The sequence below is a fragment of the Mobula birostris genome, chromosome 12 (assembly GCF_030028105.1).
Source record: "Mobula birostris isolate sMobBir1 chromosome 12, sMobBir1.hap1, whole genome shotgun sequence".
Taxonomy (NCBI): Eukaryota; Metazoa; Chordata; class Chondrichthyes; order Myliobatiformes; family Myliobatidae; genus Mobula; species Mobula birostris.
Window position 1 is genome coordinate 98,338 of NC_092381.1, and position 72,089 is coordinate 170,426.

The window sequence follows — 72,089 nt, forward strand, 5'->3', positions numbered from 1 at the left end:
CCTGATGGCATGAACATTGACTTCTCTAACTTCCGCTAATGCCCCACCTCCCCCTCGTACCCCATCTGTTACTTATTTTTATACACACATAGAAAGAATTTCTCTCACTCTCCTTTTTCTCCCTCTGTCCCTCTGAATATACCCCTTGCCCATCCTCTGGGTCCCCCCCGCACCCTTGTCTTTCTTCCCAGACCTCCTGTCCCATGATCCTCTCGTATCCCTTTTGCCAATCACCTGTCCAGCTCTTGGCTCCATCCCTCCCCCTCCTGTCTTCTCCTATCATTTTGGATCTCCCCCTCCCCCTCCAACTTTCAAATCTCTTACTCACTCTTCCTTCAGTTAGTCCTGACGAAGAGTCTCGGCCTGAAACGTCAACTGTACCTCTTCCTAGAGATGCTGCCTAGCCTGCTGCGTTCACCAGCAACTTTTATGTGTGTTGCTGATCCCCTACTGGGTTTAACTGTGAGCTGCTCTAAAAAGCCATCTCGTAGGCACTCTAGAAATTCACCCTCCTGTAATTCAGCACCAGCCTAATGTTCCCAATCTACCTGCATATTGAAGTCCCCCATGACTATTGCAACATTGCCCTTTTGGCACGTCTATCTCCCATTGTAATTTGTAGACCACATCTATACTACTGTTTGAGGAGTCTATATATAACTTCCATCAGGGTCTTTTTTGTCTTGCATTTCCTTAGCTCTACCCACAATGATGTAATGCCTTCTGATCCCATGTCACCTCTTTCTAATGATTTGATTTCAAATTTTACCAGCAGAGCCACACCAACCCCTCTACTTTTTGATACAATGTGCATCCTGAGATGTTAAACTCACCAGTTATAATCTTCTTTCAGCCATGATTCAGTGCTGCCCACAGCATCATAACCAATCTATGTACAAGTTCATCTACCTTATCCTGTTTACTGTGCGTATTCAAATGTAACACCTTCAGTCCTGCATTCACCCTTTTCAATTTTGTCTGCCTTTTACATTGCAACTCATACTTTTGACTACAATTTTATCTTACCATCAACCTCTCTTTGTTAGCAGTCTCACACACTATTCTCAACACTATCACTCTTGTTCCCAATCCTCTGCCAAATTAGTGTAGTTTAAACCCTCCCAAACAACTGCAGCAAATCTGACCACAAGGATATTGAGTCAGGTTCAGGTGTAACCCGTCCTTTTTGTACATATCATACCTACCTCAGAAGAGATCCCAATGATCCATAAATCTGAACCCCTGCTCCCTACACCAGTTCCTCAGCCACACATTCATCTGCCATATCATCCTCTTCTTCCTCTCGTTGGCGTGTAGCACAGGCAGCAATCCAGAGATTACTACCCGGGAGGTCCTGTTTTTCAGCTTTCTAGCTAGCTCCCTAAATTCTCTCTTCGGGACCTCATCATCTTTATACCCCTCTCAAGCTCATTATCCTGGCAGAATTATTGTGGAATATGATTGTTCCATGAGCTAGCATTCTCTTGATAGGCTAAATGGTCTGTTTTTTAAGGGGTGAGGATATACGGTAAATTCTCAACTCTCCCTGAACATTCTCCACCGTCCTTTCCAATGTGGAAAATTCACACTGCGAATGAAAAATAGTTAACAGAAACATTTTAATGCTTGGAGTGGTGCAGTGGAGAGAAACACTGTCCCTGCATTAGTGTTCTGGTTCAATCCTGATCTCCAGTGCTGTCTGTGTGGAGTTTGCACGTTTTCCCTGTGATCGCGTGGGCTTCCCCTGGATGCTATAGTTCCCTCCCACATCCCAAAGACGTGCGGGTGGGCAGGTTAATTGTACACGGTAAATTGTGAGGGGTGCAATCTGGGGGGAACTGATGGGAATGTGGGAAGAATAAAATGGGATCGGTGTAGGATTGGTATCAATAGGTGACTGAGGGTCAGCACGGACTCAATTGGCTGAAAAGCTGAGGAACTATGAGTCTATGAGTCTCAGTTTAACTTAAAGAAAGTCTGCTTTTGATCTCTTGATTTTTGTTTAGTTCATATTGCAACCAGGATAGGAGCAGGAGGTCACAACAGGAGAGAGAAATTTGCGGTGGAAAATGCATAGATTGCTGAAAGTGGCAGGAGGAATGTCAAGAAAGAGAGCAGGATGAGAGAGAGCGAGAGAAACACACACAGAAAAGGAGAGGAAAGAGGGGCCGAGACACCAGTAAAGAGGAAAACAGTATCACATGGGTAGAGAAGCAGCATTCAGTAAACATGAACAGACAGCCACAGAGAACAGATACAGATGGTTGATGAGGTGATAATATGACAAATGTGAGGGGTTAAACAGGGAACAGTTACTGCACTGTGCTGCCAGTTATTGGCCAACCAGCTGATGCCCCCACTGTTCGACCTTGCCTCCACAGTCTGTCAGGCTGAGGGAAGGCTGGCAGGTCTACAGCTCGGCCCAGGACCCTGATGGAAGATGCATCTGCACAGTGGTGGCTCCGGAGCAGAATCTGTGCTCCAGGGATGCACGCAGCAAGCAACTGCAACGGCTCCTCGAAAAGGTATGCTTCCGCTCAGAGTGATCTTGTGTGGCAGATGGAGATTTTCATAACGGTGCTCATTGCAGTATTGATATGTTTCCAAATTCCTAAAGTCAGACAGCTCAGAACCAGGCCCTTCGGCCTAACCAAGCATCTATGCTGACCAAGTTACCTACCTGAGCCTGTCCCATCTAAATGCATTTGCCCATTCCCCTTACCTTTCCAATCCAGGTACCTGCCAAAGTGTCTTTTATTATTGAAGTAGAATTGTTATTGCACCTACCTCTAGCAGCTCATTCCACATATCCATCACCCTCTTGGAGCAAAATCTGGCCCTTGGCTCCCCTTTAAACTATTCCCCTCTCACCTTATACCCATTGTCCCTAGTTTTAAACTTCCCTAGCCTGGGAAAAGACTGCGATTTTCTGCCATGTCTATGCACCTGTCAATAAAACATGTGAGCAGTTTGTCAATAAAACATGCAAAAGTCATTTTATGTTCTTAACAAAAGCTGCAGCCCTTTACAAACAGACCAAAAGCCATCACCTTACACTGCTGTTGTTATGTCAGACACCATCTCTATAAAAAAACACAATTCTGACGGTGTGGGCGAATTATGTAGAACACTTTCTATTTTGAACAATTTGTGTCATCTGTCACCCATTGCATACTGTATATAGCTCATAACTTTATAAACCTCTATAAGTTCACTCCTCAGCCTCCTATGTCTCAGGGAAAACGTCCCTTCCTGTGCCGTCTATCATCTATCAGAAAAACAACAAGGCTTATTGAGAAAGTAAGGAGGCATGGGATCCAAGGGGATATTGCTTTGTGGATCCAGAACTAACTTGCCCACAGAAGGCAAAGAGTGGTTGTAGATGGAGCATATTCTGCATGGAGGTCGGTGACCAGTGGTGTGCCTCAGGGACCTGTTCTGGGACCCTTACTCTTCGTGATTTTTATAAATGACCTGGATGAGGAAGTGGAGGGATGGGTTAGTAAGTTTGCTGATGACACAAAGTTGGGGGTGTATTGGATAGTATGGAGGGCTGTCCGAGGTTACAGCGGAACATTCATAGGATGCAAAACTTGGGCTGAGAAGTGGCAGAAGGAGTTCAACGCAGATAAGTGTGAAGTGGTTCATTTTGGTAGGTCGAATATGATGGCAGAATATAGTATTAATGGCAAGACTCTTAGCAGTGTGGAGGATCAGAGGAATCTTGGGGTCCGAGTCCATAGGTCACTCAAAGCAGCTGTGCAGGTTGACTCTGTGGTTAAGAAGGCATACGGTGTATTGGCCTTTATTAATTGTGGAATTGAATTTAGGAGCCAAGAGGTAATGTTGCAACTATATCGTGTCTAACAAGCCTGATAGAGTTCTTTGAGGAGGTGACCAGGCATATAGATGAGGGTAGTGCGGTGGATGTGATCTATATGGATTTTAGTAAGGCATTTGACAAGGTTCCACATGGTAGGCTTATTCAGAAAGTTAGAAGGCATGGGATCCAGGGAAGTTTCGCCAGGTGGATTCAGAATTGGCTTGCCTGCAGAAGGCAGAGGGTGGTGGTGGAGGGAGTACATTCAGATTGGAGGATTGTGACTAGTGGTGTCCCACAACGATCTGTTCTGGGACCTCTACCTTTCGTGATTTTTATTAACAACCTGGATGTTGGGGTAGAAGGGTGGGTTGGCAAGTTTGCAGACGACACAAAGGTTGGTGGTGTTGTAGATGGTGTAGAGGATTGTCAAAGATTGCAGAGAGACATCGATAGGATGCAGAAGTGGGCTGAGAAGTGGCAGATGGAGTTCAACCCAGAGAAGTGTGAGGTGGTACACTTTGGAAGGACAAACTCCAAGGCAGAGTACAAAGTAAATGGCAGGATACTTGGTAGTGTGGAGGAGCAGAGGGATGTCGGGGTACATGTCCACAGATCCCTGAAAGTTGCCTCACAGGTGGATAGGTTAGTTAAGAAAGCTTATGGGGTGTTAGCTTTCATAAGTCGAGGGATAGAGTTTAAGAGTCGCGATGTAATGATGCAGCTCTATAAAACTCTGGTTAGGCCACACTTGGAATACTGTGTCCAGTTCTGGCCACCTCACTATAGGAAGGATGTGGAAGCATTGGAAAGGGTACAGAGGAGATTTACCAGGATGCTGCCTGGTTTAGAAAGTATGCATTATGATCAGAGATTAAGGGAGCTAGGGCTTTATTCTTTGGAGAGAAGGAGGATGAGAGGGGACATGATAGAGGTGTACAAGATAATAAGAGGAATAGATAGAGTGGATAGCCAACACCTCTTCCCCAGGGCACCACTGCTCAATACAAGAGGACATGGCTTTAAGGTAAGGGGTGGGAAGTTCAAGGGGGATATTAGAGGAAGGTTTTTTACTCAGCGAGTGGTTGGTGCGTGGAATACACTGCCTGAGTCAGTGGTGGAGGCAGATACACTAGTGAAGTTTAAGAGACTACTAGACAGGTATATGGAGGAATTTAAGGTGGGGGCTTATATGGGAGGCAGGGTTTGAGGTTCAGCACAACATTGTGGGCCGAAGGGCCTGTACTGTGCTGTACTGTTCTATAAAGGACCCTAGTCAGACCACACTTGGAGTACCGTGCTCAGTTCTGGTTGCCTCACTACAGGAAGGATGTGGAAACCATAGAAAGGGTGCAGAGGAGATTTACAAGGATGTTGCCTGGATTGGGGAGCATGCCTTATGAAAACAGGTTGAGTGAACTCAGCCTTTTCTCCTTGGAGCCATGGAGGATAAGAGGTGGCTTGGTAGAGGTGTATAAGATGATGAGAGGCATTGATCGTGTGGGTAGTCAGAGGCTTTTCCCCAGGGCTGAAGTGGTTGCCACAAGAGGACACAGGTTTAAGGTGCTGGGGAGTAGGTACAGAGGAGATGTTGGGGGTGAGTTTTTTTTTTTTTTTTTTTATAAAAACACTGAGAGTGGTGAGTGTGTGGAATGGGCTGCCGGCAACAGTGGTGGAGGCGGATACGATAGGGTCTTTTAAGAGACTTTTGGATAGGTACGTGGAGTTTAGAAAAATAGAGGGCTATGGGTAAGCCTAGTTAGTTCTAAGGTAGGGACATGTTCGGCACAACTTTGTGCTGGAGGTTTTCTATGTTTCTAAGTTTATTATCATTCAACCATACACATGTACAGTACACTACCAAACAAAACATTCTTCCAGACCAAGGTGCACAACACAGTACAGATAGCACACACAACACATAGAATAATATTACCACAAGTAAATCAACAAATAACAGGGTACATTTATGGCACAAGTTTAAAAGTAAAAAGTAGAACACAACTGTACTTCATACATGATGAGACCTGGATGTGACAGGGAGTTCATCCACACAGACTGTTGTCGCAGGAAAGCAGCATTCTTCGTCGGAGCCCCCACCACATCCACCATCCTGCCTATGCTCTCTTCTCACTGCTGCCATCAAGAAGAAGGTACAGGAGCATCAGGACTCACAGCACCAGGTTCAAGAACAGTTATTACCCTTCAACCATCAGACTCTTGAACCAGAGAGGATAACTTCGCTCAACACAGCTGAAGAGATAACGGATGCACTGGTCACGATCTTTCTAGAATCACTTGATTCTGGCATGGTCCCAGAGAACTGAAAGATTGCAAATGTCACTCCACTCTTTAAGAAGGGAGGAAGGCAAAAGAAAGGAAATTATAGGCCTTTTAGCCTAACCTCAGTGGTTGGGAAAGTGTTGGAGTCTATTATTAAGGATGAGATTTTAGGGTACTTGGAGACTAATGATAAAATAAATCAAAGTCAGAATGGTTTCTGTGAAGGGAAATCTTGCCTGGCAAATCTGTTAGAGTTCTTCAAGGAAGTAACAAGCAGGGTGGACAAAGGAGAGTCGGTGGATGTCGTTTATTTGGATTTTCAGAAGGCATTTGATAAGGTGCCACGCATGAGGCTGCTTAACAAGATAAAACCTTATGGCATCACAGGAAAAATACTGGCATGGATAGTGTAATAGCTGACAGAGTGGAGGCAGCGAGTGGGAATAAAAGGGGCCTTTTCCGGTTGGCTGCCAGTGACTAGCGGTGTTCTTCAGGGGTCAGTATTAGGACAACTGCTTTTCACATTATTTGTCAATGATTTGGATAATGGGATTGGGGATTGCTTTGTGGCAAAGTTTGTGGATGATATGAAGACAGATGGAGGGCTAGTTAGTGCTGAAGAAGCAATGTGATTGCAGTAGGACTTTGACAAAATGGCAAAAAAGTGGCAGATAGAAACATAGAAAATAGGTGCAGGAGTAGGCCATTTGGCCCTTCGAGCCTGCACCGCCATTTATTATGATCATGGCTGATCATCCAACTCAGAACCCCGCCCCAGCCTTCCCTCCATACCCCCTAACCCCCGTAGCCACAAGGGCCATATCTAACTCCCTCTTAAATATAGCCAATGAACTGGCCTCAACTGCTTCCTGTGGCAGAAAATTCCACAGATTCACCACTCTCTGTGTGAAGAAGTTTTTCCTAATCTCGGTCCTAAAAGGCTTCCCCTCTATCCTCAAACTGTGACCCCTCGTTCTGGACTTCCCCAACATCGGGAACAATCTTCCTGCATCTAGCCTGTCCAATCCCTTTAGGATCTTATACGTTTCAATCAGATCCCCCCTCAATCTTCTAAATTCCAACGAGTACAAGCCCAGTTCATCCAGTCTTTCTTCATATGAAAGTCCTGCCATCCCAGGAATCAATCTGGTGAACCTTCGCTGTACTCCCTCTATGGCAAGGATGTCTTTCCTCAGATTAGGGGACCAAAACTGCACACAATACTCCAGGTGTGGTCTCACCAAGGCCTTGTACAACTGCAGTAGTACCTCCCTGCTCCTGTACTCAAATCCTCTTGCTATAAATGCCCGCATACCATTCGCCTTTTTCACCGCCTGCTGTACCTGCATGCCCACTTTCAATGACTGGTGTATAATGACACCCAGGTCTCGTTGCACCTCCCCTTTTCCTAATCGGCCACCATTCAGATAATAATCTGTTTTCCTATTTTTGCCACCAATGTGGATAACTTCACATTTATCCACATTAAATTGCATCTGCCATGAATTTGCCCACTCACCCAACCTATCCAAGTCACCCTGCATCCTCTTAGCATCCTCCTCACAGCTAACACTGCCACCCAGCTTCGTGTCATCCGCAAACTTGGAATACAATGTTGGGAAATGTATAATAATGCATTTTAGTAAAAGGAACAACAGTGGGGACTATTATCTAAATGGGGAGAAGGTTCAAACATCAGAAGTTCAGAGGGACTTAGGAGTCCTCATGCAAGACTCCCAGAAGGTTAATTTACAAGTCGAGAGTGTGGTAAAGGCGGCAAATGAAATGTTGGCATTTATTTCAAGGGAAATAGAATATAAAAACAAGGAGATAATGCTGAGCCTTTATAAGACACAAGTCAGGCCACACTTGGAGTATTGTCAACAGTTTGGGGCCCCATATCTCAGAAGGAATGTGTTGTCATTGGAGAGAGTCCAGAGGAGGATCACAAGGATGATTCTGGGAATGACGGGGTTAACATATGAGGAACGTTTGGCAGCTTTAGGTCTGTACTCACTGGAATTTAGAAGAATGAGGGGGCATCTCATTGAGACCTACTGAATGTTGGAAGGACTAGACAGGGTATGTACAGAAGATTTTTCCTGTGGTAGGGCTATCCAGAACTAGAAGACACAACCTCAAAATTGAGGGGTGACCTTTTAGAACAGAGATAAGAAGGAAATTTTTTAGCCAGAGAGCTGTGAATCTGGAATGTTCTGCCACACACTTTGGAGGAGGCCAAGTCCTTGGATGTATGGGGTATGGGGTACAGTGGGATTCAGGATCAGCTATGATGGAATGGCAGAGCAAACTCGATGGGCTGAATGGCCCAAATTCGGTTCCTGTTTCTTACTGTGCTATGGTGTTAAGAGGTTTACCAGGATGTTGTCTGGATTAGAGAGCATGACCTATAAGAATAGTTTAGATATACATGGGTTGATTTTGCTGGGGTGGAAGTGGTAGAGGCAGAGAGAAAAGCCTGTAAGGAGTTCCCTAAAGGTTAACTTTCAGGTCGAGTTGCTGATAAGGAAGGCAAATACAATTTTAGCATTAATTTTGGGGTATTATGAGCAGTTTTGGGCCTCTTGTCTAAGGAATGATGGAGAGTGGATTGAAGGGTACCCAGAGGAGTTTCACAAGAAAAATTCCAGAAATGGAAGGGTTAAAGTATGAGGAGTGCTTGATGGCTCTGGAACAGTCCTGCCAAAGGGTTTCAGCCCAAAACGTTGACTTTTTTCCATAGATGCTACCTGGCCTACTGAGTTCCTCCAGCAGTTTGTGTGTATTGCTTGGATTTCCAATATCTACTGATCTTCTCTTGTCTGGGTCTGTACTCACTGGCATCTGACCGCAAGAACAGATAGTGGAAAAGCTGCAGAGAGAGATATTGCTGAGACCTCAAAGTCAGGAAGAAAAAAGTTAAGGATGGTGCAACTAATATTCTGAGCTGTGCGTATTTCAATGCCAGGAGTATTTGCGGGAAGGGGAGATGACATCAGGGCATGGATCAACACCTGAAATTGTAATAGTAAGACCATGAGACACAGGGGGCGAGTTCAGCCATTTGGCTCATCGAGTCTGCTCGCCATTCAATAATGGCTGAACCTCATTTCCCCTCCTCAGCCACACTCCCTGGTGTTCTCCCCATAACTTTTGATGCTGTGGCCAATCAAGACCCTATCAATCTCCTCCTGAAATGCAGTTGCTGTGGGAATAAATTCCACAATTTACCACCCTCTGGTTAACGAACTTTCACCACGTGTCTTAAATAGACACCCCTCCATCCTGAGGCTGTGCCCTCTTGTCCTAGTCTCCCCGTCACAGGAAATATCCTTTCCACATCTACTCTTCTCGGCCTTTCAACATTCAAAAGGTTTCATTGAAATCCCCCCTCATCCTTCTAAATTCCAATGAATACAGGCCCAGAGACATCAAATATTCCTCATATGTTACCCATTCATTCCCAGAATCATCCTTGAACCTCCTCTGAGGTTCTGACAGTACTCTAAGTGTGGTCTCACCAGAGATTTGTAGAGTTGCAACATGACTTCTCTACTCTTGAACTCAATCCCCCTATTAATGAAGCCTAGCATCCCATAGGCCTTCTTAACTATCCTAGCAACCTGTGCAGCAACCTTGAGGGATGTATGGATTTGAACCCCAAGGTCCCTCTGTTCATCTCACACCGACCATTAACCCTGTACTCAGCCTTCTGGTTTGTCCTTCCAAAATGCATCACCTCACACTTATCCCGATTGAACTCCATCTGCCACTTTTCTGCCCAATTCTGCATCCTGTCTATGTCCTCTTGTAACCTTCGACAACCTACAGCTCCATCCACAACTCCTCCAATCTTCATGTCATCTGCAAAATTACTCACCCATCCTTCCGCCTCTTCAAGCAACACACATAAAAGTTGCCGGTGAAAGCAGCAGGCCAGGCAGCATCTCTAGGAAGGGTCTCGGCCTGAAACGTCGACTGCACCTCTTCCTAGAGATGCTGCCTGGCATGCTGCGTTCACCAGCAACTTTTATGTGTGTTGCTTGAATTTCCAGCATCTGCAGAATTCCTGTTGCTTCCGCCTCTTCGTTCAGGTCATTTATAAAAATCACAAAGTGCAGGGATCCCAGGACAAATCCTTGCAGCACTCCACTAGTCACTGACCTCCAGGCAGAATACTTTCCTTCCACTACTACCCTCTGCTTTCTTCCTGTAAACCAATTTTTTATCCAAACAGCCAAGGTTCCACTGATCCTATGCCTCGTGACTTTCTGGATGAGTCTTTCGTGGGGGACCTTGTCAAATTCCTTGCTGAAATCCACATAGATCACATCTACTGCCCTACCCTCATCAATTTCTTTAGTTACCTCTTCAAAAAACTCAATTAGGCTCGTGAGGCACGACCTTCCCTTCACAAAGCCATGTTGACTATCTTTGAGTAGACTGTACTGCTCCAAGTGCTCGTAGATCCTATCATTAAGAATCCTTTCCAATAGTTTGCAGATCACCGATGTAAGACTCACCAGTCTATAGTTCCCAGGATTCTCCCTATTACCTTTTTTAAACAAGGGAACTACATTTGCCATTCTCCTGTCCTCCGGCACCTCCCCTGCAGCCAAAGAGGATACAAAGGTCATAGCTACTGCTCCAGCGATTTCTTCTCTCACTTCCCACAGCAACCTGGGGTATATCACGTCTGGCCCTGGGGACTTATCAATCTTGATGTTTTTAAAGAAGATCCAACACTACTTTTTCCTTAATCTCCACATTGTCCAGCACACAGGCCTGTTCTATTTCGACCTCACCCTGATCAAGGTCCTTTTCACTTGTGAATTCTGAAGCAAAGTATTCATTTAGGACCTCCCCAACCTCCTCCGCCTCCAGGCACATGTTGCCTTCTTTATCCTTTAGAGGCCCCACCTTCATTCTTGTCAACCTTCTGTTCTTCACATACCCATAGAACGCCTTAGGGTTCTCCTTAATCCTACATGCCAAGGCCTTCTCATGCCCCCTTCGAGCTCTCCTAAGTCCTTTCTTAAGCTCCTTCCTGGCTACCCTATATTTCTCATGAGCCCCTCCTGCTTCCTGCTTCTTAGATCTAACATATGCTTCCTTCTTCCTCTTGACGAGTTGTCTCACGTGTTTCGTCAGCCATGGTTCTCTTTTCCTACCATTTTTTCCTTGTCTCAGTGGGACAAACCTATCCCGAACCCAGCACGTGGTCCCTGAACTTTCTCCACATAACTTCTGTGCTTTCACCTTTGAACATCTGTTTCCAATTTACGCTTGCTAGTTCCTGCCCCATCCCTTCATAGTTAGCCCTTCCCCAGTTAAGCACTTTCCCATTTTGCCTGTTTTTATCCTTTTCCATAGCTATGCTGAAGCTAAGGGAGTTGTGGTCACTCTCACCATAATGCTCCCCCACCAAGAGGTCTGCCACCTGACCAGGTTCATTACCCAGAACTGGATCCAGTATGGCCTCTCCTCTCATCGGCCGGTCCAAGTACTGTGTCAGGAATCCTTCTTGAACACACCTGACAAATTCAGCCCCATCTATCCCCTTTGCAGTCAGGAGGTACCAGTCAATATGAGGGAAGTTGAAATCACCCAGAACTACAACCCTGTATTTCCTGCATCATTCTAAAATCTGCCTGCTTATCTGCTCCTCGGTGTCCCGAGGGCTATTTGGGGGCCTGTAGACTACTCCCAGCACAGTGATTGATCCCTTCCTATTTCTGACTTCCATCCACACCGACTCTCTCTGCAGTGTCCTCTCTTTCTATAGCCGTGATACTATCCCTGACCAGTAATGCTACTCCCCCACCTTTTCTACCTCCCATCCTATTCGTTTTAAAACACCTAAACCCGGTACCTGTATCAGGCAATCCTGCCCTTCTTCCAGCCAAGTTTCAGTAACGGCCACAACATTGTAGTTCCATGTACTGATCCATGCTCTAAGTTCATCCCCTTTATTCCTAATACTCCGAGCGTTGAAATAGACACATTTCAACCCCTCTAACTGGCTACATTTATGTTTTGTCCCCTGCCTGTTCTTCGTCACCAACTCAGAACACACAGCATCATGCCCTTGTCCTTCTACCCTCATCTCTGCACTCACATTCTGATTCCCACCCCACTGCCAAACTAGTTTAAACCCTCCCCAACAGCTCTAGCAAACCTGGTCCCTTTCCAGTTCAGGGGCAGCCCGTCCTTTTTGTACAGTTCACACCTTCCCCAGAAGAGATCCCAATGATCCAGAAATCTGAACCCCTGCCCCCTGCACCAACTCTTCAGCCACACATTCATCTGCCATAACTTCCTGTTCCTACCCTCTCTGTCTCGTGGCACAGGCAACAATCCCGAGATTACCACCCTTGAGGTCCTGCTTTTTAACTTCTTTCCTAACTCCCACTATTCCTTCTTCAGGACCTCATCCCTACTCCTATCTATGTCATTGGTCCCCATGTGGATCATGACATCTGGCTGCTCACCCTCTCTCCTGAGAATACCGAGAACTCGATCCGAGATATCGTGGACCCTGGCACTAGGGGGGCAACAGACCATCCAGGATTCGCGATCTCTCCCACAGAACCTCTTATCTGTCCCCCTAACTATCGAATCCCCTATCACTACTGCTCTCCTCTTTTCCCTCCTTCCCTTCTGAACTGAGGGTCCAGTCTCGGTGCCAGAGACATGACCACTACGACTTGTTCCTGGTAGGTTGTCCCCACCAACAGTATCCAAAACGGTATACTTATTGTTGATGGGAACAGCCAGAGGGGTGCTCTGCTCTTTCTGTCTATTCCCCTTCCCTCTTCTGGCAGTCACCCAATTACCTGTCCCCTGACGTTTAGGGGTGACTGTCTCCCTGAAACTCTGATCCATTACTGCCTCTGCCTCCCAAATGATCTGAAGTTCATCCAGCTCCAGTTCCCTAACTCGGTTTAACAGGAGCTACAGCTGAATGCACCTTGTGCAGGTGTAGTCATCAGAGACAATTGTGCTGTCCCTGACTTCCCACATCATACAATCGGAGAACTGGACTGTCCTATCTACTGCCTCCATTACCAACTCCTAAGATAATTAAATTAATTAAAGAAACTTACCGGGCCTTACCTCACTGGGAGCAAGCTCGCCAAAGCCTCAAAGCTCTACTCCTACACTGGCCTGCTCACTCACTGGCTGCTCTGCTTGAGCTACCCCTCTTTTTATTTGTTTGAGCTTTTCAACTTTGATTGCCCAATCAAACTGCTTGGTCACCTGACCTCGATTGCCCAATCAGCTGCTTTCTGCTGAGTCTGAGCTGTTCAGATCTTGATTGACTTGATTGCACAGTCCAGCTGCCAAAACCTCTCGAGGGTGGACAGAAGAGAAGCAGTGGATATCTTCCACTTGGATTTTCAGAAGGCACTTAATAAGATTCCACACTTGAGATTGATTTACAAGGTAAAATCCTGTGGTATTACAGGAAAGCTACTGGGATGGATAGAGGAATGGCTGACAGGCTGGATGTAATGAGTGGGAATAAAAGGGACCTTTTCTGGTTGGCTGCTGTTGACTAGTGGTGTTCCTCAGGGGTCAGTATTGGGACCACTACTTCTCACATTGTTTGTCAATGATTTGAATAATGGGATTGATGGCTTTGTGGCAAAGTTTGCGGATGATACAAAGATAGGGGGAGGGGTAGATAGTGCTGTGAAAGCAATGCGATTGCAACAGGAATTGGAGAAATTGCAGGAATGGGCAAAAAAATAGCAGATGGAATACAGTGCTGGGAAATGTATGATAATGCATTTTGGTAAAAGGAACAATAGTGTGAATTACTATCTAAGTGGGGAGAAGGTTCAAACAGCAGAGGTGCAGATTGACTTCGGAGTCCTCGTGCAAGACTCCCAGAAGATTAATTTACAGGTTGTCTGTGGTAAAGAAGGCAAATGCAAAATTGCCATTTATTTCAAGGGAAATAGAATGTAAAAACGAGGAGATAATTCTGAGCTTTTATAAGACACTAGTCAGGTTGCACTTGGAGTATTGTCAACAGTTTTGGGCCTCATATCTCAGAAAGGATGTGTTGTCATTGGAGAGTCCAGAGGAGGTTAATGAGGATAATTCTGGGAATGAAGGGGTTAACATATCAGGAGCATTTGGCAGCTTTAGGCCTGTACTCACTGGAATTTAGAAGAATGTAGAGGGATCTCATTGAAACCTACCGAATGTTGAATGGACTAGCTGGCACTGATTTGTGAAAGGCTGTTCCTAGGGTGGGGCTATCCAGAACCAGAGGGCACAGCCTCAAAATTGAGGGTCGTCCATTCAGAATAGAGGTAAGGAGGAATTATTTTAGCTAGAGAGTAGTGAATCTGTGGAATGCTCTGCCACAGAGTGCAGAGAATGTCACATCCAGGGGTATATTTAAGGTGGGAGTTGATCGTTCCCTGATCAACCAAGGCATCAAAGGTTATGGTGAGAAGGCAGATATATGGGGTTAAGTGGGCTCCGGGAGCAGCCATGATAGCATGACGGAGCAGACTTAATGGTCTGAATGGCCTAATTCTGCTCCTATATCTTATGGTCAAAGATACAGGCCCATTGAGTCTACTCCGCCATTTCATCATGGTTGATCCAAATTTCCTCTCAGCCCCAATCTCCTGCCTTCTCCCCGTATCCCGCCATCCCTGACCAATCAAGAATCTATCCACATCTGCCTTAAATATACATTAAAACTTGGCCTCCACAGCTGCCTGTGTCAAAGAATGCCACAGATTCACCACTCTCTAGCTAAGTAAATTCTCCCTAATCTTTTAGAACACGCCTCTATTCTAGGATTTAAAGACATTCAATCCTGAAATCATTTTTGAACCCTCTCCAGTTTCAGCACATACTTTCTAAGCTACAAGCCCCAAAACCTGTTCACAATACTTCAAGTGTGGCCTCACCAGTGCTTTTTAAAGTCTCAATGTTACATCTTTGCTTTTATATTTTAGTCTTCTTGAAATGAATGCTAACATTGCATTTGCCTTCCTCAGCACAGAGTCAACCTGCAAATTAACCTTGAAGCAATCTTGCACAGGGACTGCCAGTCTCTTTGCACCTCAGGTTTTTGTATTTTCTCTCTATTTAGAAAATAGTCAGCACTTTCATTTCATCTGCCAAAGCGCATGACCATACACTTCCCAACACTGTATTCCATTTATTATTTCTTTGCCCAGTCTCCTAATCTGAATCCTTCTGTAGCCTCTCTACTTACTCAAAACTACCTGTCCCTCCCCCTATAAGCATATCATTGCAAATTTTGCAATAAAGGAATCAATTTCATCTTCCAAATCATTGACATCTTATGTAAAAAGAATCAGTCCCAACACAGACCCCTGCAGAACACCGCTGGTCACCAGCAGCTAACCTGTAAAGGCTCCCTTTATTCCCACTCTTTGCCTCTTGCCAATCAGCCACTGCTTTATCCATGCCAGAATCTTTCCTGTAATGCCATGGGGTAGTAGCTCGTTAATCAGCCTAATGTGGTGCAGCTTGTCAAAGGCCTCCTGAAAATCCAAGTGCACATCACCCAATTCTTCTGACTTCATCAACTATGCTGACTACGGCCTAATTGCTCATAATTTCTGTCATTAACAATCCACTGAAGTGAGAGTCACCAGTCTAAAGTTGCTGAGATAATCCCTATAGACCTTTTTGAAAGATGGGACAACATTAGCTGCTCACCAGTCTTACAGGAAGGGACCAGCTCAGAAAGGCAACTTGGTTGGCAGAGATGAGTAAGTCCACGGAACCCATTTCTGTCTTCTGTAACTATGACTGAGCTGATATAAATACCAAGGTGTTATAAAATTTATTTTGATATATCAAGACTGAAACTGTTGGAAACACTTGATTTTCAGAAGGCCTTTGACAAGGTGCCACACATGAGGCTGCTCAGCAAGATAAGAGCCCATGGAATTACAGGGAAGTTACTAGCATGGGTGGAGCATTGACTGATCAGCAGAAAACAGAAAGTGGGAATAAAGGGATCCTATTCCAGCTGCCTGCCGGTTACCAGTGGAGTTCCACAGGAGTCAGTGTTGGGACCGCTGCTTTTTATGATGTATGTCAATGATTTGGACTATAGGTTTAGTGGATTTGTGGCTAAATTTGCTGATGATATAAAGGTAGGTGGAGGAGCGGGTAGTGTTGAGGAAACAGAGAGCTTGCAGAGACTTAGATAGTTTAGGGGAATGGGCAAAGAAGTGGCAAATGAAATACAACGTTGGACAGTGTATGGCCATGCACTTTGGTGGAAGAAATAAAGGGCAGACTATTATTTAGATGGGGAGAGAATTCAAAATGCAGAGATGCAAAGGGGACTTGGGAGTCCTTTTGCAGGGTACCCTAAAGGTTAGCCTCCAGGTTGAGTCAGTGGAGAAGAAGGCAAATGCAATGTTGGCAGTCATTTCTAGAGGTATAGAATATAAGAGCAGGGATGTGATGTTGAGGCTCTATAAGGCACACTTGGAGTATTCTGTGCAGTTTTGGGATCCTTATTTTAGAAAGGATATACTGACATTGGAGAGGGTTCAGAGAAGATTCACAAGAATGATTCCAGGAATGAAAGGGTTACTGTATGAGGAACATCTGGCAGCTCTTGGGCTGTATTCCCTGGAGTTCAGGAGAATGAGGGGGGATCTCATAGAAACATTCCGAATGTTAAAAGGCCTGAACAGATTAGATATGGCAAAGTTATTTCCCATGGTAGTGGAGTCTAGAACAAGAGGGCACGGCTCAGGATTGAAGGACGTCCATTTAGAACAGAGATGCGGAGAAATTACTTTAGTCTGAGGGTAGTAAGTCTGTGGAATTTGTTGCCATAAGCAGCTGTGGAGGCTAAATCATTGGGAGCATTGAACGCAGAGATAGAGAGGTTCTTGATCAGCCAAGGTATCAAAGGGTATGGGGAGAAGGCAGGGTAATGGGGATGACTGGAAGAATTGGATCAGCCCATGATTGAATGGCAGAGCAGTTCAATGGGCCAAATGGCCGCCTTCTGCTCCTATATCTTATGGTCAGACAGCTTCTGTGCAGAGGGAAACAGAATGAATACTTCACGTCTGAAACTCTTTGTCAAACTGGGAGTGAGATCGAACAAAGTTCCACTGAAGAGTCCTCAATCCACAAAGTTAAACTATTTCTCAGCCCTCAGATCCTGCCACTTAGTTGTTTCCAGCATTTTCCATGTAATGTCCTGGTTAAGATTTCCACTGCTGTGCTGTGAGACAGTTTATATTAGCAGTTTACTGTAAAAACAGTGTGCCACGCTGTAAAGGTGTGTTTTGGCTTCTGCTAAGATAAGGACCCATGTTGTCCAACTTAGGAATTTGTATCAGCCAATCAGGATTGTGGGCTGTGAGAGATGGTTCCAGAGAGCTGTGTCGAAGAGTTTTATGAGGGACAGTAGTCTGGTCTGGGGTCTTTTGGCATGAGCTACGGAGTGGGACAGAAGAAAAGATGCCACCAAATGCTGTGGGGAGAGAGTGCCCATAGCCGGAAATGCTCTGTGCAGATGAACATCTCCAAAGAGGAGGGCAGATACTCCTGAGAGAGAGCCAATTGGTTCGAGACGGCCAGCTGCTTCAAGAGGGCCTGTTCGTCCGAGATGGCCAGTTCGTTCGAAGGAAGTTCTGACTGTGGCAGGTGCTTTCACGCAGACCGTGGGCATGGCACTGTGAGTGACGGTTATATCCAGCTTTGAAAGAGACAAGCTCCATGGTCATGTGCACATTTAGACTGGTCTAACTGTAATTGTGTCTTTTATTTATTTTCTTCTTCATTTTCTTTCTTTTAATAACTGTTTGATAAAGCTGAAAATAGTAAATACAACTTCCTTTATAATTTTATGCTGTGTACGATCTGTTATTTCTTGCCAACGGATTATTGTTTATGGGCAGTAGTTCCACAGCATTCACTCAAATCAAGATTTCTTTAACTACAACATCACTACGTTCCTGTCTGGTTTAACCCCCAAATCATACCAACCCTAGCTATATATTGTTCATGAAAGGTGGCCTTCTCACTCCGAGTCACATGGCTGTTAGCGAAGTTAGCTAACGAGCCAAGTTTGTACGCGAGCCCGGTGAGCGGGTTACAGCAGAATTCCAGCACTTGCAGTCGTTTGATTTGCAGCTTATGTTTAGGTGCAGAACATGTCTCAGTCTATTGAAGTTCTGAATCTGAGGACTCAAAGAGATTTCCAGTACGTCTTGAAAATGGAGACTCAAGTGAAAGGAATGAAGGGGCAGTTCCAGCAAATTGAGGACAATCGGAAGAGTCTGTTGTCAAAACACTTCCAGGTACGACAGACAATTCACGCTGAAACAAAGAGGTGGTCAGTAGAAGACAGAGGGTGGCAGTCGAGGGGGTGTTATTCTGGCTGCAGGTCCATGACATGACCAGTGCTGTTCTATAGAGATCAGTCCTGGATTATCATATTTATAAATGAGCTGGCTATACTACAAGCTGGGGAGTAAGTGCAGATGGCACAATAATTGGAGTTGTGGATAGTGAAGAAGGTAGTCAAAGGATACAACGGGGCATTGATCAATTGGAAATATGGCAGATGGAGTTTAATTCAGGCAAGGGTGAGTCGTGCACTTTTGGAAGTCAAATGTAAGATTGATATACAGAGGGATCCTGGGAAGCAAGTCCCTCATTCCATGAATATGTAAATAAAAGAGGACAGGGCAGCAAAGAGCAACAGATGGCATTGTTGCTTTCATTGACTGGGGCATTAAGTATAAAAGTTGGGGGTTCATGTTGGTTGAGGCATTGAGTAAAAGAGTCAAGAAGTCATGTTGCACCTGTATAAAACTTAGGTTAGGCGACATTTGGAATACTGTGTGCAGTTCTGTTCACCCCATTACAGCAAGTATGTGGAAGGTTTGGAGAGGGTAGGAAGAGGTTTATCAGGATGCTGGCTGGATTAGAGGGTTTGAGCTATAATGAGAGGTTGGACAAACGGGTTGCTTTCTCTGGAGAATTGCAGGCTAAAGGTAAAGCTGATAGAAATACAGTATATTAAATTATGAGAGGCAGAGGGTAAGTAGTCATTCTCACAAATTCCAGAGGGCACAGGTTTAAAGGAGATTTCTGAGGACAGTTTTCCACACAGAATGGTGGGTGTTGGGAATACTCAGCCAGGGCAGCTGGTGGAAGCCGATACAATAAGAATGTAAGACAGAGGAGCAGAATTAGTCCATTCAGCCCAATGAGTCCTATCCTTACTACTATCCTTCTCAACCCCCTTCTAGAAACATAGAAAACCTACAGCACAATACAGGCCCTTCGGCCCACAAAGTTGTGCCAAATATGTCCCTACCTTAGAAATTACTAGGCTTATCCATAGCCCTCTATTTTTCTAAGCTGCTTGTACCTGTCCAAAAGTCTCTTAAAAGACCTTATCGTATCCGCCTCTACCACCGTTGTTGGCAGCCCATTCCACACACTCACCACTCTCTTCGTGAAAAACTTATCCCTGACATCTCCTCTGTACCTACTCCCCAGCACCTTAAACCTGTGTCCTCTTGTGGCAACCATTTCAGCCCTGGGAAAAAGCCTCTGACTATCCACACGATCAATGCCTCTCATCATCTTATACACCTCTATCAGGTCACCTCTCATCCTCCGTCGCTCCAAGGAGAAAAAGCCGAGCTTACTCAACCTGTCTTTATAAGGCATACTTGCCAATCCAGGCAACATCCTTGTAAATCTCCTCTGCACCCTTTCTATGGTTTCCACATCCTTCCTGTAGTGAGGCGACCAGAACTCTTGGCTTCCTCCCATAACTTTTGATGCTGACTAATCAAGGACCTACCAACCTCCACTTTAAATGCACTCAATGACTTGTCCTCCACAGCAATGAATTCCACAGATTCACCACCCTCTGGCTAAAGAAATTCCTCCTCAACTCTGATCTAAATGGACATCTGTCGATTCAAAGGCTGTGCCCTCTGGTCCTGGACTAAACCCCACTATAGGAAACATACTCTCCACATCCACTCTACCCAGACCTTTCAATACTCTATAGGTTTCAATAAGAGTCCCCCTCATTCTAAGCTCCAGCCAGTACTGACATAAAGGCTCAAATGTTCCTCTTATATTAACCCTTTCATTACTTTAATCATTCCCGTGAACCTCCTCTGGACACACTCCAATCCTCACTCAACTTTTCTTAGATAAGGGGCCCAAAACTGCTCATGATACTCCAAGTGTGATCTGACCAATCTCTTATGAAGCCTCAGCATTACGACCTTGCTTTTGTATTCCAGTCCTCCCAAACTAAATGCTAATAATGCATTTGTCTTCCTTACCACCAACTCAACCTGAAAATTATAAACATAAAATCATGATGCTCTCACCCGCACCTCCTCCATTTCCCGCACTTTGGCCCTCACCCCATCCTCCTGCCACTACAACAGGGACAGAGTTCCCCTTGTCCTCACCTACCACCCCACCAGCCTCCGGATCCAGCACATTATCCTCCACAACTTCCGCCACCTTCAACAGGACCCCACCACTAAGCACATCTTTCCCTCTCCACCCCTCTCTGCTTTCCACAGGGATTGGTCCCTCCGCGACTCCCTGGGGTCCACACGTCCCTCCCCACGGATCTCCCACCCGGCACTTATCCCCGTAAGCGCAAGTGCTACACCTGTCCCTACACCTCCTCTCTTGTCACCATTCAGGGCCCCAAACAGTCCTTCCAGGTGAGGCAACACTTCACTTGTGAGTCTGTTGGGGTCATCTATTGCATCCGGTGCTCCCGGTGCAGCCTCCTCTACATCAGTGAAACCCGACGCAGATTGGGGGACCGCTTCGTCAAGCACCTCCGCTCCGTCCGCCAAAGCAGACAGGATCTCCCAGTAGCCACCCATTTCAATTCTGCTTCCCATTCCCATTCGGATATGTCCATACATGGCCTCCTCTACTGCATGATGAGGCTAAACTCAGGTTGAAGGACCAACACCTCGTATACCGTCTAGGTAGTCTCCAGCCCCTTGGTATGAACATAGAATTCTCCAACTTCGGGTAATTCCCTCTCCCTTCCTTCCTCTATCCCTATGTCACTCTGCCCCCTCCCCCAGCTGCCTATCACCTCCCTCATGGTTCCGCCTCCTTCTACTACCCATTGTGTTTTCCCCTATTCCTTCTTCACCTTTCCTGCCTATCCCCTCCCTGCTTCCCCTCCCCCACCCCTTTATCTTTCCCCTTACTGGTTTTTCACCTGGAACCTACCAGCCTTCTCCTTCCCACCCCCCCCCACCTTCTTTATAGGGCCTCTGCCCCTTCCCCTTACAGTCCTGACAAAGGGTTCCGGCCCAAAACGTCGACCGATCTTTTCCACAGATGCTGCCCGACCTGCTGAGTTCCTCCAGCGTGTTGTGAGTGTTGCTTCAACCTGAAAATTAACCTATAGGGAATCCTGCACAAGGACTCCAATGTCCCTTTACATCCCTGATTTTTGAATTTTCTCTTCAATTAGAAAGTAGTCTATGCCTTTATTCCTTCAAAGAAAGTGTATGACCATACACTTCTGACCACGATATTCCATCTGCCACCTCTTTGCCCATTCTCCTAATCTTCCCAAGTCCTTCTGCAGCCTCCCTGCTTCCTCAACACTACTTGACCCTCCACCTTCATTTCATCCACAAACTTGGCTATAAAGCCATCAATTCCATCATCGAGATCATTGACAGATAATCTGTAAAGAAGTGGTCCCAACACCAAACCCTGTAGAACACCATAAGTTACCGATAGCCAATCAGAAAAGGCCTCCTTTATTCCCACTCTTTGTCTTCTGCCAATCAGCCACTGCTCTATCCATGCTAGCATCTTTCCTGTAATATCATGGGCTCTTATAGACTCCCACATTTTTCCAACCACTGAAGTCAGGCTAACTGGCCTATAATTTCCTTTCTTCTGCCTCCCTCCCTTCATGAAAGTGGGGTGGGTGACATTTACAATTACCAGTCCTCTGGAACCATGCCAGAATCTAGTGATTCTTGAAACATCATTACCAATGCCTCCACAATCTCTTCAGCTTCTTCTTTCAAAATCCTGATGTGCCATCCACTTGGTCCATCTGGCTTATCTACCTTCTGACCTTATAGCTTCCCAAGCACTTCTCCTTAGTAATAACAGCTATACTCACTTCTGCCTCTTTTTACTGTCATATTTCTAGCATACTGTTTGTGTCTTCCATAGTGGAGACTGACACAAAATACTTAATAAATTTCTCAGCCATTTCTGTCTCCCCCATTACTATCTCTCCAGCATGTTTTCCAGTGGTCCCATATCCACTCTCACCTCTCTTTTACATTTTATGTATTTGAAGAAACTTTTGGTATCCTCTTTGATATGATTGGCTACCTTCCCTTCCTATTTCATTTTTTCTCTCCTCATGGCTTTCACAGTTACCTTCTGTTGGTTTTTATAAAGCTTCTGACTCCTTTCACTTCCCACTAATTTTTTGCTATATTGTATGCCTTCTCCCTTGCTTTTATGCTGTCTTTGACTTTCCTTGTCAGCCACGGTAGCCCCACCCTCCCTTTAGAATATTACTTCTTCTTTGGGACGTACATATCCTGTGTCTTCCGAATTGGTCCCTGAAAATTCCAGCCATTGCTGATCTGCCATCATCCCTGAGATGGAGTTCCCTTCCAATCAGTCTTGACCTGCTCCTCTCTCATGCTTCTGTAGTTCTCTTAACTCCACTCTTTCAGGCCAAGACACCAACTGTACTTTTTTCCATAGATTCTGCCTGACCTGCTGAGTTCCTCCAGCATTTTGTGTGTGTTGCTCTAGCCTATCCCTCCAGTTCCTATCCCATCGCCAAATTGGTTTAAACCCTTCCCAACAACTCTAGTAAATCTGCCCGCAAAGATATTAGACCCCTCAGGTTCAGGTGTAACCCATCCCTTTTAGTACAGGTCATACCTTCCGTGGAAGAGATCCCAATGATCCAGAAATATGAACCCTGTCCCCTACACCAACTCTACAGCCATGCATTTATCTGCCAAATTATCCTATTCTTACTATCACTGGCGCATGGCACAGGCAACAATCTAGAGATTACTAGCCTGGAAGTTCTGCTTTTCAGCTTTCAACCGAACTCCCCATATTCTCTCTTCAGAACCACCTCTCTCTTCCTACCTATGTCGTTGCTGCTAATATGGACCATGACTTCTGGCTGTTCACTCTCCCTCTCTAGAATGCCGTGGACCCGATCTGAGTCATCCTTGACCCTGGCACCAGGGAGGCAACATACCACCCAGATGTTTTTATCACGTCCACAGATTTTCCAGGCTGCTGCCCGATTATTACTGCACTCCCCTTCTGTCCCCGTCCCTTCTGAGCCACAGGCCCGCCCGCTGCTGCTTCTCCCAGGTAGTTTGTTCCCCACAGCAGAATCCAAAGTGGTATACCTATCATAGAGGGAAATGGCTACAGGAGTACTCTGCCCTGGCTATCTGTTCATTCTTCTTCTCTTGACAGTCACCCACGAACCTGCCTCCTGCAATTTAGGCATGACTACCACCCTATAGCTCCTATCTATCACCTCCTAGTTCTTTCTTAAGGTCATCCAACTGCAGCTCCCAGTTCCTTAACATGTTCTCTGAGGAACTGCAGCTAGTGCACCTGGTACAGATGTGAATATCTGGGAGACCAGAGATCTCCCGAAGTCCCATGTCTCACACAAACAACATACCAGTACCGCTGGACACCAGATATATACTATCAGAAAAAAATAAACTCACTAGAAACCTTCTTAGAACCTTCACCTGTGCTTGCCCAAGCCTGTTCTCGCCCAGGTCTCTTGAGCCAAAGCAGGAACAGTTTAACACTGGCCCAATCACACAGTAACTGCTGCAACAATGTCCATTCCACTTACATGTCCTTTCTTTTTATTTGACTCAATAAAAAGCTCATTCCTGATGAGACAAGCAGATTTCAAAAGGCTCTCACCCTGTAAGATGTCTCTCTTACTCGCTAGTTCAAACAATGAATCACTCTCAACGAGACTTGCAGTTTTCAAAAGGCTCCCTGAGACAATATTGTTGTTTATGAGGGATTTAGACAAACACGTGGACAGGTGGGGAATACAGGGATATAGACCATGGGCAAGCAAATGGGATTAGCTTAAACTGGCAGCAAGCTAGGAGAAGGATCAGAATCAGAATTAAATTCAGTATCACTGACATCAGGCCAAAGGGCCTGTTGCTGATCAATGTTCCATGTTCTGTGTAAACCCAAGTGGCTGATTGTGACCTTTCTCAGGAGCTGAAGGAGAAGATGAAGGAGATGCTGCCGTTAATCCCTGTGCTGGAACAATACAAAACAGACAGCAAGCTCATCCTACAGTTCAAAGAGGAGGTGAAGAACCTGTCAGCAGTTTTGACAGGAATCCAGGAGGAAATCGGGGCTTACGACTATGAAGAACTTCAGCACAGGGTGTTGAACCTGGAGGCCAGACTCCAAGACTGTGTGAAGAAACTCTGTGAGTTCACCTTTCTCTGTTGAAACCTGTGCTCATTGGTGAGGGGACGTGGCCAAGTACCATCACAGTAAACTGAGAACTGCATAGTCACAGGATCATTGAGTGTCTCAGTAGAGACACAATCCCTTGTACACTGACTCTTTGTGATCCCATTTTGTTAAACCAGAAGGACGTAAGACCAAGGAGCAGAATTAGGCCATTTGGCCCATCACCTATCGAGTTTGCTCCACTATTCTGTCATGGCTAATTTATCAACCCACTCAACTCCATTCTCCTACCTTTTCCCCAGAACCTTTGAACTCCTGATTAATGAAGAACCTATCAATCTCCACTTTAAATATACCTAATGACTTGACCTGAACATCTGTCATTGGCAAAGAAATCCAGAGATTCACCATCCTAAGGCTGAAGAAATGTTTCCTCATCTCCGCTCTGAGGTTACGTCACTATCAGAAACGTCATTTCCACAATCACTCTATTTAGATCTTTCAATATCCAGTAGGTTTCAATGTGATCCCCCCTCAATCATCTAAACTCCAGTGAGTACACACCTAGAGCCATCTAATGCAACTCATATGTTAACCCTTGCATTCCCATAGTCATTCTCATGAACCTCCTCTGCAATCTCTCCAATGGGAACACATCCTTCCGTAGATAAGGGGCCCAAAACTGCTCACAATACTCCAAGTGTGGTCTGACCCATGCCTAATAAAACCTCAACATTACATCCTTGTTCTTATATTCAAATCCTTTTGAAATGGATGCTAACATTCAATTTGACCACAAGACCATAAGATATAGGAGCAGAATTAGATCATTTGGCCCATCAAGTCTGCTCCATAACTTCATCATGGCTACCTATCTCCCCTCTCAATCCTAATCTCCTGCCTTCTCCCTGTATCTTTCATGCCCTGATTAATCAAAAATATATCAACCTCTGCTTTAAATATACTCAATGACTTGGCCTCCAGAGCTGCCTGTGGCAATGAATTGCAGATTCACCACTCTCTGGCTAAAGCAATTCCTTCTCTTCTCCATTCTGAGAGGACACCCCTGTATTCTGAGGCTGTGTCCTCTGGTCTGAGACTCTTCCACCATAGGAAACATTGTCTCCACATCCACTCCATTGATGCTTTTCAACATTCGATAGGTTTCAATGAGGTCACCCCACATTCTTCTGAATTCCAGTGAATACAGGCCCAGAGCCATCAAAAGCTCATCATGTGACAAACCTTTCAATCCTGGAATCATTTTCATGAACTCCTGTGAACCATCTCCAATGTCAGCACATCCCTTCTCAGATAAGGGGCCCAAAACTGCTCTCAATACTCGAAGTGAGGCCTCCGCAGTGTTTTATAAATTCTTTGCTTTTATACTCTAGTTCTCTCAAAAAGAATGCTAACATCACATTTGCCTTCCTCACCACCTTTATGAAAATTCCCAAATCCCTTTGTACCTCAGATTTTTGAATTTTCTCTTTATTTAGAAAATAGTCTACATAGAAACATAGAACATAGAAAACCTACAGCACAATCCAGGCCCTTTGACCCACAACGCTGTGCTGAACATGTACTTACTTTAGTAATTACCTCAGGTTACCCATAGCCCTCTATTTTTCTAAGCTCCATGTACCCTTTTATCTTGCCTACCAAAGTGCATGACCATATACTTCCTGACACTATATTCTATTTGCCACTTCTTTGTCCATTCTCCTAATCTGTTGAAATCCTTTTGTAGTCTTCCACTTCCTCAAAACTACCTGCCATTTCACCTATCTTCATATCGTATACAAACTTGGCCACAAAGCCATTAATTCCGTCATCCAAGTCATTAACATACAATATAAAAAGAAGTGGCCCCAACACAGGCCCCTGTGGTAACCCACTAGTCACTGGCAGCCAACCAGAAAAGGCTCCCTTTATACCCACTCTTTGCCTCCTGCCAATTAGCAAAAGCTCTATCCATGCTAGTATCTATCCTGTAATCCCATGGGCTCTAAACTATTTAAGCAGCCTCGTGTGGCACCTTGTGAAAAGCCTTCTAAAAATCCAAGTATACAATATTCACTGATTCTCCTTTGTCTATCCTGCTTGTTATTTCTTCAAAAAAATTCCAACCCATTTGTCAGGCAAGGTTTTCCATTAAGGAAACCATGTTGACTACGGCCTTTTTAACATATGCCTCCAAGTACCCCAGAACCACATCCTTACAATAGACACAAAATATCTTCCCAGCCACTGAGGTCAGTCTAAATAGCATATAATTTATTTTCTTCTTCCTCTTTTCCTTCTTGAACAGGGCAGTAATATTTGCAATTTTCCATTCCTTCAGAACCATGCCAAAATCTAGTGGTTCTTGAAAAAATCATTACTAATGCCTCCACAATCTCTTCAGCCACCTCCTCCATAACCCAGTGGTATACACCATATGGTCCAGGTGACTTATCTACCTTCAGACCTTTCTGTTTCCAGAAAACATAGGAGCAGAATTAGGCCATTCAGCCCATCACACCTGCTCCACCATTCCATCATCGCTGATCCTGAATCCCACTCAATACACCTGCCTTCTCACCATATCCTTTGATGCCTTGACCAAGCAGGAAATAATCAACTTCTGCCTTAAATATACGCACAGGCTTGGACTCTATCACAGTCTGTGGCAGACCATTCCACAGATTTACTGCACTCTGGCTAAAAAAAATTCTTGTTACCTCTATTCCAAAAGGTTGCTCCTCAATTTTAAGGTGGTGCCCTCTAGTTCTGGATACCTCCACCACAGGAAACATCCTCTCCACATCCAACCTATCTAGTCCTTTCAACATTCGGTAGGCTTCAATGAGATATCTCCCACCCCCGCATTCTGCTAAATTCCATTGAGTACAGGCCGAAAGCTGCCAAGTGCTCATATGTTAACCCCTTCGTTTCCGAAATCCTGAAATCATCCTCATGAACCTCCTCTGGACTATCTCCAAAGAAGCACATCCTTTCTGAGACATGGAGCCCAAAACTGTCGACAATATTCCAAATGCAGCTAAATGAGTGTCTTATAAAGGCTCAGCATTATCTCCTTGCTTTTATATTCTATTCCCCTCGAAATAAATGCCAACATTGTATTTCTTCTTTACCTATGTCTTTTTTTTAACCACTTTCTTTTTCTATGTCTTCTTTACCACATACAATACCTATAAATTAAACTTCTGGGAGTCTTGCATGAGGACTCCTAAGTCACTTTGCAACTCTGATGTTTGAACCTTCTCCCCATTCAGATAATAGTCCATGCTATTGTTCCTTTTACCAAAATGCATTATCGTACATTTCCCAACACTGTATTCCATCTGCCACCTTTTTGCCCATTCTTCCAATTTGTCTAAGTCCTGCTGCAATCACATTGCTTCCTCAGCACTACCGACCCCTCCACCTATCTTCGTATCATCCGCAAACTTTGCCACAAAACCATCAATTCCATTATCCAAATCATTGACAAACAATGTGAAAGGCAGCAGTCCCAATACTGACCCCTGAGAGATACCACTACTCAATGGCAACCAACCAGATAAGGCCCCTTTTATTCCCTCTCACTGCCTCCTGCCTGTCAGCCATTCTGCTATCCATGCCAGTATCTTTCCTGTAATACCATAGGATTTTATTTTGTTAAGCAGCCTCATGTGTGGCACCTTATCAAATGCCTTCTGAAAATCCAAGTAAACAACATCCACTGTCTCTCCTTTGTCCACACTGCTTGTTAGTTCCTTGAAGAACTCTGACAGATTTGTCACAAGATTTTCCTTCACGGAAACCATGCTAACTTTGACTTACTTTATCATTAGTCTCCAAGTACCTCGAAACTTCATCTTAACAATAGACTCCTACACTTTCCCAACCACTGAGCTCAGTCTAACTGGCTTAAAATTTCCATTCTTTTGTCTTCCTCCCTTCTTAAAGAGTGGTGTGACACTTGCAATCTTCCAGTCCTCCAGGACCACGTTAGAATCAATTGATTCTTGAAAGACCACGACCAATGCATCCATTGTCACTTCAGCAACCTCTCTCAGCACTCTGGAATGTAGTTCTTCTGGTCCTTAAGACCTTTGAGTTTGCCTGGCATTTTTTTCTTTGTAAGAGCAATGGCACTCACTTCTGCTCCCTGACAGTCACGGACCTCTGGCACACTGCTAGTGTCTTCCACAGTGAAGAAAAATTCAAGGTTCTCATTAAGTTCATCTGATATTCCAGTGGTCGAATATCAACTCTCACCTTCTTTTTACTCTTGATATAACTGAAAAAACCTTTGGTATCCTACTTTATATCATTGGCTAGTCTGTCCTCATATTTCATCGTTTCCCTTCTTATAGCTTTTCTGTTGCCTTTTATTGGATTTTAAGAGCTTCCCAATCATCCAACTTCCCACTCACTTTTGCTACCTTATATGCCCTTTCCTTGGCTTTTATGCAGTCCTCAACTTCCTTTGTCGGTCACAGTTGCCTACCCCTGCCATTTGAGAACTACTTCCTCTGTGGGACATATCTTTCCTGCACCTTGTGAACTATTCCCAGAAACTTCAGCCATCTCTGCTCTGCCATCAACCCCACCAAAATCCTCCACCGATCAACCTACACAAGTTCATGCCTCTGTAATTTCCTTCATTCCATTGTAATGCTGATTTATGTGACTTATGTTTCTCCCTCTCAAACTGCAGTATGAATTCAATCATATTATGATCACTTCCTCCTAAGAGATCCTTTACGTTAAGCTCCCTAATACGATCTGGGTTATTACATGAGACTCAATCTCAAATAGCTTTTCCCCCAGGTAGGCTCAAGTACAAGCTGCTCTAAAAAGCCATCTTATAGGCATTCAACAAATTCCCTCCCTTGCGATCCAACAACAACCTAATGTTCCCAATCCCCTTGCATACTCAAGTTCCCCATTACAAGTGTGTCATTACCCTTATTATGTGCCCCTTCCAGCTCCCTTTACGATCTTAATCCCACATCTTGGCTACTATTTGGAAGCTTATATATGATTCCTATAACTTTTTTTTTACCCTTGCAATTCCTTAATTCCACTCACAAAGATTCAACATTCTCTGATCCTATGTCACCTCTTTCTAAAGACATAATTCCATTTCTTACCGACAGAGCCACACCACTGCCTGTCCTTTGGATACAAAGTATATCCTTTGATGTTAATTTCCCAACTATGGCCTTATTTCAGCCACAACTCAGTGATGTCCACAATGTCATACCGACCAATCTGTAATTACGCCACAAGTTCGTCCACCTTATTCTGAATGCTATCGCATTTAAATACAGCACCTTCAGCCCTGCATTCTTCGCACTTTTGAATTTTGCCTCTGCAGTACAATTTAACTCTTTGCTCTGTCTGCATTTGTACCCAATCATTGGCTTGTCCTTCCTTACATTTATATTACATATTACATCATCTGCTCAGCTCTATCATCCCGGTTCTCATCCCCCTGCCATATTAGTTTAAACCATTCCCAACAGTTCTAATAAACCTGCCTGAAAGAATATTGGTCACCCTTGGATCCAAGTCCAACCTGTCCCTTTTGTTCTGGTCCCACCTGCCCCAGAAAAGGTCTCACTTATCTGAATCCTTACCTCCTGCTCCAATCCTTCAGCCATGCATTTATTTCTCACTTTATTCTATTCCTATTCTCACAGTAGTGTAGCACAGCCAGCAATTTCGACATTACTACCCTTGAGGTCTTGCTTCTCAGCTTCCTTTCTAACCCTATATTCTTTCTTCAGGACCTCCTCCCTTTTTCTACCCATGTTGTTGGTACCAATGTGTACCATGACTTCTGGCTGCTCACCCTCTCACTTCAGGATATTGTGGACGTCTCCAGAAATATCTTGGACCCTGGCACCTGGGAGGCAAGCTACCATCTGTGTTTCCTTTTCATGTCCACAGAATCACTTATCTATCCCCCTGACTATAGAGTCCCCTATTACTGCTGCCATTTCTTCTTCAGTTACCTACCCTTCGAGCCACAGGGCCAGACTCAATGCCAGAGGCACGGCCACTGATGCATCCCACAGGTAGGCTGTCCCCCTCAACAATACTCAAAATGGAGTACTTATTGTTGAGGGGGACGGCACAGGGTGCTCCCCACATCTGATGTTTTCCCTTCCCTCTCCTGACACCCATTTATTGGTCTCGTGTTGCCTTGGGTGACTAACTCCCTGTAGCTCCTGTCTGTCACTGTTTCACTTTCCCTAACAAGCCGAACGTCATCGAGGGGCAGTTCTAGTTCCCTAACACGGTCTCTAAGGAGCTGTGTCTCGATGCACCTGGTGCAAATTGGCCATCGGAAAGGCTGGTAGTCTCCTGGACATCCCACACCTGACTCCCTGCACAGAACACTGGCTCTGTAGACATACTCCCTATTCTCTCAAGATTTAAATCAGAAATAAGGAATGAATTTTTCCTACTTACCTTGCCTCCGCCTGTTCTCCATGAATCCTTGCTGAGCAAAAGCCTTACTACTCTGCATCAGACTGCTCTGGCACCTCCTCCCTAGTAATGGCAACTTCGCTGACTTCCATGAGGATTTTGAACTTCCAGCATACAGCAGGTGTCTTCCACAATGAAGACCAATGCAAAGTACATTCAGTTGATCCACCATTTCCATTTCCACGAAGCATACCACATGTATCTGTATCACAATAGAATGAAGGGAATTACGGAGACATGGGAGAGGAACTTGCCCAGGTGGATTGGAGGAGGATACTGCTGGGGATGATGGCAGAGCAGAGATGACTGGTTTCTGGGAATAATTCACAAGGCGTAAGGTAGATATGTCCCACAGAGGAAGAAGTTCTCAAATGATAGATGTAGGCAACTGTGGCTGAAAAGAGAAGTTAAGGACTGCATAAAGGCCAAAGAAAGGGCATGAAAAGTAGCAAAAGTGAGTGGGAAGATGGATGATTGGGAAGCTTTTAAAATCCAACTAAAAAAACGACAAGAAAGGAAAAGATGAAATATGAGAGTAGGCTAGTCAATTATATGAAGCAGGATACCAAAAGTTTTTTTCAGTTGTATAAAACATAGAACATAGAATAGTACAGCACAGTACAGGCCCTTCAGCCCACAATGTTGTGCCCACCCTCAAACCCTGCCTCCCATATAACATCCCAATTTAAATTCCTCCATATACCTGTCTAGAAGTCTCTTAAATTTCACTAGTGTATCTGCCTCCACCACTGACTCAGGCAGTGCATTCCACACACCAACCACTCTCTGAGTAAAAAACCTTCCTCTAATATCCCCCTTGAACTTCCCACCCCTTACCTTAAAGCTATGTCCTTTTGTATTGAGTAGTGGTGCCCTGGGGAAGAGGCGCTGGCTGTCCACTCTATATATTCTTCTTAATATCTTGTACACCTCAATCATGTCTCTTGTCATCCTCCTTCTATCCAAAGAGTAAAGCCCTATCTCCCTTAATCTCTGACCATAATGCATGCTCTCTAAACCAGGCAGCATCCTGGTAAATCTCTTCTGTACCCTTTCCAATGCTTCCACATCCTTCCTATAGTGAGGTGACCAGAACTGGACACAGTATTCCAAGTATGGCCTAACCAGAGTTTTATACAGCTGCATCATTACCTCATGACTCTTAAACTCTATCCCTCGACTTATGAGAGCTAATACCCCATAAACTTTCTTAACTACCCTATCCACCTGTGAGGCAACTTTCAGGGATCTGTGGACAAGTACCCCAGATCCCGCTGCTCCTCCACACTACCAAGTAACTTACCATTTACTTTGTACTCTGCCTTGGAGTTCATCCTTCCAAAGTGTACCACCTCACACTTCTCCGGGTTGAACTCTATCTGCCACTTCTCAGCCCACTTCTGCATCCTATCAATGTCTCTCTTCAATCTTCAACAATCCTCTGCACTATCCACAACACCACCAACCTTTGTGTCATCTGCAAACTTGCCAACCCATCCTTCTACCCCCTACATCCAGGTCGTTAATAAAAATCACGAAAAGTAGAGGTTCCAGAACCGATCCTTGTGGAACACCACTAGTCACAACCCTCCAATCCTAATGTACTCCCTCCACCAGCTGTGGTGCATGGAGCAATGTGTGTGAATCTATTTGTACAGTCTCTTATGAATGGGTTGTTTGCACTCGCTGAAATTCATCATTCAGATGACTTTATTACATTTCTGTAGGCGAGCCAATTCTGAATCCACCTGGCCAAACTTCCCTGGATCCCATGCCTTCTGACTTTCTGAATAAGCCTACCGTGTGGAACCTTGTCAAATGCCTTACTAAGATCCATATATTCACATCCACTGCACTACCCTCATCTATATGCCTGGTCACCACGTCAAAGAACTCTATCAGGCTTGTTAGACACGATCTGCCCTTCACAAAGCTATGCTGACTGTCCCTGATCAGACCATGTTTCTCTAAATGCTCATAGATCCTATCTCTAAGAATCTTTTCCAACAGCTTTCCCACCACAGACGTAAGGCTCGCTGGTCTATAATTACCCAGACTATCCCTACTACCTTTTTTGAACAAGGGGACAACATTTGCCTCCCTCCAATCCTCTGGTACCATTTCTATGGACAACGAGGACATAAAGATCCTAGCCAGAGGCTCAGCAATCTCTTCACTCGCCTTGTGGAGCAGCCTGGGGAAAATTCCATCAGGCCCCGGGGTCTTATCCATCCTAATGTATTTTAACAACTCCAACACCTCCTCTCCCTTAATATCAACATGCTTCAGATCACCAACCTCACTCATATTGTCCTCACTGTCATCAAGTTCGCTCTCATTGGTGAATACCAAAGAGAAGTATTCATTGAGGACCTCGCTCACTTCCACAGCCTCCAGGCACATCTTCCCACCTTTATCTCTAATCGGTCCTACCCTCACTCCTGTCATCCTTTTGTTCTTCACATAATTGAAGAATGCCTTGGAATTTTCCTTTACCCTACTCACCAAGGCCTTCTCATGCCCCCTTCTTGCTCTCCTCAGCCCCTTCTTAAGCTCCCTTCTTGCTACCCTATATTCCTCAATAGACCCATCTGATCCTTGCTTCCTAAACCTCATGTATGCTGCCTTCTTCCACTTCCACCTGACTAGATTTTCCACCTCACTTGTCACCCATGGTTCCTTCACCCTACCATTCTTTATCTTCCTCACCGGGGCAAATTTATCCCTAACATCCTGCAAGAGATCCCTAAACATCGACCACACGTCCATAGTACATTTCCCTGCAAAAACATCATCCCAATTCACACCCGCAAATTCTAGCCTTATAGCCTCATAATTTGTCCTTCCCCAATTAAAAATCTTCCTGTCCTCTCTGATTCTATCCTTTTCCATGATAATGCTAAAGGCCAGGGAGTGGTGGTCACTGTCCCCCAGATGCTCACCCACTGAGAGATCTGTAACCTGACCCGGTTCATTACCTAATACTAGATCTAGTATGGCATTCCCCCAATTGGCCTGTCAACATACTGTGACAGGAATCCATCCTGGACACACTTAACAAACTCTGCCCCATCTAAACCCTTGGAACTAATCAGGTGTCAATCAATATTAGGGAAGTTAAAGTCACCCATGATAACAACCCTGTTATTTTTGCACCCTTCCAAAATCTGCCTCCCAATCTGCTCCTCTGTATCTCTGCTGCTACCAGGGGGCCTATAGAATACCCCCAGTAGAGTAACTGCTCCCTTCCTGTTCCTGACTTCTTCCCATACTGACTCAAAAGAGGATCCTGCTACATTACCCACCCTTTCTGTGGCTGTAATAATATTCCTGACCAGTAATACCACCCCTCCTCCCCTTCCCCCACCGCTCTATCCCTTTTAAAGTACTATTCCAGGAATATTGAGAATCCATTCCTGCCCTGGTGCCAGCCAAGTCACTGTATTGGCCACGACATCATAATTCCATGTATGTATCCAAGCTCTCAGTTCATCACCTTTGTTCCTGATGCTTCTTGCATTGAGGTACACACATTTCAGCCCTTCTACCTTACTACCTTTACACCGTTTATTCTGCTTCTCTTTCCTCAAAGCCTCTCTGTATGTTAGATCTGGCTTTACTCCATGCACTTCTTTCACTGCTCTATCGCTCCAAGTCCCATCCCCCTCGCAAATTAGTTTAAACACTCGCGAACCACGCTAGCAAACCTACCTGCAAGGATATTGTTCCCCCTCGAGTTCAGGTGCAACCCATCCAATCTGTACAGGTCCCACCTTCCCCAGAAGAGATCCCAATGATCCAAAAATCTAAAGCCCTGCCCCCTGCACCAACTCCTCAGCCACGCATTCAACTGCCATCTCCTCCAATTCTTACCATCTCTGTCACGTTGCACTGGCAGCAATCCTGAGAACGCCACCCTTGAGGTCCTGTTCTTCAGCCTTCTGCGCAGTTCCCAAAACTCACACTTCAGGACCTCATCCCTCTTCTTGCCTGTGTCATTGGTGCCAACATGTATCGTGACTTCTGGTTGCTTTCCCTCTCATACCAGGATGTCGTGCACCTGGTCAGTTTAAAGAGTAAGAGTTGATATCGGACCACTGGAAAATGATGATGAGGTAGTAGTGGGGGACAAAGAAATGCCAGATGAACTTAATAAGAATCTTGCATTTTTCTTCACTGTGGAAGACACTAGCTGTGTGCCAGAGGTTCGTGAGTGTCAGGAAGCAGGAGTGAGTGCCATTGCTATTACAAAGAAAAAGGTGCCAGGCAAACTGAAAGGTTTTAAGGTGGACAAGTCACCTGGACCAGATGGACAACATCCCAGAGTCCTGAGAGAGGTTGCTGAAGAGTTAACAGATGCATTGGTCACGATCTTTCAAGAATCTCTTCATTCTGGCATGGTCCCGGAGGACTGAAAAATTGCAAATGTCACTCCACTCTTTAAGAAGGCAGAAGGACAAAAGAAAGGAAATTATAGGCCAGTTAGCCTAACCTCAGTGGTTGGGAAAATGTTGGAGTCCATTATTAAGGATGGGGTTTCAAGGTACTTGGAGACTGATGATAAAATAAGTCAATTTCAGCATGGTTTCTTTAAAGGGAAATCTTTCTTGATGAATCTGTTAGAGTTCTTCAAGGAACTAACAAGCAGAGTTGAGAAAGGAGAGGCAGTGGATGTCATTAACTTGGACTTACAGAAGGCGTTTGATAAGGTGCCACACATGAGGCTGCTTAAAAAGATAAAATGCTGTGGCGTTACAGGAAAGACACTGGCATGGATAGAGGAATGGCTGACAGGCAGGAGGCAGCGAGTGGCAATAAAAGAGACCTCTTGTGCTTGACTACTGGTGACCAATGGTGTTCCTCAGGGATCAGTATTGGGACCACTGCTTTTCACATTGTTTGTCAATGATTTAGATAATGGAATTGATGGCTTTGTGGCAAAGTTTGCAGACGATACAAAGATAGGTGGAGGGGTAGGCAGTGCTGAGGAAGCAATGTGATTGCAGCAGGATTTAGACAAATTGGAAGTATGGGCAAAAAAGTGGCAGATGGAATGAACTGTTGGGAAATGTATGATAATGCATTTTGGTAAAAGGAACAATCGTGCGGACTATTATCTGAATGGGGAGAGGTTTCAAACATCAGAAGTGAAGAGGCTCATGCAAAGTCCTTGTGCAAGACTTCCAGAAGATTAATTTACAGGTTGTGTCTGCGGTAAAGAAGGCAAATCCAATTTTTCAAGGGGAATAGAATATAAAAGCAAGGAGATAATCCTGAGCCTTTATAAGACACTAGTCAGGCCGCACTGGGAATATTGTCAACCGTTCTGGGCCCCATATCTCAGAAAGGATGTGTTGTCATTGGAGAGAGTCCGGAGGAGGTACATGAGGATGATTCCGGGAATGAAAAGGTTATCATATGAAGAGCCTTTGGTAGTTTTGGGCTTGTACTCAATGGAATTTAGAATAATGTGCGGGGATGTCACTGAAACCTACTGAATGTTGAAAGGACTTGATAGGGTGGATGTGGAGATGATGTTTCCTATGATGGGGGTATCCAGAACTAGAGGGCACAGCCTCAAAATTGAGGGGCGACCCTTGAAAACAGAGGTAAGAAGGATTTTTTTTTTTAGCCAGAGAGTAGTAAATCTGTGGTATGCTCTGTCGCAGACAGCCGTGGAGGCTGTCTGTGCGTATATTTAAAGTAGAAATTGATCGTTTCCTGATCGGCAGGGCATCAAAGGATATGTTGAGAAGGCAGGTGTAAGGAGTTGAGTGGGATCCGATAGCAGCCATGATGGAATGGTGGAGCAAACTCGATGGGCCGAATGGTCTAATTATGCTCCTATTTCTCGTGGTCTTATAACCTTATAAACCTCTGTCAGATCTTTCAGCTTCTTTCACTCCAAAGAAAACAAACCAAGTTTGTCTGCCTTGTCAATATAGCACATGCCTCTAATCCAGGCAGCACTCTTCTGCACTCTCTCCAAGGCCACGACATCCTTCCTATAGTGGGGCATCCAGGATTGTATGCAGTAATCTAGATGCAGCCTAATGAGAATTGAATATAATTTCCTGTCTTTTGATCTCACTGCCTCAGTGAGTAATGGCAGGCATGCCACGCGCCTCGTAACAGCCCAGCCCTGTCAATGTGCACAGCCGCTTTTGGGAGCTGTGAACTCTGCACATCAACACGGGCTCCCTGATGATGGATGCACATGGAAAAATACAGTGAAATGTGTCACTTGGGTTAACAAAGGAGCCCTCAAGTGTCGCCACACATTTCCAGCACCAAGATCACATGCCAACAACATTGAGCAGAACACAAAGAACAACAACACAACAAAGCAAACAAGACAATAACAGCAAGACAGGTCACCTTTCCTTCCCTAACACCTGGCCATTCACTCTCTGACACACCGACTGACTGACCTCAAACATTTCTTTAGGCCTTCAAGTCGCCTTCCACCTCACTTTTCCTCCTTCTTCCTCCCTCACATACCGACGGGCCTCCAACATTTCAGCAGGGGAGATAGGGCCTGGCGCAGATCTGCAGTGGTTACATTGAGTGGTGGGACAGCACTGAGGGGCCAAGTAGCCTCTTCTGTGCCCATGATCTTATGTTCTTGAGAAACCCATGCGGCTGCAGGGAGAGAACCTACAGCTTGAGAAAGCAGTGGGTATCAAGAGAGGTCTGGGTGTGGAGAGAGAGAATGACGAAAGGCTTTGTCAATTACTCTTACAGCCTGTGGCAAGTTGATGAAAATTAGTCTGCCGATCACAGTGAAGACATCCGGAACCAGGTTTGGAGCATGGATGACTGACCCTCTAGCAGCACAGAGAGATGACAAGGTTAACGACGTAGGGGTAGTGTGGTGGGTGGAGGCAGGGGCGGGGGGAGGAGGCAGGGGGAGGGGGAGGTGGAGGGGAAGGGAGTTTGTGGGAAGGAGAGGAGGGGTGTTCCTCCCCAGTGCCTGTAGTTCTGACTGTACCGTTCCTCTCCCAGGTGCGATACATAGACGAGTGGGAGGGGGAGAGGAGGGGTGTTCCTCCCCAGTGCCTGTAATTTTGTTCCTCTTCCAGGTGTGGTACATGGACGAGTGGGAAGGGGAGAGGAGGGGTGTTCCTCCCCAGTGCCTGTAATTTTGTTCCTCTTCCAGGTGTGGTACATGGACGAGTGGGAAGGGGAGAGGAGGGGTGTTCCTCCCCAATGCCTGTAGTTCTGACTGTACCGTTCCTCTCCCAGGTGTGGTACATGGATGGATACACAAGCAGCAAGGTGGTGCTGGAATATCAGTCCATGGCGGGCTTTGTCAGTGGGGAGGATTACAGGCAGTACCACCTGCCCTACCCATGGGCTGGCACCAATCACCTGGTCTATAATGGCTCTCTTTACTATAACAAGTATCAAAGCAACACGCTGATCAGGTACAACTTCCGTACAAGTTCAGTAGGGGCGCAACGCAGCCTCGACTACGCTGGCTTCAATAACATATACCCCTACACCTGGGGCGGCTTCTCTGACATCGATCTCATGGCTGACGAGGGTGGGATCTGGGCTGTCTATGCAACCAACCAGAATGCAGGAAACATTGTCATCAGCCAGCTGGACACGCAGACGCTGCAGGTGCATCGGACCTGGAACACAGGTTACCCCAAGAGGAGTGCCGGAGAGACGTTCATGATCTGCGGAACTTTGTATGTCACCAACTCCCACCTGACGGGTGCTAAGGTCTACTACGCATACTCCACCAAGACATCCAGCTATGAGTACATTGACGTCCCCTTCCACAATCAGTACTCCCACATCTCTATGCTGGATTACAATGCCAGAGACCGCACGCTATACGCATGGAACAACGGCCATCAAGTGCTCTTCAATGTCACCTTGTTCCATGTTATTCAGACCCAGGGAGAAATGGAGACTCCTGGGGAGCAGTAACTGGTGAAAGCCTCCAAAAACAAAATAAGATTTTCAAACCTTCCTTTTCCTGTTGTGAGTCGTTAGTAAAATAATGCCAAGGCTTTTAACAAATCTGTATGTAAACAGTGTGACAGTTCCCATCTTAGAATGGCTGCTCTACTGGAGAAACATTCTGTCCCTTTACCGTAGACAAGGAAACTTCAGTAAAACCCACGATAATCCAGTATGTTTGGGACTTTGGTGAATGTGGTCTTGGCTGCTGAACCAAGTAATGCAACAACTTGCAGATATACACACTTTTAATTCACTTTTTCACAATTAAATAGTAGCATAATACATTTCCAAGACAACACAGTGAGGCTGGGAAATGGAATCCCAATGGTGTGCACAGGAAATCTAACCACGCGAAGAGACTGAGTGGGAGCTTGATGACTGTAAAGGGAGTGGAGCCATAGCAAGTTTAAAGACTCCGCGTGAAACAGCCCAGCTAAGGTTAAAACCATAGGAAATTGGGCTCTGTCGTGTGTAAAATGAGTGTGGGAAGTGGGGAACCAGTGTGTTTAAAGGGAGTGTGTAAACAGGAAGCCAGTGTGTTTAAAGGGAGTGTGGGAAACGGGGAGCCAGTGTATTTACAGGGAGTGTGGGGAAACAGGGAGCCAGTGTGTTTAAAGGGAGTGTGGGAAACAGGGAGCCAGTATATTTACAGGGAGTGTGGGAGACAGAGAGCCAGTGTGTTTAAAGGCAGTGTGCTTAACACAGAGCCAGTATGTTCAAAGGAGCTGTGCGAAATAGGGAGCCTGTGTGTTTAAAGGGGGTGTGGGAAACAAGGAGCCAGAGTGGTAAAAGGAGTGTGGAAAAGAAGGAATCAGTGTGATAACAGGAGTGTGTGGGGTTTAGGGAGTCATTGTGTTTAAAAGGAGTGTGGGAAAGAGGGATCTAATGTGTTTAAAGGGCGTGAGGGAAACAGAGAGTGAGTATGTTAAGGTGAGTGTGGGAAACGGTAGCAGTGTATTTCAAATGAATGTGGTGAACAGCGAGTCAATTTGTTTAAAGGGAGTGTCAGCAATGGTGGGGCTGTGTGTTTAAAGGGAGTGTAGGAAACAGGGAGTCAGTGTGTTTACAGGGAGTGTGGGGAACGGGGAGCCAGTGTGTTTAAAGGGAGTGTGGGAAACAGGGAGTCAGTGTTTAAAGGGAGTGTAGGAAACAGAGTCAGAGTGTTTAAAGAGAATGTGAGAAACAGAGCCAGTGTGTTTAAAGGGAGTGTGGGAAACAGCAGCCAGTGTGTTTAAAAGATGTGAGGGGAACAAGGATTCAGTGTGTTTAAAACTGCAAAATTGGGAGCCAGTGTGTTTAAAGGGAGTGTGGGGAACAGAGAGCTGCTGCATTTAAAATGAGTGTGGGAAACAGGGAGTCAGTCTATTTAGGGAATGCAGGAAACCAAGCCAGTGTATTTACAGAGAGTGTGGATAACAGAGACCCAGTGTGTTTAAAATGTGTGAGGGAAATAAGGAGCCAGTGTATTTAAAAATGTGGGAAACTGTGACCCAATGTGTTTAAAGGGATTGTGGGGAACATGGAGACAGTGTGATAAAGGGAGTGTGGAAACAGGGAGTCAGTGTGTTTAAAGGGGTGTGGGCAACCGGGAACCAGTGGAAGAAAGGGATTGTGGGAACCGGGAGCCAGTGTGTTGAAAAGGAGTGTAGGCAACAGGGAGTCACTGTGTTTAAAGGGCTTGTAGAAAACAGAGCCACTGTATGTTTAAAGTGAAAGGTGCAAACACAGATCAAGTGTGTTTAAACAAAGTGTGGGTAACTGGGAGCCAGAATGTTTAAAGGGGTTGTGGGTAACTGGGAGCCAGTGTGATAAAGGTGTTGTGGGTAACTGGGAGCCAGTGTGATAAAGGGATTGTGGGGAACCAGAAGCCAGTGTGTTTAAAGGGGTTATGGGGAACAGGGAGCCAGTGTGATAAAGGGAATGTGGGGATTGTGAAGCCAGTGTGTTGATGGTTGGTTGGTTGTTCGTCCATCGTTGATGTCGATGAGGACCTCATTATGATGGTGTCGAGACTAGCGCGTGATTTGGATTTAAGTGAGGGAGAGTTGTGCAGTGTCAGCCTCACTCTCTCTGCCCAATTCCCATCTGGATCCAGTGGCAAGACAGAGTCTAGATGGCTGGAGATGGGACTAGGAGCAGTGGATGACCAGGACGTCTTCTGTGTCTTGTCCTGCTCTACACGTTCCACGACACTTGCAGAGACAGCTTCCTTGACCGTTGGACCTTTCATTGGTCTCGTCCGCTCAATCCGCCGGAGTCTGCCTTCACATGCTGGGATAGACAACTCCCTATCTCACCGAGGGTTTGAGACCCGTCGGCTACCCTCACCTGGTTTAGCCGGCTTGTTGAAGCCGTTGCCTGGGGTGTGGCCGCTGTCGCATGCAAACAGCTACGGGGAGCCACAGGTGAGAGCTGAGTGCCAGTTGGGGACCAAAGGTGGACTAACCGCCCTGAAAAGGACGCGACATGTTGATAGTGTGTGAATAGGGAATGTTGGAAACAGCGAGTCTGTGTGTTTAAAGCGAGAGGTGCAAACATGCAGCCAGTGTGGGATCAGGGCATCATTGTGTTTAAAGAATGTCAGGGAAACAAGGATACAGCGTCTTTAAAACTGTGAGAAACAGGGAGCCAGTGTGTTTCAAGAAAGTGTCAGAAACAGGGTGTCAGTGTGTTAAAGGGAGTGTGGGAAACAGGGAGTCTGTGTGTTTGAAGGGATCAAATTGAAATGAATTGAATTCACTTGATTACTTATGTCCTTCATATATATGAATAAAAATTTTTACGTTATGTCTCTGTCTAAATGTGCAATGGATAGTAATTTGTAAAAAATAATATATAAAACAGGGCAGTCAATATAACATAGAAATACAATTGTATCAGCATGAGTTAATCAGTCTGATGCCCTGGTGGGAGAAGCTGTCCCAGAGCCTGTTAGTCCTGGCTTTAATGCTGCGCTGCTGTTTCCTGGATGGTAGCAGCTGGAACAGTTTGTGGTTGGGATGACTCAGGTCCCCAATGATCCTTTGGGCCATTTTTACGCATCTGTCGCTGTAAATGTCCTGAATAGTGGGAAGTTCACATCTACAGATGCGCTGGGCTGTCTGCACCACTCTCTGCAGATTGAGGGAAATACAGTTCCCAGACCAGGCCGTGATGCAGCCAGTCAGGATGCTCTCAGTTGTGCCCCTGTAGAAAGTTATTAGAATTTAGGGATTCATGCCAAACTTCTTCAACCATCTGTGGTGAAAGAGACGCTGTTGTGCTTTTTCACCACACAGCCGGTATGTACAGACTATGTGAGATATTTGGTGATGGGTATGCCGAGGAACTTAAAGCTGCTCACCCTGTCAACCCCAGATCCATTGATGTCAATAGGGGTTAGCCCACAACTAGCTCTTTTGTTCTTGTGACATTCAGGGAGAGGTTGTTTTCTTGACACCACTGTAGACCGAGATTAGGCCAATCAGTATAGTGTCATCAGCAAATCTAATTAGCAGATTGGAGCTGTGGGTGGCGATACAGTCATGAGTATACAGAGAGTACCGAGACCCACAAATTTAAAGGGAATGTGAGAAACAGAGTCAGTGTGATAAAGGGATTGTGGTGAACAGGGAGCCAGTGTTTAAATGTAGTGTAGGATTTGGGGACCTTGTGTGTTTAAAGGCAGAGAGGGAAACAGAGAGCCAGTGTGTTACAGGAAGTCAGAGTGCCTCAGAGGAGTTTGGGAAACAGGAAACAGGAAGCCTGGGTGATTAAAAGGAGTGTCAGAAACAGGGAGCCAGTGTGATAAGATGTGTGGATAACTGGTATCCAGTGTGTTTACAAGCAGTGTTATAAGTGGGCTGCCAGTGCATTTAAAGAAAGTGTGGGGAATGGGAAGCCAGTGTGTTTAAAAGGAGTGTCAGGAATAGGGGGTCACTGTGTTTAAATGGAGTGTAGGAAACAGGGAGTTTGTGTGTTTAAAGGGGGACATGGAAACAGGGAGTCAATATGTTTAAACGGAGTGTTGGAAACTAGATTTCAATGTGTTTCAAGGGAATGTGGTAAAAAGGGATCCGTGTGTCTAAAGGTGGACAGGGAAACAGGGAGTCAGTGTGTTTAAAGGGAGTTTGGGGGAAAATGAGCCAGTTTGTTCAAAGGTGTGGGGAACAGAGACCCAGTGTTCGTCAAGAGAGTGTGGGAAACAGACCCAGTGTAATAATGAGCAACACACATAAAAGTTGCTGGTGAACACAGCAGGCCAGGCAGCATCTCTAGGAAGAGGTACAGTCAACGTTTCAGGCCGAGACCCTTCGTTAGGACTAACTGAAGGAATAGCTAGTAAGAGATTTGAAAGTGGGAGGGGGAGGGGGAGGGGGAGATCCAAAATGATAGGAGAAGACAGGAGGGGGAGGGATGGAGCCAAGAGCTGGACAGATGATTGGCAAAAGGGACATGAGAGGATCATGGGACAGGAGGCCCAGGGAGAAGGAAAAGGGGGAGGGGGGAAGCCCAGAGGATAGGCAAGGGGTATAGTGAGAGGGACAGAGGGAGAAAAAGGAGAGAGAGAGAAAAAGAATGTGTGTATATAAATAAATAAATAACAGATGGGGTACGAGGCCACACATTTTAATTCCACGTCCCATTCCCATTCTGACATGTCTATCCATGGCCGCCTCTACTGTCAAGATGAAGGCACACTCAGGTTGGAGGAACAACACCTTATATTCCATCTGGGTAGCCTCCAACCTGATGGCATGAACATTGACTTCTCAAACTTCCGCTAATGCCCCACCTCCCCCTCGTACCCCATCCGTTATTTATTTATGTATACACATTCTTTTTCTCTCTTTACTTTTTCTCCCTCTGTCCCTCTCACTATACCCCTTGCCCATCCTCTGGGCTTCCTCCCCCTCCCCCCTTTCATTCTCCCTGGGCCTCCTGTCCCATGATCCTCTCATATCTCCTTTGCCAATCACCTGTCCAGCTCTTGGCTCCATCCCTCCCCCTCCTGTCTTCTCCTATCATTTTGGATCTCCCCCTCCCCCTCCCCCTCCCACTTTCAAATCTCTTAGTAGCTCTTCTTTCAGTTAGTCCTGACGAAGGGTCTTGGCCCGAAACGTCGACTGTAACTCCTCCTAGAGATGCTGCCTGGCCTGCTGCGTTCACCAGCAACTTTGATGTGTGTTGCTTGAAATTCCAGCATCTGCAGATTTCCTCATGTGAAGCAGTGTAATAATGAGATTGTCAGGAACAGGGAGTCAGTGTGGTTCAAGGGAGTTTGGGAAACAGGGTGACTGTGTTTTTAAAGGGATTGTAGGAAACGGGAAGTCAGTGTGATAAAGGGATTGTGGTGAACAGGGAACCAGCGTGTTTAAATGCACGTGGGGAGCAGGGGCCCAGTGTTTTTCATGGGGATGTCGGAATCACGGAGCCAGTGTGAAGAAGGTAAGGGAACAGTGAGTCGCTGTGTTTAAATGGAGTGCAGCAAACAGGGACTCTGTGTTTAAAGGGAGCCAGTTTGTTGAGAGGGTGTCAGTGAGGCTGTGCGAAATGGGGACCCATTGTGTTTAAAGGGAGCATGGTGAATGTGTAGTCAGTGTATTTGAAGTGAATGTGTGATTCAGGGAGTTATTCTGTTTAAAAGGTGTGCTTGAATAGGAAGGCAATGTGATTAAAGGGAGCATGGGAAACAGGGAGCCAATGTGTTTAAATGGTGTGAGGGAAAAAAGGAGCCAGTGTGTTTAAATCTGTGGGCAACAGGGAGCCAGTGGGTTTAAAGGGTGTGCAGGAAACAAGGAGCCAGTGTGTGTAAAGTGAGAGTGAGAAATGGGGAACCAGTGTGTTTAAAGGGAGTGTGGGTAACGGAGACTCTGTACGTGCGAGAGGTGCAAACAGAGAGCCAGTGTGTTTATAGGGATTGCAGGGAACAGGGAGCCGTGTGCTTAAAGAGAGTGTGCGAACCAGAGAGCCACTGTATTTAAAGGAAGTGGGGGAGAAATTGGAGCCAGTGTGTTAAAAAGTATGGTGAACAGGGACCCAGAGTCTTTAAAGGGAATCTGGGAAACAGGGACCTAGTGTGTTCAGAGTAGCTGTGTGTTTAAAAGGACTGTTGGAAACTAAGATCCAGCCTGTTTAAAGGGAATATTGGAAACAGGGACCCTGTGTGTTTAAAGGGAGTGTGTTAACCAGGGACCCAGTACGTTCAAAGGGGCTGGGCATAACAGGGAGCCTGTGGCTTTAAAAGGAGTGTCCAAAAAGGAGATCCAATATATTTAAATGCAGTGTGGAAAACAGGAAGCCAGTGTGCTTAAATGAGACTGTGCGAAACAGAGAGACAGTATGTTTAAAAGGTGTGTGGGAAACAGGTTGTCAGTGTGATAAGGGAGTGTTGGGAAAGGGATTGTGGGAAACTGGGGCCCAGTGTGTTTTAAGGTAGGGTGGGAATCTTTATGTTCCTGTTAGGATGAAAGGAAAGGTTAAAAGTTTGAGAGAGCCATGGTTTTCAAGGAATATTGGAAACTTGGTTCGGAAAAAGAGAGATATCTACAATAAATATAGGCAGCATGGAGTAAATGAGGTGCTCAAGGAATATAAAGAATGTAAAAAGAATCTTAAGAAAGAAATTAGAAAAGCTAAAAGAAGATACGAGGTTGCTTTGGCAAGTAAGGTAAAAATAAATCCCAAAGGTTTCTGCCGTTATATTAATAACAAAAGGATAGTGAGGGATAAAATTGGTCCCTTAGAGAATCAGAGTGGACGGCTATGTGCGGAGCCAAAAGAGATGGGGAGATTCTGAACAATTTTTTTCTTCGGTATTCACTAAGGAGAAGGATCTTGAATTGGGTAAGATAAGAGAAACAGGTAGGGAAGTTATGGAAACTATGATGATTAAGAAGAGGAAGTACTAGAGCTTTAAAGGAATATAAAAGTGGATAAGTCTGCAGGTCCTGACAGGATATTCCCTAGGACCTTGAGGGAAGTTAGTGTGGAAATAGCAGGGGCTCTGACAGAAATATTTCAAATGTCATTAGAAACAGGCATGGTGCCCGAGGATTGGCGTATTGCTCATGTTGTTCCATTGTTTAAAAAGATTTAAAAAGAGTAAACCTAGCAATTATCGGCCTGTGAGTTTGACCTCAGTGGTGGGTAAATTGATGGAAAGTATTCTTAAGGATGGTATATATAATTATCTGGATAGACAGGGTCCGATTAGGAATAGTCAACATGGATTTGTGTGTGGAAGGTCATGTTTGACAAATCTTATTGAATTTTTTGAAGAGGTTACTAGGAAAGTTGACGAAGGTAAAGCGGTGGATGTTGCCTGCATGGACTTCAGTAAGGCCTTTGACAAGGTTCCACACAGAAGGTTAGTTAGGAAGGTTGAATCGTTAGGTATTAATATTGAAGTAGTAAAATGGATTCAGCAGTGGCTGGATGGGATACACCAGAGAGTGGTGGTGGATAACTGTTTGTCAGATTGGAGGACGGTGTCTAGTGGTGTGCCTCAGGGATCTGTACTGGGTCCAATGTTATTTGTCATATACATTAATGATCTGGATGATGGGGTGGTAAATTGGATGAGTAAGTATGCAGATGATACTAAGATGGGTGAAGTTGTGGATAATGAAGTAGGTTTTCAAAGCTTGCAGAGAGATTTAGGCCAGTTAGAAGAGTGGGCTGAAAGATGGCAGGTGGAGCTTAATGCTACTAAATGTGAGGTGTTACATTTCGGTAGGACTAATCAAAGTAGGACATACATGGTAAATGGTAGGGCATTGAAGAATGCAGTAGAACAGAGGGATCTAGGAATAACAGTGCATAGTTCCCTGAAGGTGAAATCTCATGTGGTTAGGGTGGTGAAGAAAGCTTTTGGTATGCTGGCCTTTATAAATCACAGCATTGAGTACAGGAGTTGGGATGTAATGTTGAAATTGTACAAGGCATTGGTGAGGCCAAATTTGGAGTATTGTGTACAGTTTTGGTCACCGAATTATAGGAAAGATGTCAACAAAACAGAGAGAGTACAGAGAAGATTTACTAGAATATTACCTGGGTTTCATCACCTAAGTTACAGAGAAAGGCTGAACAAGTTGGATCTTTATTCTTTGAAAGATAGAAGGTTGAGGGGGGACTTGATAGGGGTATTTAAAATAATGGGGGGGTAGATAGATTTGATGTTAATGGGCTTTTTCCATTGAGAGTGGGGGAGATTCAAACAAGAGGATATGAGTTGAGAGTTAAAGGGCAAAAGTTTAGGGGTAACATGAGAGGGAACTTCTTTACTCAGAGAGTGGTAGCTGTGTGGAACGAGCTTCCAGCAGAAGTGGTTGAGGCAGGTTCGATATTGTCATTTAAAGTTAAATTGGATAGCTATATGGACAGGAAAGGAATGGAGGGTTATGGGGAGAGTGCAGGTTGGTGGGACTAGGTGAGAGTAAGAGTTCGGCACAGACTAGAAGGGCCGAGATGGCCTGTTTCCGTGCTGTAATTGTTATATGGTTATGTGGGAAACATGGAACCAGTGTGTTTAAAGGGGGTGTGGGGAACAGGGAGTCAGTGCTTTAATGGGCCTAAGGGGAACATGAGACAATGTGTTTAAAAGCTGTCAGGGAAACAGGGAATCTGTGTTTAAAAGTGTGTGAAACAGGGACCTGGTGTTTAAACGGAGTGTCAGAAACTGCGATCCAACATGTTTGAAGGTGGTGTGGGGAACAAGGAGCCATTGCGTTGAAATGGAAAGTGGGAAACGGGGAGTCAGTGTGTTTGAAGGGATTGTGGGGAGCAGGGAGCCAGTGTGTTTAAAGAGAGTGTGGGAGACATGGAACCAGTGTGTTTAAAGGGAGTGTGGGGAGCAGGGAGCCAGTGTGTTTAAAGGGGGTGTGGGGAATGGGGAGCCAGTGTGTTTAAAGGGAGTGTGGGAAACATGGAACCAGTGTGTTTAAAGGGGGTGTGGGGAACATGGAACCAGTGTGTTTAAAGGGGGCGTGGGAAACAGGGAGTCAGTGTTTTAATGGGGCTAAGGGGAACAGGGAAACAATGTGTTTAAAAGCTGTCAGGGAAACAAGGAGTCTGTGTTTAAAAGTGTGGGAAACAGGGACCTGGTGTGTTCAAGGGGGCTGTGCGAAACAGGGACCTGGTGTTTAAAGGGAGTGTCAGAAACTGCGATCCAACATGTTTGAAGGTGGTGTGGGGAACAAGGAGCCATTGCGTTGAAATGGAAAGTGGGAAACGGGGAGTCAGTGTGTTTGAAGGGATTGTGGGGAGCAGGGAGCCAGTGTGTTTAAAGGGAGTGTGGGAGACATGGAACCAGTGTGTTTAAAGGGAGTGTGGGGAACGGGGAACCAGTGTGTTTAAAGGGAGTGTGGGAGACATGGAACCAGTGTGTTTAAAGGGAGTGTGGGGAGCAGGGAGCCAGTGTGTTTAAAGGGGGTGTGGGGAATGGGGAGCCAGTGTGTTTAAAGGGGGCGTGGGAAACAGGGAGTCAGTGTTTTAATGGGGCTAAGGGGAACAGGGAAACAATGTGTTTAAAAGCTGTCAGGGAAACAAGGAGTCTGTGTTTAAAAGTGTGGGAAACAGGGACCTGGTGTGTTCAAGAGGGCTGTGCGAAACAGGGACCTGGTGTTTAAAGGGAGTGTCAGAAACTGAGATCCAACATGTTTGAAGGTGGTGTGGGGAACGAGGAGCCATTGTGTTGAAATGGAAAGTGGGAAACAGGGAGTCAGTGTGTTTGAAGGGATTGTGGGGAGCAGGGAGACAGTGTATTCAAAAGCAGCGAGAGCAATAAGGAGTCTCTGTGGAGCGTACAGAGTGAACACAGTCCTTGTGTGTTTAAAGGGAGAGAAGGAAACAGGAAGCCTGTGTGCTTAAAAGAGTGGGAATCTTGGACCTCATGTATTTAAAGGGATTGTGAGTAACAGGAAGCCAGTGTGGTTAAAGGGTGTATGGGGAATGTGATGTGTAGCCAGTGTGTTTGAATTGTGCGTGGGATTCAGGGAGTCACTGTGTTTGAAGTGAGTGAGTGGTAGAGGGAGATGATCTGTTTAAAGTGAGTGTGGGAAACAGGTACCCAATATGTTTAAAGGGTGTGAGGGAAACCAGGATCCAGTGTGTTGAAAACTGTGGGAAACAGAGACCCATAAGACCGTGAGACAGAGGAGCAGAATTAGGCCATTCAGCACATTGAGTCTACTCTGTCAATCCATGATGGCTGTTCCCAGATCCCACTCAACCCCATACACCTGCCCTCTTGCCATATCCTTTGATGCCATGACCAATCAGGAAACGATCAACTTCCGCCTTAAATTGATTTGGCCTCCATCACAGTCTGTGGTAGAATATTCCACAGATTTACTACTCTCTGGCTAAAAGAATTCCTCCTTACTCTATTCTAAAGAGTCACCCCTCAATTTTGATGCTAGGCCCTCTAGTTCTGGATACTCCCACCATAGGAAACATCCTCTCCACATCACCCCATCACCCTTCAGTAAGTTTCAATGAGATCCCTACGCATTTTTCTAAGTTCCAGTCAGTACAGACCCAAAACTACCAAATGCTCCTCATATGTTAGCCCTTTCATTCCCGGAATCATCCTTGTGAACCTTCCCTGGACTTTCTCCAATGACAACACATCCTTTCTGAGATATGGGGCCTAAAGCTATTGATAATATTCCAAATGTGGCTTGACTAGTGTCTTATAAAAGCAAGGAGATAATGCTGAGCCTTTATATTCTATTTCCCTTGAAATAAATGCCAACATTGAATTTGCCTTCTTTATCACAGACTCAACCTGTAAATTAAACTTCTGGGGGTCTTGCATGAGGACTCTGTACCTCTGATGTTTAAATTTTCTCCCTAATTAGATAATAGACCACACTATTGTTCCTTTTGCAAAAAAGCGTTGTCATACATTTCCGAACACTGCATTCCATCTGTCACTTTTTTGCCCATTCTTCCACTTTGTTTCAGTTCCACTGCAACTACATTGCTTCCTCAGCACTACCTAACCCTCCACCTATCTTTGTATCATCCACAAACTTTGACACAAAGCCATCATTTCCATTATCTAAATCATTGACAAACAATGTGAAAAGCAGTGGTCCCAATACTGATCCCTGAGTCAGCGGCAGCCAACCAGAAAAGGCCCCTTTTATTCCCACTGGCTACCTCCTACCTGTCAGCCATTACACTATCCATGCCAGTATCTTTCCTGTAATACCATAGGATTTTATCTTGTTAAGCAGCCTCATGCGTGACACCTTATCAAATGCCTTCTGAAAATCCAAGCGTCCACTGCCTCTCCTTTGTCCACCCTGCTTGTTACTTCCTGAAAGAACTCTTAACAGATTTGTCAGGCAAGATTTCCCTTTACAGAAACCATGCTGACTTTGACTTATTTTATCATTAGTCTCCAAGTACCTCAAAACCTGATCCTTAATAAAAGACTCCAACATTTTCCAAACCACTGAGGAGATCTCCCCCTCCCCCTCCAACTTTCAAATCCCTAACTCACTCTTCCTTCAGTTAGTCCTGACGAAGGGTCTCGGCCTGAAACGTCGACTTCACCTCTTCCTAGAGATGCTGCCTGGCCTGCTGCGTTCACCAGCAACTTTGATGTGTGTCCCATGAATTCAAACCCACTTTTCCCACACTAATCCTTCAGCCATTCATTTAGCTCTCTAATCTTCTTGACCCTATGCCAGTTTGCACGTGGCCCAAGTAGGGATACAGAGATTGCCAACTTTTTGATTCTGCTTTTTAATTTAGTCCCTAGCTGTTCAAATTCTCTCTTTCCTTCTACCCATGTCATTGGTACCCACATAGACCACAACAACTGGATCTTTCCCTTCCCACAACAACATCCCTCTGCAGATCAGATAAGATGGCCTGAACCTGGGCACCAGGCAGGCAACACAGCCTTGAGAATGCTTTGTCCTTGTGACAGAAAACTCCATCTATTCCCCTGACTGTACTATTCCCAATTACCACTACATTTCTCTTCTGTCCCCCTCTTGAATGGCTCCCTGAACTACAGCGTCACATTTAGGCTGCTCATCCTTCCTACAGCCCTCACTCTCGTCCACCCAGGGAGCAAGAATCTCAGACCTGCTGGACAAGATCAAGGGCTGAGGCTCCTCCAGCATCTTCTCTTGGATCCCACTACCCACCTCACTCACAGTCATACCCTCCTGACCACAGACCGGATTTGAGGCAGCTAATCTAATGGTGTGATTACCACCTGAAACAGAGAATCCAGGTAACTCTCCCACTCCCTGATGTGCCACAGTGTTTGAACCTCAGATTCCAGGTCATCAACTTTGAGTCTGATTCCCTCGAGCAGCCAACACTTGCTGCAAGATGTGATCACCAGGAACCACAGCGGGGTCCACCAGCTCCCACGTCATGCAGCTATGTACATCACCTGGTCCTGCATCATCCCTACTATATTTAATCAGCTGTAATTTAATGACTTTTTATTTAACTCTACAAAAGCTTTCCCTGCAATTTACCTGTGCTCCTCGCTAAAGCCTCAAGGTCCCACTCCTACACTGGTCCACTCACACAATGGCTGCTCTGCTTTGACTCTACTTTACTTTTATTTCTTCTGCTAATGAATCGCAAATGGATTGGTCCGCCGCTAATGCGCTAAGCCGCGCAAAACGCTCTCTCTGTCTCTGTCTCTCTGCAAATTGATTGGTCGGCTGCTAATACTAGTGTGTTTATACACATGTGGGGATCAGGGAGTCAGAGTGATACAGGGATTGTCAGGAACAGGGAGTCAGTGTGCTTAAAGGGAGTGTAAGAAACAGGGTGACATTGTTTTTAAAGGGAGTGTGGGAAATGGGAGCCAGTGTGGTTAAAGGGAGTGTGGGACCAGGGAGTCAGTGTGTTGAAAGAATATGAGGGAAACAAGGGTCCAGTATGTTTAAAACTGTGTGAAACAGGGACTCAGTGTGTTCAAAGGGAGTGTGGGAAATTGCGGAGCCAGAGTGATGAAGGGATTGTCGACAAAAGGGTTTTCAGTTTGTTTAAAGGTAGTGTGGGGAATGGGGAGCCAGTGTGTTTAAATGCAGTGTGGAGATCAGGGAGCCAGTGTGTTTAAAGGTAGTGTGGAGATCAGGGAGCCAGTCTGTTTAAAGGGAGTGTGGAGATCAGGGAGCCAGTGTGTTTAAAGGGAATGTGGAGATCAGGGAGCCAGTGTGTTTAAAGGAAGTGTGGAGATCAGGGAGCCAGTGTGTTTAAAGGTAGTGTGGAGATCAGGGAGCCAGTGTGTTTAAAGGGAGTGTGGAGATCAGGGAACCAGTGTGTTTAAAGGGAGTGTGGGAGACATGGAACCAGTGTGTTTAAAGAGAGTGTGGAGATCAGGGAACCAGTGTGTTTAAAGGGAGTGTGGGAGACATGGAACCAGTGTGTTTAAAGGTAGTGTGGAGATCAGGGAGCCAGTGTGTTTAAAGGTAGTGTGGGGATCAGGGAACCAGTGTGTTTAAAGGTAGTGTGGAGATCAGGGAGTCAGTGTGTTTAAAGAGAGTGTGGAGATCAAGGAACCAGTGTGTTTAAAGGGAGTGTGGGAGACATGGAACCAGTGTATTTAAAGGTGGTGTGGAGATCAGGGAGCCAGTGTGTTTAAAGGTAGTGTGGGGATCAGGGAACCAGTGTGTTTAAAGGTAGTGTGGAGATCAGGGAGCCAGTGTGTTTAAAGGGAGTGTGGAGATCAGGGAACCAGTGTGTTTAAAGGTAGTGTGGGAGACATGGAACCAGTGTGTTTAAAGGGAGTGTGGAGATCAGGGAGCCAGTGTGTTTAAAGGAAGTGTGGAGATCAGGGAGCCAGTGTGTTTAAAGGTAGTGTGGAGATCAGGGAGCCAGTGTGTTTAAATGCAGTGTGGAGATCAGGGAGCCAGTGTGTTTAAAGGGAGTGTGGAGATCAAGGAACCAGTGTGTTTAAAGGTAGTGTGGGAGACATGGAACCAGTGTGTTTAAAGGGAGTGTGGAGATCAGGGAGCCAGTGTGTTTAAAGGGAGTGTGGAGATCAGGGAACCAGTGTATTTAAAGGTAGTGTGGAGGTCAGGGAGCCAGTGTGTTTAAAGGGAGTGTGGAGATCAGGGAGCCAGTGTGTTTAAAGGGAGTGTGGGGATCAGGGAACCAGTGTATTTAAAGGTAGTGTGGAGGTCAGGGAGCCAGTGTGTTTAAAGGGAGTGTGGAGATCAGGGAACCAGTGTGTTTAAAGGTAGTGTGGGAGACATGGAACCAGTGTGTTTAAAGGGAGTGTGGGGAACGGGGAGCCAGTGTGTTTAAAGGCAGTGTGGGGAGCAGGGAGCCAGTGTGTTTAAAGGGAGTGTGTGATACAGGGAGATAGCGTGTTTAAAGGAAGTGTGTGATACAGGGAGATGGCGTGTTTAAAGGGAGTGTGTGATACAGGGAGATGGCGTGTTTAAAGGGAGTGTGTGATACAGGGAGATAGCGTGTTTAAAGGGAGTGTGTGATACAGGGAGATAGCGTGTTTAAAGGGAGTGTGTGATACAGGGAGATAGCGTGTTTAAAGGGAGTGTGTGATACAGGGAGATAGCGTGTTTAAAGGGAGTGTGTGATACAGGGAGATAGCGTGTTTAAAGGGAGTGTGTGATACAGGGAGATAGCGTGTTTAAAGGGAGTGTGTGATACAGGGAGATAGCGTGTTTAAAGGGAGTGTGTGATACAGGGAGATAGCGTGTTTAAAGGGAGTGTGTGATACAGGGAGATAGCGTGTTTAAAGGGAGTGTGTGATACAGGGAGATAGCGTGTTTAAAGGGAGTGTGTGATACAGGGAGATAGCGTGTTTAAAAGCAATGGGGGAAAAAGGAACTATTGTGTTCAAAGGAGTGGGAAACAGGGACCTCATGAATTTAAAGGGATTGTGGTGAACAGGGAACCAGTGTGTTTAAAAACATTTGGGAAACAGGGAGCTTGTGTTTGTCAAGGGAGTGTAGAAATCAGGGAGCCAGTGTGATTAAGGGATTGTCTGGACAGGAAGTTAATGTGTTTAAATACATGGGGGGGACAGGGAGCCCGTAATGTCCAAAGGATCTGTGCAAAACAGTAGCATATGTGTTTTAAAGGAGTGTCAGAAACTGAGATCGTACGTGTTTAAAGGGAATGTGGGAAACAGGGAGCCTGGGTGTTGAAAAGCCTGTATGCTTAAAAGGTAGTGTGGAAACAGGGAAGCCAGTATGTTTAGTAAGTAGTGAAGGAAATAGGGACCCTGCGTGTTTAAAAGGAGAGTGAAACAAGGAGCAAGTCTGTTTAAAGGGAATGTGGGATCAGGGAGCCATTGTGTTTAAAGGGAGTGTGAGAAACAGGGAGCCAGTGTGTTTAAAGGAAGTGTGGGGAACGGGGAGCCAGTGTGTTTAAAGGGAGTGTGGCATCAGGGAGCTAGTGTGCTTAAGGGGAGTATGGGGAACGGGGAGCCAGTGTGTTTAAAGGGAGTGTGTGATACAGGGAGATAGCGTGTTTAAAGGGAGTGTGTGATACAGGGAGATAGCGTGTTTAAAGGGAGTGTGTGATACAGGGAGATAGCGTGTTTAAAGGGAGTGTGTGATACAGGGAGATAGCGTGTTTAAAGGGAGTGTGTGATACAGGGAGATAGCGTGTTTAAAAGCAATGGGGGGAAAAAAGAACTATTGTGTTCAAAGGAGTGGGAAACAGGGACCTCATGAATTTAAAGGGATTGTGGTGAACAGGGAACCAGTGTGTTTAAAAACGTTTGGGAAACAGGGAGCCTGTGTTTGTCAAGGGAGTGTAGAAATCAGGGAGCCAGTGTGATTAAGGGATTGTCTGGACAGGGAGTTAGTATGTTTAAATACATGGGGGGAACAGGGAGCCAGTAACGTCCAAAGGGTCTGTGCAAAACAGTAGCCTATGTGTTTTAAAGGAGTGTCAGAAACTGAGATCGTACGTGTTTAAAGGGAATGTGGGAAACAGGGAGCCTGGGCGTTGAAAAGCCTGTATGCTTAAAAGGTAGTGTGGAAACAGGGAAGCCGGTATGTTTAGTAAGTAGTGAAGGAAATAGGGACCCTGCGTGTTTAAAAGGAGAGTGAAACAAGGAGCAAATCTGCTTAAAGGGAATGTGGGATCAGGGAGCCATTGTGTTTAAAGGGGGTGTGAGAAACAGGGAGCCAGTGTGTTTAAGGGGAGGGTGAGTAACAAGGAGCTAGTGTGTTTAAAGGGGATCAGTGGTTGGGAAGGTGTTGGAATCGATTGTTAGGGATGAGATTACGGGGTACCTGGAGGCACATGACAAAATGGGCCAAAGCCAACATGGTTCCTATTCTGGCTGGCTGCTGGATACCAGTGAAGTTCCACGGGGTTGGTGTTGGGACCACTGCTTTTTACGATGTATGTTAATGATTTGGACTACGTATTAATAGATCTCTGGTTAAATTTGCCAATGATACAAAGATAGGTGGAGGAGCAGGTAGTGTTGAGGAAACAGAGAACCTGCAGAGAGTCTTAGATAGTTTAGGGGAATGGGCAAAGAAGTGGCAAATGAAATACATTGTTAGAAAGTGTTTGGTCATGCACTTTGGTGGAAGAAATAAACGGGCAGACTATTATTTAGATGGGGAGAGAATTCAAAATGCAGAGATGCAAAGGGACTTGGGAGTCCTTGTGCAAGATACCCTAAAGGTTAACCTCCAGGCTGAGTCGATGGGGAAGAAGGCGAATGCAATGTTGGCATTCATTTCTAGAGGTGTAGAATATAAGAGCAAAGATGTGATGTTGAGGCTCTATAAGGCACTCGTGAGACCACACTTGGAGTATTGTGTGCAGTTTTGGGCTCCTTATTTTAGAAAGGATATACTGACATTGGAGAGGGTTCAGAGAAGATTCACGAGAATGATTCCAGGAATGAAAGGGTTACCGTATGAGGACCATCTGGCAGCTCTTGGGCTGTATTCCCTGGAGTTCAGGAGAATGAGGTGGGGATCTCATAGAAACATTTCAAATGTTAAAGAACAGGTTAGATATGGCAAAGTTATTTCCCATGGTAGGGGAGTCTAGGACAAGAGGGCACAACTTCAGGATTGAAGAACGTCCTTTCAGAAATAGGATGCTGAGAAATTACTTTAGTCAGAGGGTGGTAAATCTGTGGAATTTGTTGCCACGAGCGTCTGTGGGGGCCAAGTCATTAGGCACTTAAGCAGAGATAGATAGGTTCTTGATTAGCCAGGACATCAAAGGGTATAGGGTGAAAGCAGGGGAGTGGGAATGACTGGAAGAAATGGATCAGCCCATGATTGAATGGTGGAGCAGACCTGATGGGCCAAATGGCCTACTTTTGCTCCTATATCTTATGATCTTATGATGTGGGGAACATGGAGCCAGTGTGTTCAAAGGGGGTGTAGGGAACAGGGAGCCAGTGTGTTTAGAAGTGTGGGAAATTGGAACCCAGTGTGTTTGAAGGGAGTGTCGGAAATTGGAAGCCAGTGTGTTTGAAGGGAGTGTGGGAAAGAGGGAACCAATCAGTTTAAAGGGAATGAGGAGTAAAGGGAACCAACATGTTTAAATGGAGTGTGAGAAACAGGCAATCTGTGTGTTTAGAGCGAGTGTGGGAAACAGGGATTCTGTGCAGAAAAACAGAAACCATATATCCATATAACAATTACAGCACGGAAACAGGCCATCTCGGCCCTTCTAGTCTGTGCCAAACTCTTACTCTCACCTAGTCCCACCGACCTGCACACAGCCCATAATCCTCCATTCCATTTCTGTCCATATATCTATCCAATTTAACTTTAAATGACAACATTGAACCTGCCTCAACCACTTCTACCAGCTACCACTCTCTGAGTAAAGAAGTTCCCCCTCATGTTACCCCTAAACTTTTGCCCCTTAACTCTCAACCCATGTCTTCTTGTTTGAATCTCCCCCACTCCTAATGGGAAAAGCCTATCCATGTGAACTTTATCTATCCCCCTCATAATTTTAAATACCTCTATCAAGTCCCCCCTCAACCTTCTACGCTCCAAAGAATGACGACCCAACTTGTTCAACCTTTCTCTGTAACTTAGGAGACGAAACCTAGGTAACATTCTTGTAAATCTTCTCTGTACTCTCTCAATTTTGTTGACATCTTTCCTATAATTCAATGACCAGAACTGTACACAATACTAAAAATTTGGCCTTATCAATGCCTTGTACAATTTCAACATTGCATCCCAACTCCTATACTCAATGCCCTGATTTATAAAGGCCAACATACCAAAAGCTTTCTTCACCACCCTATCCACATGAGATTCCACCTTCAGGGAACTATGCACCATTATTCCTAGATCCCTCTGTTCTACTGCGTTCTTCAATGTCCTACCATTTACCATGTATGTCCTATTTTGATTAGTCCTACCAAAATGTAGCACCTCACATTTATCAGCATTAAACTCCATCTGCCATCTTTCAGCCCGCTCTTCTAACCAGCCTAAATCTCTCCGCAAACTTTGAAAACCTACTTCATTATCCACAACTCCACTTATCTTAGTTCATCTGCATACTTACTAATCCAATTTACCACCCCATCATTCAGATCATTAATATATATGACAAACAACATTGGACCCAGTACAGATACCTGAGGCACACCACTACACACCGTCCTCCAATCTGACACACAGTTATCCACCACTACTCTCTGGCGTCTCCCATCCAGCCACTGCTGAATCCATTTTACTACTTCAATATTAATAACTAACGATTGAACCTTCCTAACTAACCTTCCATGTGGAACCTTGTCAAAGGCCTTTTTGAAGTCCATATAGACAGCATCCACCGCTTTACCCTCATCAATTTTCCTAGTAACCTCTTCAAAAAATTCAATAAGATTTGTCAAACATGACCTTCCACGCACAAATCCATGTTGACTGTTCCTAATCAGACCCTGTCTATCCAGATAATTCTATATACCATCTCTAAGGATACTGTCCATCAATTTACCCACCACTGACGTCAAACTCATAGGCCGATAATTGATGGGTTTACTCTTAGTACCCTTTTTAAACAATGGAACAACATGAGCAATACACCAATCCTCCGGCACCATGCCTGTTTCTAATGACATTTGAAATATTTCTGTCAGAGCCCCTGCTATTTCCAGACTAACTTCCCTCAAGGTCCTAGGGAATATCTTGTCAGGACCCAGAGACTTATCCACTTTTATATTCATTAAAACCGCCAGTTCTTCCTCTTCTTTAATCGTCATAGTTTCCATAACTACCCTACTTGTTTCCCTTACCTTACACAATTTAGTATCCTTCTCGTTAGTGAATACCGAAGAAAATAAATTGTTCAAAATCTCCCTCATCTCTTTTGGCTCCGCACATAGCCGTCCACTCTGATTCTCTGAGGGACCAATTTTATCCCTCACTATCCTTTTGCTATTAATATAACTGTAGAAACCCTTTGGATTTATTTTCACCTTACTTGCCAAAGCAACCTCATATCTTCTTTTAGCTTTTCTAATTTCTTTCTTAAGATTCTTTTCACATTCTTTATATTCCTCGAGCACCTCATTTACTCCAAGCTCATTTATTATAGATCTCTGTCTTTTTCCAAACCAAGTTTCCAATATCCCTTGAAAACCATGGCTCTCTCAAACTTTTAACCTTTCCTTTCAACCTAACAGGAACATAAATATTCTGTATCCTCAAAATTTCACTTTTAAATGCCTTCCATTTCTCTATTACATCCTTCCCATAAAACTAATTGTCCCAATCCACTCCTTCTAAAACCTTTTGCATCTCCTCAAAGTTAGCCTTTCTACAATCATAAATCTCAACCCTGTGTCCAGTCCCATCCTTCTCCATAATTATATTGAAACTAATGGTATTGTGATCACTGGACCCGAAGTGCTCCCCAACAAATACCTCCGTCACCTGCCCTATCTCCTTCCCTAACAGGAGATCCAACACTGCCCCTTCTCTAGTTGGTACCCCGATGTATTGCTGCAAAAAACTATCTTGCACACATTTTACAAACTCCAAACCATCCAGCCCTTTTACAGAATGGAAAATATAGAAAATATAGAAAACATAGAAAACCTACAGCACAATACAGGCCCTCTGCCCACAAAGCTTTGCAGAACATGGCCTTACCGTAGAACTACCAAAGCTTACCCATAGCCCTCTATTTTTCAAAGCTTCATGTATCCATACAGGAGTCTCTTAAAAGACTCTATCATTTCCACCTCCACCACCATCGCCAGCAGCCCATTCCACGCATTTACCACTCTCTGTGTAAAAAAAACTTACCCCTGACATCTCCTCTGTACCTACTTCCAAGCACCTTAAAACTATGCCCTCTCATGCTAGCCATTTCAGCCCTGGGGAAAAGCCTCTGACTACCCACATCATCAATGCCTCTCATTTTCTTATACACCTCTATCAGGTCACCTCTCATCCCCTGTTGCTCCAAGGAGAAAAGGCCGAGTTCACTCAACCTATTTTCATAAGGCATGCTCCTGAATCCAGTCCATATCCTTGTAAATCTCCTCTGCATCCTTTCTATGGTTTCCACATCCTTCCTGTAGTGAGGCGACCAGAACTGAGCACAGTACTCCAAGTGGGGTCTGACCAGGGTCCTATATAGCTGCAACATTACCTCTCGGCTCTTAAACTCAATCCCAAAATTGATGAAGGCCAACGCACCATATGCCTTCTTAACCACAGAGTCAACCTGAGCAGCAGCTTTGAGTGTCAAAACCTTAGAAACCATAGAAACTCCAGCACAGAAACAGGCCTTTTGGCCCTTCTTGGCTGTGCCGAACCATTTTCTGCCTAGTCCCACTGACCTGCACACGGACCATATCCCTCCATACACCTCCCATCCATGTATCTGTCCAATTTATTCTTAAATGTTAAAAAAGAACCTGCATTTACCACCTCATCTGGCAGCTCATTCCATACTCCCACCACTCTCTGTGTGTTGAAGCCCCCTCTAATATTCCCTTTAAACATTTCTCCCCTCACCCTTAACCCATGTCCTCTGGTTTTTTTCTCCACTTGCCTCAGTGGAAAAAGCCTGCTTGCATTCATTCTATCTATACCCATCATAATTTTATATACCCCTATCAAATCTCCCCTCATTCTTCTACGCTCCAGGAAATAAAGTCCTAACCTATTCAACCTTTCTCTGTAACTGAGTTTCTCAAGTCCCGGCAACATCCTTGTAAACCTTCTCTGCACTCTTTCAACCTTATTTATATCCTTCCTGTAATTTGGTGACCAAAACTGAACACAATACTCCAGATTCGGCCTCACCAATACCTTATACAACCTCATCATAACATTCCAGCTCTTATACTTAATACTTTGATCAATAAAGGCCAATGTACCAAAAGCTCTCTTTACGACCCTATATACTTGTGATGCCTCTTTTAGGGAATTTTGTATCTGTATTCCCAGATCCCTCTGTTCCACTGCACTCCTCAGTGCCTTACCATTAACCCTGTATGTTCTACCTTGGTTTGTCCTTCCAACGTGCAATACCTCACACTTGTCTGTATTAAACTCCATCTGCCATTTTTCAGCCCATTTTTCCAGCTGGTCCAAGTCCCTCTGCAGGCTCTGAAAACCTTCCTCACTGTCTACTACACCTCCAATCTTTGTATCATCAGCAAATTTGCTGATCCAATTTACCACATTATCATCCAGATCATTGATATAGATGACAAATAACAATGGACCCAGCACTGATCCCTGTGGCACGCCACTAGTCACAGGCCTCCACTCAGAGAAGCAATTCTCTGCCACCACTCTTTGGCTTCTTCCATTGAGCCAATGTCTAATCCAATTTACCACCTCTCCATGTATACCTAGTGACTGAATTTTCCTAACTAACCTCCCATGCGGGACCTTGTCAAAGGCCTTACTGAAGTCCATGTAGACAATATCCACTGCCTTCCCTCCATCCACTTTCCTGGTAACCTCCTCGAAAAACTCCAATAGATTGGTCAAACATGACCTACCACGCACAAAGCCATGTTGACTCTCCCTAATAAGTCCCTGTCTATCCAAATGCTTGTAGATTCCGTATCTTAGTACTCCCTCCAATAACTTACGTACTACCGACGTTAAACTCACCGGCCTATAATTTCCTGGATTACTTTTTGATCCTTTTTTAAACAATGGAACAACATGAGCCACTCTCCAATCCTCCGGCACCTCACCCGTAGACAGCGACATTTTAAATATTTCTGCCAGGGCCCTCGCAATTTCAACACTAGTCTCCTTCAAGGTCTGAGGGAACACTCTGTCAGGTCCCGGGGATTTATCCACTTTAATTTTCCTCAAGAGAGCAAGCACCTCCTCCCTTTCAATCTGTACAGTTTCCATCATCCTATGGACTCAGACCCCAAGATCCCTCTGATCCTCCACATTGCCAAGAGTCTTGCCATTAATGCTATATTCTGCAATCATATTTGACCTACCAAATTGAGCCACCTCACACTTATCTGGGTTGAACTCCATCTGTCACTTCTCAAGCCAGTTTTGCATCCTATCAATGTCCCACTGTAACCTCTGACAGCCCTCCACACTATCCACAACACCCCCAACCTTTGTGTCATCAGCAAATTTACTAACCCATCCCTCTACTTCTTCATCCAGGTCATTTATAAAAATCACAAAGAGTAGGGGTCCCAGGACAGATCCTTGAGGCACACCACTGGTCACTGGCCTCCATGCAGAATATGACCCATCTACAACCACTCTTTGCCTTTTGTGGGCAAGCCAGTTCTGGATCCACAAAGCAATGTCCCCTTGGATCCCATGCCTCCTTACTTTCTATATAAGCCTTGCATGGGGTACCTTATCAAATGCCTTGCTGAAATCCATATACACTACATCTGCAGCTCTACCCTCATCAATGTGTTTAGTCATCCTCAATAAATTCAATCAGGCTTGTAAGGCACGATCCGCCTTTCACAAAGCCATGCTGACTATTCCTAATCATCTTCTGCCACTCCAAATGTTCATAAATCCTGCCTCTCCAGATCTTCTCCGTCAACTTACCAACCACTGAAGTAAGACTCAGTGGTCTATAATTTCCTGGGCTATTCTTACTCCCTTTCTTGAATAAAGGAACAACATCTGCAACCCTCTGATCCTCCGGAACCTCTCCCGTCCCCATTGATGATGCAAAGATCATCGCCAGAGGCTCAGCAATCTCCTCCCTCGCTTCCCACTGTAGCCTAGGTATATCCCGTCCGGTCCTGGTGACATATCCAAATTGATGCATTCCTAAAGCTCCAGCACACCCTCTTCCTTAATATCTACATGCTTAAGCTTTTCAGTCTGCTGCAAGTCATCCCTACAGTCACCAAAATCCTTTTCTGTTGTGAATACTGAAGCAAAGTATTCATTAAGTAACTCTGCCATCTCCTCTGGTTCCATACACACTTTTCCACTGTCACACTTGATTGGTCCTATTCTTTCATGCCTTATCCTCTTGATCTTCACATACTTGTAGAATGCCTTGGAGTTTTCCTTAATCCTGTCCGCCAAGGCCTTCTAATGGCCCCTTCTGGCTTTCCTAATTTCATTCTTGAGCTCCTTCCTGCTGGCCTTATAATCTTCTAGATCTCTATCATTATCTAGTTTTTTGAACCTTTTGTAAGCTCTTCTTTTCTTCTTGACCAGATTTACAACAGCCTTTGTATACCCCAGTTCCTGTACCCTACCATCTTTTCCTTGTCTCATTGAAACATACCCCACGCAAATGTCCCCTGAACATTTGCTGTATTTCTTCCGTACGATTTCCTGAGAACAACTGTTTCCAATTTATGCTTCCAACTTCCTGCCTAATAGCCTTATAGTTCCCCTTACTCCAATTAAACGTTTCCCTAACTTGTCTGTTCCTATCCCTCTCCAATTCTATGGTAATTGTGATCACTATCTCCAAAATGCTCTCCCACTGAGAGATCTGACACCTGACTAGGTTTATTTCCCAATACGAGATCAAGTACAGCCTCTCCTCTTGGAGGCTTATCTACATATTGAGTCAAGAAAGCTTCCTAAACACACCGAACAAACTCCACCCCATCTAAATCCCTCACTCTAGGGAGATGCCAATCAATATTTGGGAAATTAAAATCTCCCACCACAACAACCCTGTTATTATTACTCCTTTCCAGAATCTGTCTCCCTCTCTGCTCTTTGATGTCCCTGCGACTATTGGGTGGTCTATAAAAAAGCACCCAGTAGAGTTATTGACCCCTTCCTGTTCCTAACTTCGACCCACAGAGACTCCGTAGACAATCCCTCCATTACTTCCTCCTTTTCTGCAACCGTGACACTATCTCTGATCAACAGTGCCACACCCCCACCTCTTTTGCCTCCCTCCCGTGTTTTTACAGGCAGTGTGGGAAACGGAGTGCCTGTGTGTTTAAATGGAGTCGGTAGGATCAAGGGACTAGGATGTTTAAAGGGCTTTTGGGAAACAGGGATCTAGTGTGGTTAAAACTATGGAAAATATGGACCCATTCTGATTAAAGGAAGTGTGGGAAGCAGAGAGCCAGTGTTAGAAAGGGAGTGTGGGGAACAGGAAGCTGGTGTGTTGAAGGGAGTGTGGGGAACAGGGAGTTAGTGTGTTTATAGGGGTTGTGGGGAGCAGGGAGCCAGTGTGTTGAAAGATAGTGTGGGAAACAGGAAGCCAGTGTGTTTACAGTCGGTGTGGCAAGCAGCGGCCCAGTGCGTGTACAGGGATTGTGGGGAGCAGTGAGCCAATGTGTTTAAATGAAGTGTAGGATACGGGGAGATAGTCTATTTAAAGGCATATGTGGGGATTCGGCACCCAGTGTGTTTCAAGAGTGCCTGGGAAACAGGGAGCTGATGTGTTTAAAGGGAGTAGGGAAAACAAGGAGCCAGTGTGTTCAAAAGTTGGGAAACGGAGACCAAGTTTCCTTAATAGGAGTGTGGGAAACAGCGAGACAATGTAATAAAGGGATTGTAGAGAACGGGAGCCAGTGTGTTTATAGGGAGTGTGGGAGACAGGGAACCAGTGTGTTTAAAGGGGGTGTGGGAAACAGGGAGCCTGTGTTTTTAAAAGGATTGTGAGGAACAGGGAGCCAATGGATTTAAAGGGAGTGTGGGAAATTGTAGCCAGTGTCTTTAAAGTGAGCAGGGTAGGTGGCACTTCGGTAAGTCTAAAGGGAGCGGGTGCATGTTTAAAGGGAGAATGGGATTCAGCAAGGGATGAACTGAAATGTCGGCATTTCAGAAAAGGACAGTGTATTATCTGTGTTTTACTGCAGAACCTTTTGTGAAGTGTACTCTGATGTAATCTGTCTATTTACGTAATCTTCTGTTCTTTCACTTTTAAAAATAATTTTAGCCTAGAAGTTGGATTGTTCAACTGGAACTGGATGTTTCAGTTATGAGGAGAGACTGGGTGTGCTATGATAGTTAGAACAGAGGAGCCCAAGGGAATTGTACAACACTATGAGGGTCACAGATGGGATAGATGGTTGGAAACCAGGCACGTAAAATTAATTGATGTTAAAGAGCAAGGAATAAGAGCTTTAGAAGGGACCTGTGCAGGATTTTTTTCCCCAGATGGAGATTGAGATATGGAAACATTGCCTGAGGGAGTGGCGAGGCATAGTCTCCCAGAAGATTTAAGAAGTATTTGGACAAGCAATTACATGGGCAAGGCATAGAACAATAATACTGGTGGGTACAATGGTAATCACAGACTCAGTGGGCCAAAGGACTTTTCTCCAAGCTGTTTGACTCCACAGATCTGGAATTACAGGGTCACCTAACAACACAAATGTATACCAGCAGCAAGGAATCAAATATAACTAATGCCAGGATACACGGGGCTTGTTGAGAAGTGCCCATCCAAAGATCCCACACTTGGTGATTCGGAACAGAAAGCAAGCTCTGAATGATGCCATTCGGCCTATCAAGCCTGCTCAACCATTCAAAGTGAACATGGCTGATCATGTAAATTCGGTTCCATTTCAGATCTATCATCACATCCCCATGATCCCTCCAGCCCTAAGAAAATGTCCAAACTCTTTCTAGAAAAGATTTAATGATTAAATTCTTATTACTGTCTAATCTGAGCAAAATTAGTTTTGTGTACAGTTTACTCCTGAAAAACGGGGTATTAATGGATCCAACTTCTAGGTATACAAGTATTTTTCTTAACCTATACCAATATTTTTATGAGATCATTAAAGCAAGAACTGAATGTCTGATGAATGCATTTTAACTTTTCTCCTTGCCCTTTGCCTTTTTCAGGCAGGAGTCAGAGTGGTACATTTATCTTGTAGATCATTTCTAGAATATTCTCAATCTTACACTGATTGTTATTTCATTGTGTTGTTCTGGCAAAGCTAATACATCTTTTTAATACAATGTGTGAATTATCAATAGTGTTAATAAATATCTATACTGAAAATGGTTTTCATGTGTAGTAATCTTGGATGCCAAGCACAAGATTGCTGATGTTTCTAAAGAGACAGAGGAGATTAAACAGTGGGTTACCAAGGGAAGAGCAGAAGGAGATGGAGCGGTGTCACATGAAACAGTAATCACTCATGTTCATATTCGATAGGCAGAGACAGCAAGAGAGAGAGAGAAAGAAAAAGATGTGGAGAGGGTGTGAAGGAACAAAAGTGAAAGATTAAAGATTAGATTTATTTGTCACATGTACATTAAAGCATACAGTAAAATGTGTCGTCTGCATCAAACCAGTTCAGCGAGCACACAAGTGTCACCACACTTCCAGCCACAACATAGCACACCAACATAGTTCTATAGTTGGGAGCTGAACATCACAGAAAATAATTTGCATCAAAGGACAGACAGGAAGGCACAGGCGGTGGTGTGGCTCTATTGGTAAGAGATGGGATCACATCTTTAGAAAGAGGTGACATAGGGTCAGAGAATGTTGAATCTTTATAGGTGGAGTTAAGAAACTGCGAGGGTAAAAAAAAACATTTTGGAAATCATACATAGGCTTCCTGATAGTAGCCAAGATGTAGGGTTGAGTTTGCAAAGGGAGCTGGAAAAGTCATGTAATAAGGGTTATGACCCAATTGTAATGGGGGATTTCAATATTGTTAAAAATCAGGTTGGCGTCAGATCACAAGAGAAGGAATCTGTTGAATGCCTATGAGATGTTTTCTTAGAACAGCTTGGGCTTGAGCCTACGCAGGGAAAGTCTATCTTAGATTGGGTGTTGTATAGTAACCCAGATCTTATGAGGGAACTTAATGTAGAGGAACCCTTAGGAGACAGTGATCATAATATGATTGAATTCATACTGCAATTTGAGAGGGAGAAGCACAAGTCACATGTATCAGTATCACAATGGAATAAAGGGAATTACAGAGAGAGGAGTTTGCCCTGGTGGATTGGAGGAGGGTACAAATTTCTAGGAATAGATCACTAGGCACGTGACAGATATATCCCACAGAGGAAGTACTCCTCAAATGGCAGAGGTAGGCAACAGTGGCTGATGAGGGAAGTTAACGTTTTGATCAAGGCACGACTGCGCAAGAACGTGGATGTCGGTGAGTTAGACCAAGGATTTAAAAGAAGACAGCTTTATAGATTGGGTGTTGGAGGAGCGGGCGATGGAGTAGATGTAGACAGATTAGGAGGACTTTGGTTCAACAGGGCTTCGGCGATAATAGGTCAAAATGACGTAAGCTACTTGTGAGGAATAGGAAGTATGTCTGTGAGGCCTGTGTTCCAGACCGGGTGTCGGATGTGGGATGTCCAGGAGACTCCCAACCTCCCAGATGGCCACATCTGTGCCAGGTGCGTCGAGCTGCAGCTCCTGAAGGACTAGGTTAGGGAAGTGGAGATGCAGCTCAACGACCTCCGTCTGGTCAGGGAAAGTGAGGAGGTGATAGAGAGGAGCTATAAGCAAGTAGTCACACCGGGGCCTTGGCAGACAGATAACTGGGTAGCAGTCAGGAGAGGGAAGGGTAAGAGTCAGATACTAGAGAGTACCCCTGTGGCTGTCCCCCTTAACAATAAGTACTTAAGTTTGAGTGCTGTTGGGGGTGACGGCCCACCTAGGAGAAGCAACAGTGGTCGTGCCTCTGGCACGGAGTCTGGCCCTGTGGCTCAGAAGGGTAGGGAAAGGAAGAGGGTGGCAGCAGTGATAGGGGACTCTGTAGTTAGGGGGTCGGACAGGCAATTCTGTGGATGCAGGAAAGAAACATGGATGAGAGATCGGATATACAAGTATTTGGACAGCCAAAGGCTGATTAAGGATAGTCAGCATGGATTTGTGCGTGGTAGATCATGTTTAACAAATCTTGTAGACTTTTTTGAGGAGGTTACCAAGAAAGTAGATGAAGGAAAGGCTGTGGATGTTGTCTACATGGACTTTAGTAAGGCCTTTGACAAGGTCCCATATGGGAGGTTAGATTAGAAGGTTCAGATACTAGGTGTCCATGGAGAGGTTGTAAACTGGATTCGAAATTGGCTGTGTGGGAGAAGACAGAGAGTGGTAGTGGATGATTGCTTCTCAGACTGGAGGCCTATGAGTAGTGGTGTGCCGCAAGGATCTGTGCTGGGGCCATTGTTGTTTGTTGTCTATATCACTGATCTAGATAATAATGTGAAAAATTGGATCAGCAAGTTTGCTGATGACACTAAGATTGAAGGCATTGTGGACAGCGAGGAAGGCTTTCAAAGCTTGCAGAGGGATCTGGACCAACTGGAAAAATGGGCCAGAAAATGGCAGATGGATTTTAATGCAGACAAGTGTAAGGTGTTGCATTTTGGAAGGACAGATCAAGGTAAGACATACACAGTAAATGGTAGGGCACTGAGGAGTGCGGAGGAACAAAGAGATCTGGGAGTTCAGATACATAATTCCCTGAAAGTGGCGTCACAGGCGGACAGGGTTGTAAAGAAGGCTTTTGGCATCCTGTCATTCATAAATCAAAGTATTGAGTATAGGAGTTAGGATGCTATGGGGAGGTTGTATAAGACATTCATCATCATCATCGGCTGCCATGCCCAGTTTGAGCTTTGACTGCCATGGCCCACACACTCCTGTTTCGGGTCAAGTGGATCAATTCATTGGTATTCATTTCCAGTTCTCTGGCTGCTGTCTCCATCATCATTTGTCTTTGTCTTCCTCTTGATTTCTTCCCTGCAATCTTTCCCATAATTACCATGTATTCTAACTCCTCTTTCCTAATCACAATGTCCAATGAACTTACGTTGCCTTTTTATGATCTCATACATTATCTCTTTTTGTGTTTGCTCTGTTCATAACATCCTCGTTAGATATTCGTTTCGTCCATGATATTCTTTGCATCCTCCTCAAAATCCACCTCTCTGCTGCTATAATTTGTTTCCTCATGTTACTAGATATTGTCCAACATTCTGAGCCATATAACATAATTGGATAAACGTAACATTTCAGTCCTCTGAGGCGGGTTGTCATGCCTAGTTTAGTATTAGTTAGTATACTCTTCATTCTCATAAAGGTGTCTTTTGCCATCCCTATTCTTCTTTTGATGTCCAAGTCACACCTGCCATCTGATGTCACCCAGCTTCCTAAGTAGCAAAAGTTCTGTACTTGTTTTATGTCTTCCCCATTTATTCTCAGCCTGCAGATAGGATTCTCCTTCTTTTTGGATATCACCATACATTCTGTCTTTTTGCAATTGATAGATAGACCCATTTTTGCACTTTCTTCAACAGTTATATCAATCAAGTTTTGTAGTTCTTCCTCTGTACTTGCAATTAACACAGTGTCATCTGCATATCTGAAATTATTGATGTTTTCACTGCCAACTTTGATTCTCAAGATATCTCTTACTTTTTGTAATATTGTTTCACTGTACACATTAAATTAATTGGGGAGAAAACACACCCTTGTCTAACGCCTCTCTTGATTTTCGTAAACTGACTCACTTCTCCATCTATTCTTACAGCAGCAGTTTGTTCCCAGTACAGATTTCTGATTAGGCGGAGGTCTTTCGAATCGCGATCTAGAGTTTTCTGTAATATTTCAAATAACTTATTGTGCTTCACTTTATCAAATGCTTTTGTGTAGTCGATAAAACAAACAAATCTTTTTGCACTTGAATAGCTTGTTCTGTTAGTATCCTTAACATCAATATTGCATTTCTTGTGTCTTTGTCTTTTATAAAACCACATTGTTCTTTGCCTATTTCAGCTTGTATCTTACTTTTAGCTCTTGTCATCAAAATTCTTAGAAATATCTTGGTGATATGACTCATTAAACTTATGGTCCTATGTAATTCACATTCTATTGCTCCAGCTTTCTTAAGAAGAGTGATAAATATTGATTTTTTCATCTCTTCTGGTATTATTCCAGTCTCATAAATTTCATTGATTAAATCAGTAAGTTTTTCAATTCCATAATCTTCAAGGGCAATAATTTGTTCTATTACTAATTCATCAGGACCTGCTGTCTTTCCTTTCTTCATCTTATTTATTGCATTACGAACTTCAGATTTTAAAATACTTGGACCTTCAAAGTTTTTCTTAATTTCTGTTTTTTTGCCTCAATCGTCTTCAAACAATTACTGAATATACTCAGTCCTTCTGTTCATAATCTCATCTTTTTCCATGATAATGGTATCGTCCTTTGCTTTCAAACATCCACCTGAAGAACAGAGGAGCTTTTTACCAGTGATATTCTTGGTTTGTTGATGTAACCTTCTTGGATCAGTAATAGAGATTCTTTCTATTTGCTCACATTCCTGGTTTAACCATTTTTCTTTGGCTTTTTGACATAAGCTTTTAACTTTTTTATCTAAGGACTTATATTCTATAGGATTTGCTTTCTTCCGTCCCTTTTCTTCCATTAGATTTTTGATTTCATCTGTCATCCATTTATTCTTTGTGCTTTTTTTCTTTTTTAGGAATCACTGACTTTGATGATTCTACCAAGGCATCCTTTGGAGACTTAAATTTCATTTCTACATGATTACTATCATCTTCAACAGATTCTATTTCTAGACTTTGAGATCTATTCCTTACTTCAATCATAATTTTTTGTCTTAAGTTTTCTTCTTTAATTAATTGCAAGTAGTCAAAGGATTGTTCAGGCTTTTGCTTCTTTAGTTTTTTAAGTTTTCCTTTTACATGACATACTACTGGGTTATGGTCACTATTACAGTCTGCACCTGGAAATGTTTTGCATTGAGTCACTGAGTTTCTAAATCTTTGGTTTATAGTAATAAAGTCAATTTGATTTCTAGTGTTATCACCTGGACTTTTCCAGCTCCACAAGTGTCTTGGATGGTTTTAAAGTAGGTATTCATAATGTCCTGATTATTCATCTTGCACCATTCTACCCATTTCTCACCTCTTTCATTTCTTTCCCCGAGTCCAAATCTTCCTATGGTATTTCCATCAGCACCTTGTCCTACTTTAGCATTTAGATCTCCCATGACAATAACAATATCTTAAGATTTGCATCCATTCTTTGCTTGTTCAAGCTCTTCATAGAATTTATCTATATCCTCATTTGTATAAGACATTGGTGAGGCCAAATTTGGAGTATTGTGTACAGTTCTGGTCACCTAACTATAGGGAGGATATCAGTAAGATTGAAAGAGTGCAGAGAAGATTTACTTGGATGTTGCCGGGTCTTCAGGAGTTGAGTTACAGGGAAAGATTGAACAGGTTAGGACTTTATTCCTTGGAGCATAGAAGAATGAGGGGAAATTTGACAGGGTTTTCAAAAGAATAAATTGGATAAGTACATGGATGGGGAGAGGTCTGGAGGGTTATGGACTGAATGCAGGTCAATGGGACTAGCGGAATAATGTTTTGGCACAGACTAGAAGGGCCGAATGGCCTGTTTTCTGTGCTGTAGTGTTCTATGGTTCTATGGATGGTAGTTTGCCTCCCAGGTGCCAAGGTCTATGATGTTTCTGATCACGTCCACAATATTCAGATTTGGGAAGGTAAACAGCCAGAGGCCGTGGTACATATTGGTACCAACGACATAAGTAGGAAAAGGAAGGAGGTCCTGAAAACAGACTACAGGGAGTTAGGAAGGAAGTTGAGAAGCAGGACCTCAAAGGTAGTAATCGCGGGATTACAGTACTGCCTGTACCACGCAACAGTGAGTTAGTCAGTGAGCCAGTAGGGTTGGTTGGTACCATCTGAGGGGAATAATGCTGATAGTGACTTTTGACAAGGTAAACATCTCTACAGTTAGAAAATATGTGATAGCATTGCACCAGTGGTAGCTTTGTGTGTGCTATCATGCATTTTATAACACTACCCTAAAATAAGCATTTCTGAAAAGTGGCCAATATAAAGTACAACATATATATTCAACCTGGTCTTTTGTCATCAATGATCCCTCGACATTGAAATTTGTCACAATGATAGCCGAGTTCAAGCACTTTTCATCAAATGTTGTTATAAAATTCTGTATTGAAAACTATGTCATTGGTGGCACTCGCAGTACAGTGCCCAATTTCAGTAGAGTGAATCATTTCATTTTTAGAAAAATATTTGTCTGTTGTTTATTTTGGAAAAGTCAATAAAAACCTTAGGACACATATAATCACAGGGATTTGTGGAGAATTTATTCAGGAATTCAAATTTTTGTATATATTCCATATTAACATCAGTACAGCAGAAGATGTTACCCCACCCCACTCCCCAAAAGGAAAAAACCTCATTTGGAGAAATTTCTGGAGTTTTATCCATATCATGATATTTTCCATATTGTGGTATCAAATCAAAACAATCTCAAGCCTTTGTCATAGCATATAGAATTACAGTACCATTATTCAAATGTGGGGTTCCACATGGCCATAACCTAGGCCCCATTCGGTGGTAAAATGAATATATTTCATCAAAGTAAACACGAGGAATTCTGCAGATGCTGGAAATTCGAGCAACACACATCAAAGTTGCTGGTGAACGCAGCAGGCCAGGCAGCATCTCTAGGAAGAGGTACAGTCGACGTTTCGGGCCGAGACCCTTCGTCAGGACTAACTGAAAGAAGAACTAGTAAGAGATTT

The 72,089-nt window shown here is 44.6% G+C and overlaps 1 protein-coding gene across 1 annotated transcript; it reads left to right on the forward strand.

Moving 5' to 3' along the window:
• Nucleotides 1-2,387: 2,387 nt before the first annotated feature.
• Nucleotides 2,388-39,058, forward strand: LOC140206421 (noelin-3-like). The gene is made up of 5 exons (XM_072274788.1): nucleotides 2,388-2,525; nucleotides 18,283-18,438; nucleotides 24,422-24,641; nucleotides 37,862-37,968; nucleotides 38,363-39,058. The coding sequence occupies exons 2-5, from the start codon at nucleotides 18,292-18,294 to the stop codon at nucleotides 39,056-39,058; spliced, it is 1,170 nt and encodes a 389-aa protein (XP_072130889.1). The 5' UTR covers nucleotides 2,388-2,525; nucleotides 18,283-18,291.
• Nucleotides 39,059-72,089: the final 33,031 nt, after the last annotated feature.

Excerpts from the sequence above, each read along its gene's own strand:
- LOC140206421 (XM_072274788.1), top strand. The coding sequence starts at position 18,292 with ATGTCTCAGTCTATTGAAGTTCTGAATCTGAGGACTCAAAGAGATTTC. Across the intron at positions 18,439-24,421 it reads TGTTGTCAAAACACTTCCAG|GAGCTGAAGGAGAAGATGAA; the intron begins GTACGACAGACA and ends GACCTTTCTCAG. Across the intron at positions 37,969-38,362 it reads CAGCACAGAGAGATGACAAG|GTGTGGTACATGGATGGATA; the intron begins GTTAACGACGTA and ends TTCCTCTCCCAG.